The sequence below is a fragment of the Gavia stellata genome, chromosome 2, assembly GCF_030936135.1.
Source record: "Gavia stellata isolate bGavSte3 chromosome 2, bGavSte3.hap2, whole genome shotgun sequence".
NCBI classification, from domain to species: Eukaryota; Metazoa; Chordata; class Aves; order Gaviiformes; family Gaviidae; genus Gavia; species Gavia stellata.
The window spans coordinates 1,230,559-1,302,647 of record NC_082595.1 but is presented as its reverse complement, the minus strand read 5'-3'; the positions used below and the strand labels follow the sequence as shown (position 1 = coordinate 1,302,647).

General features: G+C 42.5%; 1 protein-coding gene across 1 annotated transcript; it reads left to right on the top strand.

Moving 5' to 3' along the window:
• Nucleotides 1-17,312: 17,312 nt before the first annotated feature.
• Nucleotides 17,313-47,797, top strand: SUSD4 (sushi domain containing 4). Its single transcript, XM_009810539.2, has 8 exons — nucleotides 17,313-17,394; nucleotides 17,537-17,749; nucleotides 24,967-25,140; nucleotides 28,666-28,854; nucleotides 43,626-43,817; nucleotides 44,289-44,433; nucleotides 46,150-46,532; nucleotides 47,769-47,797. Exons 1-8 carry the CDS (start codon nucleotides 17,313-17,315, stop codon nucleotides 47,795-47,797), a joined length of 1,407 nt encoding a protein of 468 aa, XP_009808841.2.
• Nucleotides 47,798-72,089: the final 24,292 nt, after the last annotated feature.

Genomic DNA, 72,089 nt, shown 5'->3' with positions numbered 1-72,089 from the left:
AGAACTCTGCTTTCACCCATCCGCTCGGCAAGGCAGCTGTGATGCATATAAAACCTGTGTCCACACAGGCTTCATACATAGGAAACAAGCTATATGTTTTCTTTCGCAAAATCGGTTAAAAAGTTTATGTCTAGATAGTGAAAATTTGATACTATTCTACTACCTTGGCGTATTTATATTTTAATATCTGGTTGCAAAAGGCTAGCTCTCTTGAGTAATTGGAATTGCTTCTAGCTGCTCACTGAGCCTGAAGAGTTGCTGCATTTTTAGATGAGGCAACTGTTAATCAAAGTTGTTCTCATCCCAGCCTGATTCTTGTCCTTCCTCTGCATGCTTTCCATATTGAAAGGAGCCAGTTATGCCATAAATTACATCTTTTTACAAAACCTTACACTGAAGTAGAATTTGGTCTTAAGGCAAAGCTGCTGCTTCTTGGAACTCAATTTCTTAACTATAATTATTTTCATTAATTTCTCTGTCGCTTTCAAAAACTTTTTCTTCTCTAGAAAGGTATCAGAGGCTCCCTCTGGTGGCTCCATTAATTTAATTTGGCTTTTGTTTTTTTAAAAAGAAAGATGAAAAAAGCAGAGTGCCCTGTAAGACTGGAAGCCCAAACCAAAAGAAGCATTAATAACAACAACACATCTGTTGCACAGGAGCAGCAATGTAGATTCATACTGAGGAGGGAAAAGTAATTTCTTGCAGGGATAGCTGAAGGATTTGCAGCACAATATGAGCTTTAATTTAACACATTGCTGTTGACCAGTATGCTCAGATAGGAACAGGACATGAGATCTACTGAGTGAAAACAAAGCATTGCTTTTTGATTATCTGTAAAATTAGACTGGTTATCTCACTTAGCATGGGAAACTACTTTGACTTTGACCATTTTTTTTTTAAATAAAAGTGTAATGTGCAGAGTTGTTTTTTTTAAATAATGATAGAGTCTGTTGCATTCAAAAATGCATCACTCGGCTCCCATTAGTTACTTCTTTTGTGTTTATTTTTTCCCAAGCTTTCCAAGCATATGTAAAATAATTCAGCAGTTTGGTTTTGTTGTTTGTTAGGAATCCATCTGGCAAATAGTCTGGACTCAAGAAGTTAAAGCTAATGCATTTCATCTCACGGGCAAAGAGTGGGCACAGTCTGTTGCCGCAGCTGAGCTGCCACGCACTACCTCGGTAAGCCACCATAGCTTGATTATACAGACACCAGCTTAAACGAGGCTCCAGGCAGCCTCTGCCAGCCTACGAGACAGGACTGACATCTCCCCAAATTGCCAAAGCAAGGACTGGTTTTAAGTAGTACCGCTCCCGTTTGAACACAGCTTATGCTCCCCAGTTCATCCATTTTCTGTAGGTCATGAAGAAATACTCGGAAGGTTTCAGGTTGAAAGCTGTGCTCCCCACTCTTCACATTCTGCCTCTCCCCTTCCACTCTCAGATACTGAAAGCTGCCCACAAACGCGGCAGTCATAATTTACAGCGAAATCTCTTTAAATGGCCCACTGGGTTATATACTTGGCAAATTTCCACGGGTTGGTGGAAGTTTGAAGAAGCCTAGTATCTACAATGTAAGTACAACCGAAATGGAGAGGTGATCGTGGGTTGTTACTGGATTTATATACAGGCCTGAGTCTCCCGAGGATTTCACAGTTTTGCTGAAGCCTGTAACAGTAGATGAGACAGATTAAAATACTTCAGAAGCTTACTCCCGAAAGAGAAAATCGCATCATCGCATGTCATTACCAAAACCAATATAACTCTTCATTACTGTTATAAACCCCACTAAAACAATTTCTTCCCTCGTTTGGGTATGCTGTATTTCAATGCTAAGTGTAACAAGATGTGGTTTTTTGGCGTCAGATTAAGTTTACCTGATTACTGATTAAACGAATTAAAACGAAGTGCTGAATTCATCCCGGTTTGGAGTACCTGTTCGTGCACGTCCTCCATACCACGTAGAACAGCTGATAACGTTGAGACGGCATCCCTTGCTACCTAAGAGAAAGCTGAGGTGTTTCAAGCCAGAAATGCTTACGGAAGCTTTAAAAAGTAGCAGTTTCCTCAGTTTTTCCATGGGATACAGTCATTTTATGTCAATCTTCACTCCGTTTCCAGTTAGGTTTGTGTGTTGTGTGGGTGGTGTACTGTATGTGTAATTGTATCTATTAAATAGGAAACATGCTGAGCGTTAAGATGTACGAGGACATATGTATATATAGCTATTTTCATTAAGATACCTGAGTTATAAGGTATTATGTCTAGTAAGGCATCAAGTAAGCTATGGAGTGGATTGTTTTATGAAGTGCTGGACATGCGAGAGGAACTTAGCTTTTGCATTTCCCTCGGAGAATCAGGCGCAATCGATAACATTGCCTAGTTGGCATTTTTCTGAGAAAGTCCCTCTTCAGCTGAGTTTAAGAAGTTAAGTTAAACTTGCAATATAAATGAAATAGCTAGGCAGGAAGAAGGGTGAAGTCCCTAAGAGAATCCTTCGAGTCCCTAAGAGAATCCTTCAACCCTCTCATTTGACTGAAGCCAAAGCCCAGGGTATGTTTATGTACGTGAATGTATATGTGTGCACGTGGTGTGTAGGCTCTGTCCTTCATCCTAGCTCCTTGCTGAGCGGCATGCGGGGTATGCAGAGTTATGTTTACTGAGTCAGGCCTCATCCTAACATCGCAAAACATTCAGGTTGCTCCTCCGAGAGACCGCTTTGACACGGGATAAGAAGAGACATTGGTCCCTCTCTTAATGGCTGAGTAATACCTGGGCTAAGGGGTAAGTTGCCCGTCGCATGTTAAGACAGCTACTAAACGGAGGTTGGCATTTATCCCTTTACACTATTGTATATATGTCCTTTAGCCTTTCTTTTAACCTTGACTTTAACGGAACAACATGAAGTTATCATTCCTATAGCTGTGCCTAGTTTCAACATGATGCTGGTAGCGCACAAGACGCTGCATTTTATGAGAGCAGTAGGTCTAAACGCATGGAGGACAGGCATGCTGTGTGAGTGGGAAAGATCTTTAGGGCAAGACATACGCTTCACACCACGCAGTGACATGTCAGTGTGGGAACTCGTAACTACCTGCGGAGGTCAGTCCTGCCTGACGTGTGATGATTGATGCGTCTTTGGTGAGCAGCGTGTGGGCTGCGGAATGGCTTGAGTCAGAAATCACTTCTTTTCATACTGGGAACAACTATTTCTTAACAATAAGACAGATCAGATCCATGGCAGTCTCTCTGGTTTTAGGTACGGCGATGTATTCACAGAAAATTAATCGCAGGTGAAGAAATTCCAGAAGGTGCCTGTGGGGTTTTTCCAGGAACGCAAAAAAATTAATTAAAAGATGAAAATTTTCAGGACACGGTTAAGGTGGACTATGTAAGAGACCACCAAGTGTGGAAAGATGCTTTCTTGCCTTCGGATTTTATAGGCTAAACTCAAAGGCCTCATGGAGAGCAACCATCAAAGGGGAAAGGATAAATGAAATAATAATGGGGATTTTGAGAAGGAGTTTAAAAGACAACAGGACATGAATGGAGAAAAATGGGGGGATAGGGAGGGGTCATAAAAAGATAAATTCAAGCCTGGGAAAAAACAAAGCAGCTAAAAGTATATCCCAAGGAGAATGTAGAAGAAACATAGGGCACAGAAAGAACCAAGAATAGGGACGTATGGTGAGGAAGAACAGGACGAGGGACTTGAACCTCACAAAGAAAGGAAAGGAAAGCAGTGAAGGGAGCCGGGGTACGTGTGGCCTGGCTGAAGTGTCAGGGAGCATTGGGAGCGGGGCTGCTCCACAGAGGGGGACAAGCCAGGAGCCAAGGGTGACCCCAGCATGGCCATGCCCGCCCTGACCAAGGCAGAGTCCCACAGAGTCTCAGCAATGGTAGTGGGGTCCGTCAACAGCCCCAGACACAGCCAGGGGATGACCCAGGTCCAGCGGCCACGCAGTCAGAGAAGCACGAGATGGGTCTACAACATGGGTCCAAGGTCCACCCAGAAGATGGGGCCAGAGACAGGGCTGGAGACACGCACACCTACAGCGTAGCCCAGGCAAGGTCTGGGTGCCCAGGGCTGAGCTACCTGGAGCTCCTGGGCCATGGGCAGAGGGTGTCAGTGGGGGTGCCAGGTGAGGCCAGTCGGTGCCATTATGGCCTATCAATGCCCTCAGGGTCCTGGCAGAGATTGACACGAAAGCAGAGACGTTAGTAAGAACAGCGAGGAGATGTGGGCTTTGAGGCAGCTCTAGAAAGGCAGTTTAGGCACCAAACACTAGATGCCAAGTCCTGGTGGATGACTCCCATCAGGCAGAATGGGAAGGAATGAAAAGATCTTGTGAGATTTTTGGAAAGTGGAACCAACAGAGGCACAGAAGAAAGCTGGATGAGGATAGAGGAGATATGGAAAGAAAGAGTCGTTACTGTTCTCGGGAGGACAGTAAAACTGGTAATGATGATGAGCAAAGGGGAAAGAGTGTAATGGTCAGGAAACTAGTGCAGGGACCACATCAATGTTCTTCTTCCACCAGTGTTATCAACAGCCAAGTTCAGGGTTTTATCGTGAAACTGTTTTTGAGTTATCGGAGGCAAAAAATACCCATGAATTTCATGCATAACAAAACAAGGCTATTAGTCTTGCCTAATCCAGCAAGGACTGCAAGAATTGCCTGCACTTCCTAAAGCAGTTCACCTCTAGTCCTAAATGAGGCCCAAAACTATGTCAGATTACCCACAAAAATCTTTCTAAGGGGGTCAGAAACTAAAAATGGCAGTATATTTAGGTACGTTCAGCTCACTTTTAACCTTAATGTAGCAAGGCCTGTTGGACAAGGTACTGGCTGACTCGAGTTTGGCTTTCTACTCAGCACTGTGCCATTGGGTGTTGGCCTCTTCTCCCAAGTGACGAATGACAGAACAAGAGGAAATGGCCTCAAGTTGCGCCAGGGGAGGTTTTTTTTAGGAAAAATTTCTTTACTGAGAGAGTGGTGAGACACTGGAACAGGCTGCGCAGGGAAGTGGTGGAGTCGCCGTGACTGGAGGTGTTCAAGGAACATGTGGGACATGGTTTAATGGGCATGGTGGGGTTGGTTGGTTGAGGGTTGGACTTGATGATCTTACAGGTCTTTTCCAACCTTAGTGATTCTGTGATTAACCCGTGCTCTTTATGACCTACTTCTGTTTGTCTCAGTGCCCCTTGTGTAAACTGGTAATATATATATGACTGTCTTCATTATAGGGGGATCTGGAGTCTGGTTATAGGGGGATCTGGAGTCTGGTTATAGGAGTAAAAAATAATTTACAATCATAAGATTAGTACTGGCATGATGTAGTCACAAGAGCTACTGAAAGGCCATGCCTACTTAATAAGCTGCTTAACTAACTCAGTATTTTGGGCTGCATTTATAGAAAGAGGCTATAGATGTGAAGTGTAGAGATAATAATTAGGAAGAACATAATTGTCTAAATAACCCAACTGTTCTTGTAAGTCAGGAAACTCGATGTGTTGCTTGTATCAGTGGAGACCGCAATTTGCTGAACACTGGAAGGCAGACTCAAAAATGTGTGCAGTTATAAAGAGAAATGGCTGAGCCAAATATTATGTAAAAACAAAGTAAGATTTGAAAAGAGAGACCCTGAATTAAATGAGGCAACCTATTATGTGCGTGGCTGGAGTCTGTGGTGTAAGGAGGGAGCCAGACTCCTGCATTTATTTAAGTCTACTTACTGTGTAATTCGGGGTAGTGAGGTGAACTAAGGATGAAGCATTAGCTTCGCATAGAATTTTTATTCTGATCACTGGAGCCTAAAGTTATTAAAAGAACAAACACAATTGTGACATCCTAGGGGACTGGCACACATATAAATCTGGGTATGCTGCCTGTTTCTCGCAAAGCATATGTATGGATCTGTGTACCGCCTGCTTTTTATTTTAACCAGGTTTGCTGCAGCTGTTGCTCTGAAAAGAAGCATTTAACACTCCAGGGAAAGAGAAGCTGCAGAAATCTTCAAATTAATATCTATTAAGAAAAATAAGTTTTAAATAAATTGCTTGTTTATTTGGTTAAAACTCTTATCCCTTGAATACAAAGGACCATCTCTTTGCTAGTTCTAGACCTTTCCTAGCTCCCAGCCAATCAACTTATACTACTATAAAAAATTAAATAACAGCTTATTCTTCCTCTAGTCCTTCGAGATGATGAGAATCTATTTGCATAATAGGTAGGGATGTGAATGCTTTCCGAAGAACAGAAGCCCATAGTCTTTAAATTTAACCAGTATATGTGATTTTCAGATTGGCTTTTATGAAAATATTTTGAGCATCAAGTAGCTCAGCATTACCTATTATCTGTGCACATGAATGCCATAACTCCCAATCTTTCAACTGACTAATAGCGGTGTGTATATAGTATATAAAGTGGATTAGATTTTGTCTGTTGTCAATGCAGAGTACATTATGGAGTCTGTGGTTTTTAGATGTGTCAGCAGAAAAAAAATAAATCAGGTTCTTCTGGTCCAAAAGGACAGAGGTTTACCGTTGGGAAGGCTCTCATAGTATATTGCCAGCCTCCAAAACTGTCCTGCCAGGCATCTTCTTGCCCTGTTCTTGTTCCAGGCACTGCCCATCCTCTTAGCCCTGCTGCCTGGGACCGAGGGATTCCCTCTTGTCCCTCTCCAGCTCCCCATTTTAGCTTACTGGGAACCCTGTTGGGCTGCTTCTTGTGTTCCCATCTCCTTCTCTCTTATCCTCTAGTGGTATCACCAGCCAAACAGCTGTCAGTCAGCTTCCAAGCTAACATATTTTTGTATGTCACTACATTCCATCTCTGTACCTTTGCCAAGTCGCTCCTGCTGTTCCTGCTCTGGTTTCTTTGGTTTCTCTTCTGTCCTCAGCTTCCTCCTCTTCTGCAGAAGTTCCCTGCCATATCCATAACTGAAAGGGAGCGACTTGTTGTGCCCTAAGACACTATCTGTGATACCCACAGATTAAAGAGAAGAAAAAAGAAAACCCCATGATCTGGGCAATCAGGGGCTTGGCTCTCTCATGTCAATAATTCACAAGATTTTAATTTTTTTTAAGGTAGAGAAATTAAAAGTCTTGGAGGTACGATATAAAATAAAGCATAGATCTATTAAAGAAAGATTGTGTCAGACTAATCTGTTAAGCTCTTGAGACGACAGCTGGTTTCCCAGGGCAGGGAAATGCAGCAGATATCGTCTATCTTGACTTTTGTAAACTGCCACCAGGGAAAGTATATGTGAAGATTTGGATTAATAGAAGAACTGCAGAATTGATAGGAAACTGGATAGGGAGGAAACAGATTGTGTTGAAAGGGGAAATACTGGGCCAGAGGGGACTTTACACACTGATGATTTTTTGATGATGCCACAGAAATTGAGAGCGTGCCGGTGAAATTTGTCATTGACATTTTGCTGGATTTTTTTTTTTTAGGCCGTTAAATATGATGGCGCTGCAGTGGCACAACATTTTAATTATAAATGTTTCCATCTCGCTCACTAGCTCTTCTGTGGCTTTGCTCCTTGAGTTGCTTGTTCAGGTCGCTCCTCGAGCAGCCCGCCGTCGCTTCCCAGCCATCGGGAGGTCCTCGGGTAGGACGGCATCAGGGACATGGGCACATGGGGATTTTTAGTGGAGGCAGCCCCACAACTGGATTATCTGCTGTCGTATATTATCTGCTGCTCCTAACCAGCTGTTTAAACAGTGTCCGGAATAAATTTTAGGGGAGTTTTTATTTTACTCTGTATTGAGGAATTAAATTGAACACAATTATGAGTCAAAAAGAAAGGAAAAAATATGCTTCTGCATCATCTTAACCTACTACTGATTTTTCCAGTCTTTTCAGTCTGGACAGAATAACTCACAGGACAGAGCATGTTAAATGAGTAATTTAAGTAACAAGCGTTTCGGTATGATGACAATGCTTCATTATCTGTGCCCAGCTGGATTCCTGCTTCCTTTCTATACAATTTTGTGGGTTTGCCTCATTCTTGGAAAATAACAAGCCAACTTAGTTTCATTTTTTTCTTCAGTGTATGCACTCTCATGAAGGGAAACAACAAACTAAAACCTGTGCTTAATGCTAACACTACCAGCAAAACATGGGAACATAAAGTCACTTTTCAATGTAGAAGGAAATCAGAAGTTCTCCTTGGGTCCAGATTAGGACCAAAATCAGTCAGGGTATTTTTTTCCAGTGGATATTATCTGCTTGCTTTCTAAAAGCTTTGCTTGAGTAGAAGTGTTTTGCAATGTGATCTGAAGCAAATGTGAAAGGCGCAATGGCAGTCCTCATATGGAAAATACCCGGTGAACCAGCAAAACCACCTTATCTTCCTTTACATCTTCTAGACCTGTAGGTAACTAATGCCCCAACTTTGCAAGGCTAACCAAAGTACCAGTAAGCAAAACCTACACAGAGGAAAAGGCAAATAAAAACTGGATGGCTGCGATGACGTCTCCATCTAAGAGGAAAGGTTACGGTTTCACGGGTAGGTGCATAGAGAGAAAAATCACTGTAGGGCATAAGAGCTGTCAGAGTATCCAGAAGCATCAGAGGATTTGTGAGAAGGAATCGAGTGCAAAAGCTGGAAATGGTGTCTGCCTGCTCTCCTGCTTTAAGTGTGTACCAGCTTTTTCAATCCCTTGTCTCCGTCTTCTCTAGTGTGCACTTTGTTTAAAAGTTTAATATTATGATATTCACACATTAATCCTGATTGTCCCTATATCCAATTCTGCCTGTTCTTGGGAACGTATAAAATCAATTTCTATAGCACAGCTGAAAAGCAAAAATTGTTGGATTACCATACTGTTGTGTGCAATAAAAAAAATAGCATTATCAAGGGAAGTCTGTAGTTGATTAGAGCATAAATATCAAACCCCCAACTCATACCTCTGAGTATTTGATGCCTGCATCTTATAGAAACAAGGATCTCTGCTGAACAGTGTGGCATTTCATTACTTTGGATTTGCTGTGATGAATAATATTATATGCTATTGGCCTAGAAGAAATATTACTATAGTAACTGGCTCATGATTCATTTTTTATGTTTTTTTTGCTATATTTCCTAAGGGATGCCTGTCTAGACTAAAAATGTTTAAACTAACTCTTGGTAATGGTAATTAATTTTTTCCAGAGTGCTAAAAATATGGGACAGATAAACAACAATACTTAGATACTGCTTTTTAAAAACACAGCAGACCCATAACATTCTTGAAATTATGGGAGTATAGTTTTATTTTATTTGGCACTTTTTTTATTAGTAGCTTTCTGCGTTGTTATTAATCCTGATTAGTGACCTAAGGCTCGATTCCCACATCAACAATATTGCAACGCTGATGAAATCCTTAGACATGTAATATATAAAATGTTACATGTGAGGGTGAAAATATAAGTGGGGTTGGTTGGTTTAAATAAACGTAATGAGCTCACTTATTCATCTAAATCAGTAAGAAGGAGATCTTTCCATAAGTGATACATTAATATTTTGGATTTGTAAATATTTAATTCCTTATGATGATTCTTATGAGTGACCAGTCAACAAGCACATGTTGGCAAATACCATCTTTATTACAGTGCTTTATCAGCATAAGGAATAGGAGGTTGTGTTAGGTATGTATGTGGCCATTTATTGAAGCATACATAAAGGTTAATGTGCATTTACTGCATCCTTGGTTTTATTCTGGTAAAAGATGTTATTTGATTTTTTTTTTAATTAGATCGTTTCAAAAACTCATCATCTATGTCAGAGTTGTGTTTGTCTGCAGCTAGAATTCATAGATACTCAGGATTCATATAAGAAGCGTGGAACTACCATTTTAAAGAAGAACTATTTCAAAGTAGTTAAAATTACCGTAAGTATAAAAAATATGCATTAAAAATAAGTTTGTTTAAGCATATTTTATATTTAAAATTCACTTAGAAACATGAAATAGTGTCTGTAACAAGGAAATTGAAGAATTCATTCATTCTCACCTGCTTCTTTTTCACAGAATAGAAAAGAAAAACATAGTTTTATACTTTTTTAAATTCCTGGTAGAGTTTGCAGCTTGACTAGAACTGGTCATTAAACTGAACTAGCTGAATAAATGGAAATGAAGAAAATATTCACCTCATATTTGCAGAAAGCTGAACAAACTCTGGCTTCAGGTTTTTACTTATTTCTGCCCAGTGCTTGGTTTGAACTGGCCTCCGTTGAGGCCTCAGCACACAAGTGTTGTCATTTGCAACGGCTTTGTTCAAAAACTAAATACCCAGTTCAGATGTTTAGCAACTGGGAGGAGGTTGTGGGATTTCTTCTGTGATAAATTGGCTTTTATTTACCCTGAATCGTACCCCAGGATAGCCCTGGTAACCTTCTGTGATAAAAACATAGAAGAACTGAGCACTCTCAGCCAAACCACCAGCAGATTTACTTTCTGCCTTTTGTTTTGCGTTGACGTGATGGGAGGTTCAGAGGATCACGCAGTAGCATATGACATTTCCTAAGGGTTTATAAATTATGCAGTCAGACCTGTTGGATTACAAAAGGCTGGAAACAACAAGTGCTTCTTGCATTATAAATGAAGTGGCTTATTTACAAAGATGACATAGCTATATTAATTGCCAGAAGTTATGATTAAAGGGACAGGCCTGTGCTGTTTAAGATGTTAATTAGAAGAAACTAATTTTCGAGAAGAAACAAATGCATCTTTTTAGTTTGCTGTGGGTTTACTGGAGGGCTCCACTAATTGTATTCTAAACCATCTTCCTTTTCCAGCAATTTTAAGTGGTTTTCCCTTGTGCAGTAGCCTAATGTCAAGGCAATAAAAGAATCCTGTATCAAGCTTCACATTCCAAATTAGAAATGGTGATCACCTCCATGGGTAGAGAACTCAGCTTGTCCCCTGCTGTAGTGCACTGGCCAAGCCACAGCTGGGGTGTGCTGTCATCCCCGAGAGTTGAACGGGAATTGGAGTAGCTAACTGGAGCCATGGCCATGATGAAGATGAAGATGTTGTCATTACATCTGCAATCATCTCTGCAGGGCCCTTGAACCTGCCCTACTGCTGCCACAGCTTCTCCCCCTTTCTTCCCGCTGAGATTCCCAGGCAGAAGCAGCTCCAGCGTGGCTCCTGGAAGGCCCCTTTTGTGCCCCATGGGCGCTTTGTCCTGCTTACGGCTCCTGACATTCCCTCCCCTCTGCCCTCTCTGGAAGGAGCAGCAATCCTTAGGCTTTCCAGGGGGATGTCACTTTGATTTAGCGCAGAAGTGCCTGGGGACGTGTCACGCCTGAGTAGGGATTTTAAGGTTGAGCTGACCATCGCTCTTAGGAGCATCTCGGAGTGACTGCTCCTTTCCCAGCGCGCACAGAGAAGAGGAGAAAGAGAGGCGGGGAGTGTGGCGGTGGGCAAGATCTGGGAGCATGGAGGTCTTAATGGGTGGGTGCAAGGGCGGGTGTTGAGTTGGCTTGGTTGGGGTGAAGGAGAACGGAGAACACAGGTGGGAGGTCAGGGTTGGGGGAGAAGAGGGCATGAAATGGAAGGATAAGAAAAATGGGAATTGCAACTGAGGTCAACTTTCAGCCATTTGAATGATCCGTTGCCTCTCTTGGAGCCCGCTGCCTTTCGTGCAGGGCTTGCATGTTCATTTTTTATTGCAGGTGGGTGGTTTTGGTGCTTGTTGACTGCATTACTCACTGATTTTCTTATTTTTCTACTATGACATTCTTGGGTTATATGAAGGACCATGAAGCTTAATGGTGTTCTTGATGTTATAGATCAGCTTGTGGCTTAAGCAAAGTACCCAGCCCCTGGAGGTCTTATTTGCTGTTCTGTTTCTTCCACGAAGTAATTTGAACTTCTCCCTTTCTTCCAGTGGCTTGTTAGGCTGCCCTGGATAAGGCTTAGCCGAGTGAGGAGGGATATGCAGCAGCGCTCGGAGTTGGGAGTATGTTCCGCAAGGATAGCGAGGGAGATTGTGATTCACACCTTAAACAGGGCAGGGCTTTACAAAGCTGCTGAAGTCTCAGGGAAGCTGAAGCATTAGTGACCCTTAAGGGATTAAAGAGAGTTTCGATTTTAGCAGGCATTTCACTAATGAAATCGCAGGTTTGTAATTTCATTTCACTTCCAAGGCTAGATGCTAATTGAAGCACGTCCTTCCTTTTCTTGTTACAGGGGTATGTGGATAGTTCAATTAACGTCATCGACAGCGAGGAAGCATAGAGAGCGAAAGACACAAAGTGCTGCGCCTGCGTGGCTTTCACAGAAACAGGGCAGAAACTCTTCAAGGGATGAAAACGACTTTTCCTTTGTACGAGACAAGCAAGCCCTTGGCATGTTTGCACTTGTGGCCCTTCTGCTTTAGTCCTAATATGGCTTTTTACTGACAGCTGGCCTAAGATAACCTGCTCCTGCAGGGTTTGCAGACACCTTCTAAAATGTGCATGCGGGCAGTCCGGTCCTGCCACAAGCTGCAAAGCCTCTGCCTCCCTCTACTACCGACTGAGATAGAAAGGACTGGCTGATTTAGTGAACCCAAATACAGGTCTTGCTGTACGAGAAGCCCATTCTCCATCATACTGAAGACAAATACTGAAAATACTCTGTATTTAATACTTATTATACTATAGTACTATTATAATATTATGCTATTATACTGAAATACTATTATATATACTTATATATATACACTATAATACTATATATATACTTATAATACTATATCGTTAGTATTATTACACATTAGATGTCACTTTTCCTTCACTGTGTATGTAGCAAACTGGAATGAGAGTGATGTCTCTGTTCAGGAATGAGTGCAGCCATTTCTGAGCTCCCATGCATGAGCAGTTTGCCGGTGAAACTCTATATAGCAGTTTTAGAGGCAAAGGAGTCCATCAAATCTAGATTAGAAATCACCCCGCCAGTACCGTGAATTTACAGGGCGCTGTAAGATGTGGAGGCGAGGGAAGAGGGAAACGAGGAAAACAAAAGAGGAAACTGAGAAAAAGGTGCGGAGAAATACAGAATGATGGGAAGAGCTGAGGGATTCCTCCTCCTGCCTTGTTTTCAGGTGTGCCTGAAGTTCAGCTGTGGCTATCATGATTTCTTGTGATCACAAATACGTAATTTTCCCTGGCTTCCGCTATGTCAAGTTTTTCATCAGGGATGAGATGAATCATTATATCTTAGAGAACATATAAGGCAGAATCCTAGAAATACACTCCGTTCAAATGGATTGTGATGGTTCATTTTACACCCCAAGGAGGGCATTGCTTATTTTTCAGTCTTCTGATTAATTTGCCATCATTTTTATCTGACTGACAATACCAAGTAATTTAGGTAAAATAGGAATCTATATAAAATGCTTGTGGTTCATGCAGGTTGAGAGCATGGCTATTTTCTGATGAATTCCTGCTGATGCAACAGTAGAAATATGGTAAATATCACAGCCAAGATACATTCTGTATCAACTGCATGTTTTACTGGTGATGATGGGCTTATGTACTCATGAGCCTCACCAGAAGGTATTACTGCTCATTATATTTTACACACCATCCCTTAAAGGTGCCATGAAACAGAAAGTCTTCAGGTTAGAGTAAATATTAAGCTATTTTGATTACTGAAATAGTCAGTTCCAGCAGTAATTGTGTAGTCTTTGCTTTAGGGATTTAAAGCCATACAATAGCATCCCATAAAGATGTCGCTAGTGATGCAGTGTTGATTATGATGATGGCTGCTGACCTTACTAAATTTTTACTATTATAGGTAACGTGAAAATTTACTGCTTTATTTGACAAGTGTGTTATATAGTTTTTACTAGTAGGTGCTGATGATTCTCCCTTCCCTCCTTGTAACCATGAGAAAAGTTTAGAAGGCAAAGTAGAATTTCATTATTTTCATCCCCAAAGACTTATTGTAGGGTTTGTAAAGAAACAGAATCCATTGTAGTTCTAAGTGATATTTTATCTTATTTGATATACTCTTTCGTGCAGGGTAACACCTTTCTGTTATAATCAAAAGATCAGCTGTCCATTTATGTACCTTTCATGGTTCTTTCCAAAAACTTATCATGTGGCTCTGGCTGAAAACTGTTTTGGCAGGTTTCATCAGGTTCTAAAGGGACCAAAGCAGAAAATGTCCCATCTATAACGTGAGATTACTCCTGCTATTATAAAAATACTATATCACAACTTTGAGCAGCTGCTTTTAAATGCATAGCTTTGAAAAAGGAAAGCAACTATAAAGTTGTGAGAAGAAAAGACTTAATGTACCAAGTTGTGTTTTATTTGAGACATGTATTTACTCATTTTTGACAGGACAGGCTGGAGCTTAACTAAATGAGACTATATGAAAAGGATTATTATGTAAAGGGTCCAAGTCTGATCTCATTAAAGAAGATGGCAATTCTCAGGGATGTTTCAGCATTGTTGTTCTTGAATATTGTACCAGAAGTTTCATACATAAACTGAAAAATAGTGTTGGACTTAGCTCTCAGCTAAATAAGCTGTTGAAACACTTGGTGCGCCTCTTGTGCAAAAGAGGAGCAACCCTGGTGAAAATCAGAGCAGTTCCTGGCTTCTCTAGATTGTAATGGCCCCTTCAAAAACCTGCGGTGCCCTCTGTGCAGCGGGAGATCCTCAGCACAGCGGCCAGCCTCGCTACTCCTCCCTCGCACGCGTCCTTGCCTCCTCCTTAGCCAAAGCACAGGAAGAGCTGGTACAGCGCTGGCTTCACTGCTTTGCGCCTGGATCATAACCCATCTTCAAAAAGAGGATCACCACTCAAGTGACTTCCACTGGTTTTAGCAGGACCAAGATTTGGGCCAAGTCTATTGTTGGTATCTGGAGAAAAGATGGGGCTGGGGTTTTGTTTGCTTTGCCTTTATGGTCTTACCATGAGAAGTTACCATATTGCATGTGTAGTCCACCTAACTGGCTGTTCCCTGAGGCTTTTTCCATCTTCCTTGCTTGAGGAACAAGCAATGGAAATGCTGCGTGGAAGCAGTGATCCTGTGCTGACTCCATGTGTCATCTCTTATTCAGTAGCTGAATAACAGCTGGCTACTGGCTCTGTAGGAACTAGAGGGTACATAATTCAATTTTTCCATTCGTGTTCCAGTTCCTTCTTGGGAATTCCTCTTGGGGATAGATTTGTCTGCTTACAAACTGCGCTTGAGAAAAGGAACCTGAGAGACCAACTTACTGCAAAACAATCCCTAGGAGGAATGCAGATCTTTGCTTGTGAAAGGTCACCAGGAAAGTGGCAGTAGGGCCACAGAATTAGGCTGCACCAGGGAAAAGAACATTCTTGCCTTCTGTGTTGGGTTTTGTGCTGACAGTCCCAAAATCTCTAACTTTGCATATTTGACTTAATGAAAACTGAGAAATGAGCTTGGCTCAGTTTTTTACCGGGCAAAGTGTATGTGACCTCAGCACCTTTCTTTTTCCTGTTCTTGCAGAGGCACAGTGGTAGGCAGTTGTATACTTTTCCCTGATGCAGCTAGTAAGAAAGGACACATATTTCAAGGTGCGTTATAACATTCCTTGCCTGACTGCAAATTCTGAGATTACCGAAGTAACAAAATTGAGCTAAATGTCATGTTATCCCTTCGTTTAATGGAAAATAATTAAGATCATCACAGGACTTTATTGAAGGATGTGCGTTTGCTGCCTGAAGCAGAAGAAGCTTCTTTTTAATCTCCAGTAAAAATGGACAACCTTTCTCTATTATTAAGTTTTGCCTACAGTGTGTAAACCCGTGAACATAATGACTGTATTTCTCCTTGTTCGTCCTGTTAGCAAATGATAGAGAGTCTTGGGCAGTTGGCACTGGAGGTCTTGGGCCATGCGGCAGATGAGCGGGCGTGAAGTTCAGAGATTCTTTGACTTGGCTACTGCACAGACCCTTCAGTTCTCATAATAAACCTCACCGGGCGGAGGAGTAAAACCACGTAAGAGCAGACGCTCTGCTGCTCTTGTGCTGCTTCAGCAGTGCAAGAAGAGGGGACACTAGTGAAATCTCTTCAGGTGAAGTGCCCTGGGTATGAGAGCACTGCGGAGGGGCAGAGGCTGGGTGTAGGTGATGGCTCTCTCCGGCATGCATGGCACGTAGTTATTCGGGCTGGGTTCTGGCTATCAGGTCACCTCCTGGAAATTGTAGCTTGGTTGGGGAGTTGAGCGCAGTGACCCAGACTGACATAAAATCAGCCATCTATGGAGTCAGGAAAATGCAATCCTCTCTGGTGACCCAGCGGTGTGCCCTGCCTCTGCTAGCAGGAGCGGGTAATTGGTCATACAACACAGTGGCTTGGCGTGTGCTTCTTGTATTCTGCACTAGCAGCCTGCAGCCGGGGGACTGAAGGGAGAAATTCAGTGTTCAAATGCAAGAGCCCTTTATCGCCTTCAGTGCTCTCCATTTGGCTGCCACAGCCTCTCACCGAGCCCTTCGGTGGAGGGAATGATTTGGCCTCAGGAAATGGAGATTTATTTTGAAAAGTCTTCTACTGTATTACCTTCCTTCTCTCTGACTGGACCACAGAGGCACTTCATCCTTATCATGCTGAGGCTCTCTGATACTCTTCTTTTAAAATCAAAACACTAAAACTACAATGTGACGATTTTCAAATTTTCCAGGCATCCCTCCCACCGGCATTAATTGCCCGCCTGCTGTTCCTGTTGCAAAGCTATTTGCTCTTTCAGTATGCAGTACTTGTTCAGCGCTGCTCTAAACCTTTGTTGCTTTGCAGTAAAAAAAGCTTCAGTTTATGCAAATGACATTGAAATGAGTTTGATAAAGTGATAAACAGTCACGTTTTATGATTGCAACTGTTAGGGTTTTGTTTGTTATTTTACAGTTAATTTTGTGGAAGTAAAGGGCTTTACAAACTCCCTTCTGGTGTCAATGCGTCAATACAGCACTCCCATAACAGCGTTTTAAGACTTCGGTAGGGCCACCAAGCCAACGTCCATCCAACACAGTGTCCCTCTTCCCAGTGTTAGAGCTCCCGCCCAGCTCAAAATCTCCCTGTACCTAGCAGCTCATCTTGTTTTAGTTCCTATATCTTTGGGCAGCAGTTAGGTTTCATGCCCTTTTCTTTATTTCCTCTTCCTCTCTGCTTCTGACACGTTATTATTCTTTCCAGTGACTGTAGCAGACCTCCACAATCCCATAGTCCCCAAGAGTAATTACAGATACATTACTCTGCAATTCCCACTGGTAGTTGGGTCAAGTACTTTGTTTTTATCCAGGTCAGCTACTGAGGAGTGTGGTTGACTTCGCTTCCTCAGTAGCTGCACGACAAGATGGGATTATTTCTGTCACCCGATTATTTCTGCTGTAGCTGGAGGGTGGTCCTCTCCCGAGTCTGGAGTAGCCGGTACGCAGGTAGGGTTGCTAGTGGTCATTAATGGAAGATGTGAGGCCCCCATGAAGATTAAACATCAAATGGAAAAACCTAGAAAAAGCGCGATTACGGCTGCTTGAGGAGTAAATGAACACAGTTTGATTGTGTCTTTGTCTGACGTAGGGTTCGATGACCTACACGCTTGTGCTGATCCCGGAGCTCCTGAACATGGATACAAGACACCCAGTGCAGGTGTTTTCTTTGAAAGTGTGGTAGTCCGCTTCCATTGCCAAGAAGGATACAGGCTTAATGGTACTTCAAAAAAACTTTGTGTGAGACACTTTAATGGCTCCCTGAGCTGGAAACCAAGTGATAAACCTGTGTGCCTACAAGAAGGTAAGTCAGTTTTCTTAAAGCAGTTCAGCAGTGTCAGTTCTTCTCACTTGCGCACGTACCATGTCTGTGTGTCTCAGCAGAAACCACAAAAGACTGGCGTCCATTTCACTGTGTCTTTTTTGATACATACTGAAGTTTCCCATCCATCCCATCCCATCCATAATCCCCATTTGTCAGTTAAATTTCTACCGTGAGAGGTTGTGTGTGCACGCACGCATGTGTTGAAAGGGACATAGAGAAATCTGAAAAAAAAAAAGATAATACATTTCTCCTTTTAACTAGTTACAAATTGATGCCGAGAGAAAAAACAAACTCCAGTACAAGTAAACTGTAACTATTTATTAAAGCTGCCCACTTAATACTCCTTTCTGCAATATTTTACTAGGAAAATATAATGAATTTCCAATTCTACTGCTCCGGCTAATCAGGAGTTTTAAATAATTATATTTTATGATGTGTGCATAAATCAAGTAGGGAAATCAAATACACATGGACTGCAGAAGTTTGAAGTCACAGTAGAAGTTATTTTGAGATAATTCAGACTATTATGGCATAAACCAATTTATTTTTATTGTATTGCATTTTTTAAATTGTATTTGTCTTTAAATAATTAGTACGTTAAATTACTTTCTTCTTCTAGGAGTTAGATAGAGGCAGGATTAATTTGAATATCGTAAGTGTAAATTTTTGCGAAAATACATCCAAGCAGCACAAACAATTTATTTCACTAAGTATATTAAAGATATAACTTGTTCTTTCTGTTGATTTATTTTTGGTCAACAGAGCTATTAAAATCTACAGACATGAAAAGCGTTAGTTAAATCGAGTGTGTACATTTTAGTGTTGTGACTTCACCACTGAAGTCATTAGCCATTGCCTCGTTGACTTCAAGGTGGAGCAAGAAAAATTCTATTTCAGGACGCCTACTGGCATTTAAAATAAGAGAAATGTATGGACTTCATTCAGAAGTAGTCGAAGACTTACGTGGCTCACAAACACACTTACTACATAGGATCAGGCATCACTCGGCGTGTATGAAAACTGCAAATACTTGTTTACGCTGATGGGTGGGTATGAGAATCCTGTGCCAGGGCAGGGGCACACGAAGGGGTGTGCCACAACAGGAGCAAGCCATGGTCCTGAGGACCATGCTCCGGAGATACACGTGAAGGGGACAGCCCTGAACAGTGGTCTGTGTGAAAGTGGTGCATGAGATATTGGAGAGAGTAGCCAGAGGCAGCTGGTAAGTAGTCCGTGGTCTTTCAGGTTGCTGCCCTCTTGGCAGGGGAGGTCTTGGTAAAATATGGGCTCTTGGCCATGTGTGAGGCTGTCTCGGGGTACACACTGAGACGACGGCTGATGTGTAGAACGTAAAGGCAGTCGGGGCCAGTAAGACCTGGTGATAATGGTGGCATGGGTCAGCTTCAGAGAAACAACCTGATGCCTTTAAAAATAATGTATGTGTGAAAATTACGCCCTCTCCTGTTACAGCCACCTTTCATAAATGCTCTTGTCTCTCATCTCATGGTTATTTAAGAAAAAAATACATGTAGCGTGACAGCAGCATGTGTCTAAACTGGGTATTCAAACTATCAGAAAAAGCTATAATGCTTGGAAAATCTGTTTTCTTAACCACTGCAGGTAGCTTCTAGGAATTTCAGTGTGCATCTTTGAAATAGTACCTGTATCATCCACTGCAGTTGTTATAATAAGCATTAACGTGTTTTATTGAATATTCAAACCTCACCCCAGGCCCCCCAGTCCAGGGGAAATCTGTGGAGGAAGTTTCTCATCACAATGCCATCAACAGCAAAACTGCCACTGGTGTCAGTGTGATCTACGCTGGAGCCAGGTGTTTTTAAAAAAGAAAGAGATTGGAAGATCAGGCTGTGATGGATGATGTGACAACAGTTGCTTAAGAGATAATCATTACTTTACAGCACAGAACACTTAAAAAGGATTGCCAGCCAGTGCTCTGATCAAGCAAAGCACTTAAGCTTGAGCATAACTGTAATTATGTGATTAGTCTTGTTAAAGTTCTGTGCTCAAAATTAGGCATATGCAAAAATGCTTTTTATTATTTGACTGAAGAGTAGGACCCTGATTTAGGATTTAGTGAAGCAAGTGCTTAAGTACTTTCCTGATTAATGGTATAATAATACCTCAGGTATTATTAAAACAATCCTAGGGTTTAGCAATGGGGGAAAAAAATTAAATGCCGGAATTAATTCTTTCCAATGCACGATACAACCACTGATTCAGAACAAATACTAAGCAAAGGTTCAGTGGCGATCCGTGAGACCTAAGCATTTGCTTAAGTGCTTTTTAAAATGATCCTTTTGTGTACTGGGAGCAGAATGGTGAGAGAGGGGCACGATAGGGAGGTGGGCAGTATAGGAGCGTGGCACATCTGGAGAGCAGTTTCAGAAGAATTATTACAGTGTCTGTAATTCTCAGCTGTCTGATGACATATATAAAAGCCCTCATTGCAGGAATTCTGTAATGATATATAAAAAGAAATTTGCAATTTGTAACAACTACTGGAGAAGTAAGAAGTTAATGTTTTACCATTCATCATTAGCTATCCCAAGGCAAAATGAACTTTATATTGCATTTACCCGTTTAAGGCAGGGGCTGATTGCCATGTGTGCTATGGTATGCTATACACGCCTCTCATCACAGTATACGTAAATGTCAGATATTGCCAGCTGAGCTTGAACAGTAGAAGCACTCGGTAGTGCAGTTCATTTTAAGTTAATCTCAGAAGTTTGGATTCAACTAAGGATGGTTACATGTAATTTTATGTCTACGTGTTATGTATGTTTAATTGTAGTTATGTGTTTACTAGAACAATCTCTAATCACAAACGAATGCTATTTACCAAAGGAAGCAAAGCAACCTGGTTCAGAACATAATTGATTTTAAAACTAATACATTTGCCTGGAGCTCTTCATCCAATGAATTTGATTTTATAGGTCTGTCATTTCTTGTTAAGAGGCAGGAGATTTTAAGTGTCAGTACGAGAATGAAGTTGCACGACTACGTGCCCAATAAATGCCCTGTCAAAAATCTGTGTGCTTAGAGTTATGTTCTTACGTTGATCTACAGCATGTTGTGACTGTAACTTCCATCAATTCTAATACGGTTATGCACATAAGTACCAAAACTCTAAGGTAGGAGTCTTGTATTTACTGTTTAAGAGCAATATGTCACGTTGTTCACACTTTAATCTAATCTTCTCCCACTGTGATAATGTGGCTGCTGAGACTGTTGCCCTACTTAGAACAAACGCTACCTCTTTCCTATGAGACTGAATCTAAATTTGCAGTCTACATGGGGATGGTAACCAAGCGAAGAGCTGTACCCTTCTCTCCCAGTGGTTTTGCAGGAAGACAGCTTCGAGATGTCCTCAGTGCTTCATTCTCCCACTGACAGGGATGATAAACCTGCAGTAAAAGTAGTGGCCTAGAGCCTAGTTTGGCTACAGTTTTCCTTTATGACATTTGGCACTCATTTCTCTTTGCCTTTATCCCTGGATCTGTGAGATGACTGAAAAATTTATATTTCTCTATCTCTTACCTGTCTTGCCCAGCGTTTGTCAGTCCTTAAGCCTGGTTAGAAGCACTGTATGTCGTCTGTAACCTGTGCTTAGCACGATGGCCACAGATCTTAGGCGAAGTCTCTGTGAACTGTTGTAATACAAGCAAAGACAATAAAGAGAAGGTCTTATTTAATGTGCACTGAAATACCATGTTTGCTATCCACTGAACAACCCTACTAACACAATACTATGGATTTAATACTAGTAAAAAGAAGAGACAATGATCTTAAATGTTTGCTTTTAAGAGGACAGGGTCTAGATGAGCTGTCCCCTCATTCAACCCATTCTTCATGATGTTCCTTTTATCCTTCCTCCCTGTTCCTCTCCGTCCCAGCCTGTCAATGGTGTGGCTTGATGTGGTCAAGGCTAATTCAGAGACCACTCCACAGCGAGCTGCATAGAAGCACTGGACCTCTGCATTTGAGTTTACATACAGACTAGTAAACAAAACGGTGCCAGAGCACAGGCCAGGGCACTGCTCTGCAGCTGCGCATACTGGTACAGTGTTGGAAAGGTCCTTGACATGGTTTTGGCCAATGCCGAGTAGTACTTGCCAAGCAATGCCTGTGAGCACCTTCTGGATTAGCGTGGACCAGGGCCAATTTTTGGAGGGTGAGTTCACCTGCATAGACACAAGAAATGTCAAGCGGTCTGGTACCCGTGGATGGTGTGGCTATCTCCAGTGTCCAGGTCATGCCTTCCTTATGAATTGCCTTTATGCTCCAGGTGCTCTTGGGAGGAGGTGGGGTGGTCTTCCTTCCCCATGGGCTGGAAGAAACAGTTTTGAGAGACGATGCTTCTGCAAGATAAGAAATGTGTTCCTAGCTAGGGTGTTCTTTTGGCTGACCCGGTTTAATATTCACATGGTAGATATAGGCAGATCATGTAAAACTGCCGGAAAGGAGTGTAAGTCATAGCCATTGCTGTTCAATGCTGGTTAAAGACCATGTATTCCCTTAAATGGTTTAGCAGCTTCCACGGATTTGCTGAAAAGTACTTAGAATAAAGCAGGTTATTTTCTAGGACAGGGCATTTTAAAGTTCAGTCACTTATTCTCAGCTTTTCCAAGCAGAATTTTTGCCGGCTAATCCAGTTGTTTGTGGAGAGGTGGCTGCTACAGTTTATGCCTGGCTGATTCCTAAACAATATAAATTCAGCCAGTGGGAAAGCATTTGCTCACAAGGCATCAGGAAAAAGAGCTGTAATAATTGTGGTCCATTGGTCCCGCGTTTAGCTGGGGATTGTAATAGACCTGTTATCAAAGTCAGCCAGGATGTCGGAGGCAAAGGATGGTACAGTGAGCACCTTATCACTGTTCTCTGCCAACATCTAGCTGATTAAAATCATTCAATCTATAGCTGTTACTTGGAATAATGGGGATGAAGTCGCTGTAATAGATCATTGATACGGAATCAATTTCCCCCGCTTTAAAAGTGAAATCTCATATTTTACTGCAGTGTATGTATACACTTCTTTTATTTGTATAGAAGCAGAAAGCTGTTAAGCCAGGAGAGTGAGCTGTTCATTGACGTTATCTTCTGGCATCCATCTCCGACCTCCTCCTGTGTGGCCGTGGAGCAGGATCTCCATCTGTCTCATTCCGTCCTCGGGGGTGCCCAGCGCAGCCTCTCCGTGACAGCATTCCAGGCGTAGCGTCAGGCTTTTCTTGTGGGGCATCCTCTGCTGTCTCCTCTGCTGATTAACTTGCCAGAGAGAGAGAGAGAGAGAAAATGGTCCAGTCTGTGAAGGTGATGTCTGCATCCTCAGCCCAGTGTATTTTATAACCTTCTGTCAGGGTACGCGTCCTCCCAAACTGGGGCATTTATAAATGAATAAATTCTAATCAAACGTCTTGCTGCAGGTTCTCAGACCTCCCGGCAGACTGCCAGCCCTTCCTTTTATAGACAGCAGGAGCTACCTGCAGCAGCAGCCACGGAGCTAAAAGTAACAAGAGAAATGGGAGAATTTTTGACTAATAATATGTCCAGGCTCCGTACTAAAAATTAGTGAAGTACAATGTATTTTAGAAAACATCCCTATAATGGGAAGGTATAAAGGCAAATACGTTTTAACTGGGAAAGCAACACTCTTCCACTTCATACTAGTAAAATTTAGTGATGGAGTCGCAGAATAATAGACCCCTAGTTTGCCTAAATAAATAAATACATTAATAAATAAATACATTATGCCTAAATAAATAAATACATTTGCGCTTAGTAGTTTGTGTGTGCTATGCTAAATGACAGTTTATCTTGCTTCTAGATGCGCTTCTAAGCAAACAAGCAGGTTGTTGCTCTCGCTTTACTTTGTGCATGCTCACAGTTACTTACTAAATACAGATGTCGAGTTGCCTTGTCCTCTTTAGAGAGAATTACCCGTGAAAATGGCAGAAACTTTCTCTTTTATGCAAGTCTCAAGGAACTTCTGAAACTTTTTTTTTTTAATAAATGTTGTGTTCCTAAATGAAGATAATTGTCTCTTGTGGTAGAAGTGTTGGGAAAAACCCAGCATAAAACAGGCTTACAATATTTTTACTCTCTTGCTTCTATTTGAAATACTTGGTGGGTTTTGATGCCTGGAAACTTTCATCACCATCTCTGTCATGGATTGCCTGCTGGCAGACAAACAGATAATTTTGATTATATTTTCCCAATATTTAATCTTTTCCTCTCTTCTGATTAATCTCACTTTGCATTTATGAGGAGGATGAACTTTGAGTCACCTGGGCTATTCCTTCATATCCTTTTGGCTTGTCTCTTAATTATTCAGTATTAGCAGAGGGATTTTTACCCTGCCTCACCCTTTCCTTCCACTTTCAACAACATCTTTCATTTTTTTAGTCTTCCGGGTTTTATTTTATATTTCGGTGTCTTTGGCACTGGTATGTCCAGTGAGATGTAAGACTGTCTGATACCTGTGTCACAGACAGGTGATGGAGCCCACGCCTCTACATCACTAGAGGTTTGCAATCATTCCCCTTCAGAGTCTTTTACAAGCACTTGAGACGGTGCTCAGTGCCTTAAAAATCCCGCCCTCTAAAGGTATATGAATTCAGGCACATAAAATTACCTGATTTAAAACAGAATCAATGAGATTAAAGTGAAGACATTCTCATAACAACCTCTGTGGAATGGAGCTGGATAAACCCTTGTAAATGTACCTGATTTTCATCTGTCTCTCTGCTAAAACTGCAGTTTTTCTGTGTTCCTCATGTCATATCTGTATTTTATCTTTTCTTTCATCCTGTCCTTAGTGCTGTCAAAGAGTCTGCCTTCGTATGGGACTTTGGGAATAGACTGTGCAGTGTAATTCGCACACATGATGAATGGAGGGACAAAATTAAAAACAGTCTTCCTAAACGCTCTTAATTTTGTTTAAAAAAGTCTGGGGGAACAATCCGTTATTGTAGCACATCAGCTTCTACTACAGTGCTATAGACTTTGTAACCAATGGTTAACTAGGGAAAGGACATATTTACTGAAATGCATGTATTTTCCAAACGGTTTAAGCAGAGCACTTACATTATCTGATAACTTTTGCTTAAGAGCTTGATTATTGACTAGCTAGCCATGCTTTTTTAATTAAGTTACTATTTTCTTTTTTCATGAAGTCACAGATTGCCTTGTTCCACATGTTGAAGATGCAGAGATTCATAACAAGACATACAGGACTGGCGATAAGTTAATAATCAGCTGTCATGAAGGATTCCAGATCCGTTACCCTGACTTAGACAACATGGTTTCAATATGTCAAGACGATGGAACATGGGATAATCTGCCCATTTGTCAAGGTTTAGTACACCAGCACATCCTGTTTTATAGCTCATGCACCTTGTGATAGTCTGCCAATATTTTTTTCTACAGTTATAAGGATGTCAGTGATCTGATAAGTCCCACTGTACAATATTTGAATAGTGCTGCTGCTGCTAAGACTTTTTTTGATTTCTCTTCCCCATTGCTCACTGCAGGAAAGAAGATGCCACTTTCTGAACATATCCATACTTAAAATACTACTTTAAATATTGCTTTTTGTTTGCTAGTCTAAAATCTGACAGAGATACATTGCATTTTAAAAAAATCAGGGTTAAGTCAGCCAGAAGTTCAGCAAAAGAACTAATGGGCAACCGACATTTTTGCACCAATTAATTTCTGGAAAGAAAGCTTCTGACTGCGATTTACCTTTCTTTGCCTTGTGCAGTGGGCAGGGGTAGAGGAGAGAAGCTGGAACCTGGTCTTCTATTGGAGTTTTCAGCAGCTTTGTTGATCAGGTTCACAGTCCATTAAACCCATAGGTATTGACTGAAAATTCAGGGTGTGCACGGGAATGATTTTGGCCAGAAAAAACATTAGCCGTAGAACTAGTAGTATTAGTAGCATGGGATTCCAGCTTCGTTTAGACTGCGAGGAATGGCTGGGGGTAAGCCAGCTTTGGTGAATGGAAATTCAATAACCTTGGCCTCTATTACCTTTATGTTTCTAACACGCATGTCTTAGTACCATTGACTTGGTTTTAACCAATTCACGTCTGGTAACAAGCTTGACCGTCTGAACAGCATTGAGAGATTTTAACTGTCTGTGCTAAGGAGAAGACGGGGTTAGTATTAACTTTCCTTAAACCCATCTGCCGTCTCCTAAAGCTGACAGTTCTCTGTAGGCATTTAATTACACCGTCACGTCAATTTGCAGAGTCGGGGCAGGCAGGCAGGGGAGCTGGGACACTTCTCAGGAGTGCCGGTGGCAGGGCTTGGCGTTCCTGCTAGAAAGTGATGAGATGATTGATGGGCACCGGAGTCAGAAGGTAGAGGAGCTTAGTTTGTACGGGTCTCCACAGCCAGGACCCTCAGTTTGGGGCACATCAAACTGGGTCTTAGGGTCTTGTCATAGACTATGGTACAGGCATGTAGAAATCTAGGCACAGTAAGTGGCTAGCTCACTGTATCTGAAGAGGGCCATCAGAAAAGGGGAGTTTTCACAAACCCATAAAAAAGTGGGCACTAGTTTTGGGGTATCTTATCAGCAATGGCATGGTGTGTGGCAGTATACAGCCCATTTTTGGGAGTGGGTGCACCTCACCTCTAATTAAGGTAGATTAAGACTCTTGCAGTTGAGTGAGATGAATACTCAAAAGATTAATTTGCAGGTACTGTATTTGCCAATGATCCAGGTGGAAAGTTTGTGAGAGCCAGTATTAACTGGGTAAGCAAAAGTACCCCTTGGATTGTTGCCTTCTTCTGTTGCTGTATTTATACTGTGAAACGCAAGCAATTGCTGCTACTCAATATTCAATAGTAACTGTATTTAAAAATAAAAGCAGTGCTAATAAAAGTTATGAAATCAATTGCACAAGAGCACAGTGCCATAACTACCAAACAGGTAGAGAATAGGCAATTCAGATTGAAATATCTGCCATATTTTGCTAAATTCGATAAACCTGTTCCAAAACTGACTCCAGAATTTTCTTTTTGCTATGTCAAGCACTAATAATCTCAAAGGCACTTGTCTACTTGCACTAGGTGGGCTGTCAATTACATTTCTGCGGCCCTTTGATTACAACAGGCAGGGGAGTCTCATGACACTAAGATGCCTTTTTTCTGGCAGAGCAGTGGGAAAGGATTATAGCACGTATAAGAAGCCAACCTCAAACTGGTTTTGCCACAAGATAATAATGATAATTACTGATCTGGAATGATGTGACTTAGCAAAAAAAAGGTCAAAATGAAGTTTTCAAGCAGCGTGAGGTGTTTGGAGACCTAGGGGTTTTCACAAACACTTGGCGCTCATACAAATTCAAGTACATCTCTGTGCTGCTCCCAATGAGCATTAAAATTCTGAGCCAGCAGGACAAAATTTTCCCTGATACAGCTCAGAGGAGAGTAAGCGTGTCTTGCTGGGGCAGCCTGCGCTCTCTCTTTCTGTCCCACTGGAGGCTGCTTATACCGTCCTGCTCAGCGGGCTGCTCAATTTGCAGGAACCGGCGTGTTCTGCGTGGGGCATACTTGATCAGGGCTACGAGCAGTAGCCTGTAGATAGGATGCTTGAAGCTTTGTTCGAGCGGGGAGATAACCAGCTAGTAAAAGAGCTATCAAAACCATTGCTCTGGTTGTACAGTGTGCTGTAAAAGGCTTTCAAGCTTTTTCTGTTGTTTTCTTTTGCTTTCATCCCTCTCCCTCAAAAGACCATTACAAGGAAATAACCACTTGAAGTACTGCCGAGACTTTTTCTTTTAGATGCCAGTATCTTACAAGAAGTTCTCAGACTGATTTTAGTTTCCCCCTCAGGTTCAAAATTATGAGAGTCCTATGAACATCCTTTACTAATTCGTAGCAGTGGCTAGAGACCTATTCACGGATTGCTATAATGCAGCTCCTATTAGTCTCATAACTTTATAATATTGTTTTTAATTCCGATTACTAATCATCTTTCCTCCACATTACTGCAAATTAAAAAATCAATAGTATTAAGTATTACCCAGAGGGTCATTTCTAAGGCCATAAGGAAATGTTGGTTTTTTTCTCTAGTACAAACTCTTACCTAAATACCAGCTCAAAACAGACTCGAATGTATGTGAATGACATGTTATAAAGTCATGTCATCTATTAAATTCACTGCTCTTTCTTGCACCAGATGTGTTTGGTGACCATTTACTGTCACAACTCAGTACCATCCATGGTACAAATCCCTCAGAAGTCATTCCAGAAGTACAATGTAGTCTCTGACTACATTTACAATTTCTGGTGATAACAGGTACCTTGACTTTTTGATAAGGTAATCTGAGACCTCGATCAGTGTTTATCGTGGGACTGCTCATAGGAAGTCATGTCCCTTTAGACTTTCTCAAACTGGAATTTCAAAATCATTAATTCTGTCTGCAAATCTTTTACAGCTGTGTGTACACAGGAGCAGTTTTAATATTAAAGATGGTTTACATGCCTGTCAGTTTTAAAAGGAGGAATAAAACTCATGGTTTATATAAATGACAATCTTTATTTATTAAAGATTCTGCCTCAAAAAGAAATTGCCATCTGCTAAACCAGTGAATGTTTGTGAAACAAAATGCTCTCCTTTTCAGTAAACCCTTCCTGGATTTGCTGAGCATGAATCCCACGCTAGCAAAGCGTGTGGGCTAAACAATCAAAGGGTTTGAAGCAGGATAATGAGGCATATGTATCCGAGGGCGATCATGCAGGCATGCCGTTCATAGTAGAGAAGATGAAAAATACCGCACTCCTGAATTTAGGAATCATAACCAAGATGTGTGAAGATGACTGAGATAAGCACCTTATAATAAAAGATACCTCCCTCTTCTTAATTTGCAGGTTGCCTGAGGCCATTGGTTCTTCCTCATAGTTACATTAACATATCTGAGTTCGAGTCCTCCTTCCCCGTAGGAACAGTGGTGTATTATCAATGCTTTCCTGGATATAAACTAGAAGGGGCAGAGTTCCTTGAGTGCATGTATAACCTTATCTGGTCAGATAGCCCACCTAGGTGCCTTGATGTGGAAGGTAAATGTCTTATTGTTTGTTTTTCTTTCCATTTTGCAAAATCAGCATGCTCTGTATGATTTTTAACTCAGGGCTATAACCACGGTTATGCTATATACAATATTTCTGCAGGCCATGCAGAGTGTACCTGGGTTTTGTTGTGTGCAACCTATTGTGGTTCACTGCACCGTTAGCTCTTGGTGTTCCCTAACTAATGTTTTCTCTCTGGGTGTACAAAGTGCAAGAGGGGAAGCTCTTAACAATGATTGCCTTGCCCTTAAAATGTAAATTCTTTGCAGCTTTTCTAATACAAATACCGAGGAAGTTATGGAATTCACATTTGTGTGCAGACAGTCAGAAATTCTATAGATATGGGCAGATTTCCATGATAAACTAAGAAATACTCCATAGAAACTCTTAGTTCGGGCTGTGCCAGCTGCAAACATTATTCAGTGTTGCACGCTTGAATATTTGTTGCCTCTCATAGTAGTTAACCTTAAAGAAGGATTTGGAATGAAAATGACTGAGCTAATTTATTGGTTAGGAACATAAACACTATTCAGTGTACCAAGCCAAAAGGAATAGTCTGTGACTATAGCTGCAGTGCTGGAATGGAGGGTATTGTAGTGCATTCATATTTGCATCCCATACATTTAAAACAAAGATACTGAATGGATTGCTCCCTACAGTGTCGAAACCTTGTGAACTACCTTCCTCCATCTTCATACTGCATCTTGAATGAAACATCCTAGGAAGTTATCATCAGAATCCAAATACATCTTCTGCATTTCATTCCCCTAAAAGGACTACATTTTTGCTCTATTTCAAGCCTGTAAGGAAGCTGTCTATATGTAGAATTTAGCTAAAAGCAATTATAGGACTTCAGATGTGATGCTTATGTCACTGAGCTAAATGCTAAGCATTCTGGAAGTGCAAAAATTTGCCAACAGCATCATCAAAGTGATATACTGCACAAAAATAATAAAATAATCCTTATTTTTAGCTGACAATTCAAGTTCCAAAATTCAGAAATGACTTGGCAATTTTGGAATGACATAAGAAGATGATTTTTTTTTTTTTATTTAGCACACCATAAAAGATTAATCCCAAATCAGTTCTGTGTAAGCCATTTTTGGAAGGTTGGTTTGTTGTTGTTTGTAGCATGGAAAATACATTAAGAAATCAGAAGGGCCCTGTTAGGCTAAATCCAAACAGTATAAATGTTTTGATAAAAATGACAATTCTCCAGTTGGGAAGGGAAGAGCATTAAAATATAGAAACTCAAGTGTAAAGCAGAGAAGGTTGTGTCTTACCCTCACTTACCACAGGTGAGCATTCCAGCTCCTATCAAAATACCCGAGAAAACTCATGTGCTCATTGTTTATTGCTTGTATTATGAAGTCATGGAGAAGCTCTTTTTTCATGATAATTTAAAACATGAGATAAGAACTGCTGCCCTGACAGTTCCACATTTTAAATAACATGTCAGAAGTTATCATCCCCAGTCAACTATGATGATCTGTGATGGGGGGTTCCGTGTGTGCCAGACGCTGGGTCAAGGCCATCTGGGAGGCCTCCTGAATTTCGATTTAGATCCAGCCTCCCTTTTAATCACATTCTTACTGCGCTCTTTAAGTGTTAAAACTTTCCGCGGTGATTTCATGTTGGCGTCCCATCTGTGCATGTGTTGAGTGAACCACAGGAGACCGAAGTCTAGAGCAGAACGCTTGCAAGAGCAGGTTCTTCTCAGCTTTGGGGCTGTCCCTGCTTCTGTTGGGGCAGAAGAGAGAGCAGCATCTCTTAAAAGGTCACCCCGACAACTCCCCTGGTGAACTCTGTTGTAGGCATGCTTCAGCTGGTATGCAGCGAACTTCAAAATTAAATCCAAATAGGGTAAATCAACTTGAGATGCCCTCGTTTGACAACGTCTGTTCAAGTGATTTATGCAAGGAGTGCCAGTTTCCAGGAATCTTGTTACAATCCACTACTCTTAATTAGTGGACAAAACTCCCTTCCTGCATATTTTTTATTCTGCACCTTGCATACCGATGTCAAGCTCATTTTTCAGCATTCCTTTTACATGTGAGGTGTAATGTCGCCAAGCAGTATTTTTCACAGAGGAAATCTGCAAATAACAAATAAATTCCATTTATTTATTTCCATGATCAATTCAAAATTTATTCTCGTGACATTTCCTACTCAGTATTTTAATATGATAATGAATAAAAGCAAATGGTTGTTAGGAAGCTATAGTAAACCATTTTAGAGCTTTTATTCTGCTATAAACAATGCTGCTTACAGCTTTCTTGTTTTGATATATGTTCTTCTTGAAGCCTTCACAGAAGGAATATCTTAAATGCGTGTGTAATCACACAAATGCTATATGTCAATCATCTTGTGAATTTTTCCCTCTCTGTTAGGCTGAATAAATTCTGAATGAAGGGTTTGTAGCTCCATTTAAAGAAATAGTTACACCAGGGACCACTCAGCTCCCATCGTACAGCATGCTTTCTAATGCGCAGTCCAGTCTTCTTCTCAATATTGCCAAGCGCAGAGCTTCCACCAACTCTGGCGAGAGACTGATTTTTGCTGATAGGGAAGAAGATTTTTCTGACAATTAAAATTGCTGTGCTTTAGTCACAGCAGTGCGTAAAAATTGTGTTACCTGGTACTGAAGTGCAGCCAACACCGCAGAGTTATGCAGCGGCTTCTCAGAAACAGCTGTTTGCATCTGATGAGGGAAGTTGTTACAGCTCAGGCAAATAAGGATGCCTGTAGCTCAGATTGCCAAGTATTCACTGGTATGAGATCCTCTTCTTAAATGCTTGTACCTTTGCCAAATTTAAAACATTCCGATTGATTCTTGAGTGTCTGCCTCAAGCTGAATCATTTGGGAAGCTTCACCTGAAATGGTTCAGCTATATCTGAGGATGACAGTCGAGGGAATGATGTTGTTCTACCAGTGCTAGAAAATTTTACAGTCATTTAGAGGATAAGATGAAGCATCTTAACACTGGATTTTCTTCTCCTTTAATTCCTTGATTTACATCTTTAACTTTCTTAATATCCTTTTTTCTAGTGGAATTCCATAATTATGCAAATGTTCTAAAAATTTCTTGTGTACTGAAACTTGTTAGACACTTCCAAGGATATATGAAAAATCTAAGGAAAACGTTAATTTACTTATTTACGTGATTTTTAACTTACCAGTTTTGGGTTAATAATCCATCTGTTGAAATTAAGGCAAGTTAGTGATTGCCTTCTGTAAAATCAAATATGCAAAAGATGGGGAGGGGGAACCCTTAAATTGAAGATTAGCACATGGGGTATAAACCTTAATTGTAAAATCAGATGGCTTCCAGAAACATTGGGGGAGAGCAAACAGTTGAAAACATACTGGTATGGAACTCTGTGAAATGAAATGTATAGAACTATGAAGTGTTTATGATATGATACTTTAAGGTGAATAAAGACATTACACGGGATTTGGAGAAATTGAAAACAGAACAAAACAAAAGCCAGGCCATTAGAACTTTGGAAACATGATCTGCATATGATTACACACCTTGCCATCTGGACTCTGTATTTTAATCTTTCATGCCCTTTGGAAGATTTCCAAGAAGATGTAAGGAGTGGTTCTTATAAAGAACTGGGGGGAAAGCAGGCAAAGAGAGGAGAGGCTGAGACAATTGGATCTTAGTCCTAATGCTAGAATATAAAGCAGTTGTATGGATAGTGTAACTGGGAATTCCTGACTTTCTATTTAAGAGTAAAAGGGAAAACAGGTTGACTGAATTTGCAAATGGATACAATCCTGTTATCTGGAATGTCTGGTTCCAGCATCATCCCAGCTGAACAGAAAAGCCGGTCCCGCAGGAAATCAGATACATTGCAATATCAAAACTTCATTCTACATGTGAGAATCAGCAGATTCTGTAGCTGAGGTTAAGCTTGAAAGAATGTTAAATAGAAAATATTTCAAATTTTTGTAGGCAGATTCAAAATAAAAATGAAACAAATATGAGGAATAGACTTCAAAGGGGAGAGTCAATGAGCAGAAGAGAGGAAAAACAGAGGAAAACTGAAAGCATTTCAGAACTCTGGTCTATAAACCCACCTCATTGTGGGGGGAGGTGAGAATATAAAACACTAAGCTAACAACTGATTACAGAAGGGAGCTTGAAAGTTATAGAAACTATGACAGAAAGATAGGAGAAAAAAGGAATTAAGAAAATTGCACAACAAACCAGAAGTGCAAGAGAATGCAAAAAACCCCTGCTTAGAGCACGAGGAAATTTCTGAAGAATAAAAGGGGGTTAGTCATATGAAAATTAAAACCAGCAAAGTATGCTTCTTATAAAGTATTCTTCTTATAAACCTGAGGACAGACACTCATAGAGAGGGTCTGATAATTCTGACACAGAACCTAGAAAGTAAAGAGCATGAAGGAGCACTGGAGGAGGGTGATATTACAGGTGAAATGCCTTGGCCACTTAATATTTCAAAACAAAGTAGCTTAAACTTTCTACCCAATTACACACAGGATACTTTGAAGGAAAGCTTCAAAAATCTTCATTCTTGCGTAACAATTGCTAATGCCATAAACAGCGATTGACACCGAGCTATATGTTTGATTAACTATGCCCTTAAAATATTTTAAAATTGTGATGGAACATTCAGCAATACCCTGAGAAAAAAGATACAAGTCGGTCGGTCAGAATAAAGTAAGCAATCCTAAGCCTGAGATACTCTACATTAGTACGAATGGATTTCTCTCTGTGTTTTTTTATGGACATTGAGAAGGCTTTAGATAAAGTCCAACATGACAGACTGATGCGTATCCTCAGGGAAGATAATGTTGATGCAGCAGATCTCCAACAGATAAAAGCCCTGTAGAGCGAGCAGAGGGCAGCAATACAGGAAAGCTGTGAAACATTGTGGTATTAAGAAATTAAGAGAGGTAGATACCAGGATTCTGTTCTATGTTCACGCCTACTCAGCTTGCAGGCAGGAGGGAGAATAAATTAAATATTGCTCAACTGCCAAAGAGGTCATCCAAGTTAACTGAGTTAATGTTAACATAAGACGCATTGACAGCCTTGTTTTTAATAGCTCTGACTAGAGTCGTGTTTTAGAATATATTCACTGCCTGGAGCAAAACTTCTTGCAACTCAGGAATTACAACCAGCAGTAAATGCTCAAATAGCAGCAGCCAACAATATTTGTAAGGGCCTTTACTTGGGCAACACCTTTACATCAGTGACACCTTTAGCCTGATGGCCAAAGGATGAAATAGGCTGATAGTCTTTCACTGTGGGGGTGAGTAAGTTGTAGAAAGCAAGCGTGATGAAGAAGTTTAAAAGGATAGTTTTCTTTAAAAAAAGTCATTCAATAATTCTACTTGTTTCTGCACTGTAGACAGTTAATTCGTTCATCACCTGAGATCGCAAAAATGATGCGTGTCCGGCCATCCTGTATGAGTGTGGAAGCTGAACACTTTAAGGAGCTGCTCATAAGTGAATTGGAATATCTGGATTTTTGTGCTGTTGGAGAATGCTGAAATTAATCTATACACCTTTACCCACAGCTGAAGAGGCGTGGAAGAGAATTGAATTCAGAAAGAGCACAGTGACATGAAATACTAGGCAGAAAAATCATGTTCTTCTGTGGACATGCTGCTTAAGAATCATCCCATCCCTTAATTCCAGCAGGTGTATTGCAAAGTGAAACAGAAAGAAAACCAGACCGCATTTCCAGACAGAATGATACATAAAAGTGGGCTTTTTACAGCTCTCGTTATGAGGGATGGGGGGTTTAGAGAACAGTCCCCAAGTTGAAGACATTGTTTGAAGAAGATAAATACCATTATAGTTCCAAGTGACTGCTCCTTTTTTGCATTGCAGAAATCTTTGATCTTGGCTGTGATTGAAATAGATGCCTTTGCCGCTGTTCATAGTTTTTCATGAAATCAACAGAACAACAACTTGTAATCTGTTTCTTTTATGTCTTCTGTTTCTGCTTGATGCACAGGACTGTCACAGTAAATCATTGGTTTACACCAGCTCTATCACCTATGTACCTTTCAGAAACTCCTTAGCATTTCCAGAATCAGCCAGACATCCCAACTTTTTTATGGAGCCATAATTTCTGCCCTGAAGTTCTACATTAGCTGCCAGATGCAGGTAGTGTTTTATCCACAGTGCTTTAAATATGCTGCGGATTAGGTTGGGAAAAGCAGACAAAATTTCTCCCTGAGGGCTGTTTTATAATATTAATCTTTACCTCTATCTGGCAGCACTCCTCGGAAAGAAAAAGCACACTACATTGTCTACTTGGAATCAAATATCTCTGTGCTTTATGGACATGTTCATTAAATTTGGCGACATCATAGTGCAATCACAGAATGTCTTCCACAAATGGAGGGAACTGTAGCTACAGACTCTATGCATTAGGAAGTCTGCTCGCTGCGTAGGTTTGTTCACTTCCAAAGATAAAAAACAGTATTTAAAGGGTGGCAGTTTCACCAACCAGTGTAGGCAGGCACTTGATAACTAAACATAAATAACAGAAACCGATACTCTTCCACGCCTCTCTAGTCTTGTAAGCTGGTTTGTGGTATTACAGTGCTAAGATCACCTGCTGGTTTTCCTCCCTCTTTTTTTTTCCTAGTAGCACTCCATTGGGCATGGGAACTTGTGCTTTTCCTTCTCCCAGGTGGTATAGCTTGATTTCCTCAGCATTCAGCTAAGCCCTGGAATACAGCTTGTCTATTCCTGCATTCCTTCTCTCTGTCAATCCCTGATGACTAGTGTAGGTGACACCACACAGGCTCAAGGGATTCTTGCTTATAAACAAAGAGGGAAAAGCTAGTAAAGCAAGAGGGATTAAAATAGCGTAAAAACACTGATATGTCCAGCTCACAGTTGGCACTGGCTTCTTCAGACATCCCTGGCAGGTGCTTTTACCTGTCTGGTTTTGTTAGCCAGCTTCCCAACAGCTCTCTCTCCCTTCTCCACCTCTGATCTACTTCTAAGCGCTTCAGCCTTTTCCAGGTCTGGGGTTATCCTGTGCTGCCTGTCAAATACCCAAGCCTTGACTTATTTTGAAGCTCTCTGATTCCTTCCTGTTAGGTGTCTATGCAGTCCCCAGCATCTGCTTCTCAAAGTCCCCAAAAGACCATTACTGATCATAAAGTCAACCACTCATGAGAAAAGGAAGAAACAAAACTAGAAGCACGTGATGAAGAAAGCTAAAATGATCAGCTGTAAATGAGACCACAGTGCTCCAAGCACTCCCATGTGAATAATGAGTATAAATATTTCCTTAAAGATAATATGGGCTTCTTGCTAAAAGAACTCCTAGCTCTATATTGCTGCAAACTCGTTATCAATTTTTTGTAGTTTAAATGAAAATTGCACTTTTTAACTTATAATTTATAGGAGAGAGATCACTTGGGGTGCGTTTCATCCCATATCTGTTGTGAAAAGCATTTGAAACTAAAGACTTTGGCATTATGATCAATGTTTCACAGGTTGCGGTGCTGGGAACGGCAGGATTGTTGAGGATGAGTGTGAATTCGGTGTGAGGCTCCTGTAGGAGCTCAGCTGACTGGAACTGCAACACGGGCTCCGTAATTTGTAACTCCAGTAACAAGGAAGCTCTGTGGATGATAAGTGGTTGTAAATCACCTTCTGTTTCCATTTAGGAATCAGCTAATGTTAAACTGTTATTAAAACATGCTTGAAACTAGTTTTATACTGTTTCATGTAGGCTCATACAGCTGGTGTCAGTGATAGCAATTTTCAGCAAGATGGTGTTTGTCAAAGCTAGACCAGAGAAGCAGCTTTTCATTAAAAACTTAATTATTCAATTCATTTCACGCTTTGTAGAAGGTGAAAAGTGCTTCTCGCTGTGTGCACATTGGAAGGCTTACCTCACCATTGTAGCTGGTACAGAATTACCCAGGGGTGGTTGTCTAGGGGTAGAGCAAGCGGCTCCGGAGCCATGGGACCTGGGGTATGTTCCTAGCTGCTTGGGCACTGACTTCCTGAATGGAAGGAAGTTGCGTTGGATGTCAAAAGACAACTGTTAGGTGTCTTTCCAGAAGAAAACATGTAAGTGGCATTGTGAAGGTTAAGTGACTGAGAATCACAGAATCACAGAATCACTAAGGTTGGAAAAGACATGTAAGATCATCAAGTCCAACCATTAAAAAAAAAAAAAAAAACAAAAAACCAAACCAAACCAAACCAAACCAAAAAAACAAAACAAACAAAAAAACCCCCCAAAACAAAAAAAACCCACAAGGTTAAGATTGAAAAGAATTTGGAAATTATTGGCTAAGAATACCATATTTTTAATAATTCCTGCCGTAGGCTTTCAAGAAATAAATTTGCTGGCAACTTCAGAGATCAATATAAGCACTTTAAGTCATGTCTACTGTAAGGCTTAATAGGAGTTACTTTATATATTAGTGCTCACTTAGTTGTTTCCACTAAATTTTCAATTCTGATATTACTATTGGTGCTGTTGTTTTGCTGTGGGAATGAGTAATCAGAAAAGTTCCTTAAAGCATGTCTTCACTTTCAAAACACAAATTCAATGGCCTCAAGGTTTTTCTCACTTGTTCCAGTACAGCTATAATATGCACTAAGTCTCCCTTCACAATGCTGGCACCATTTGTTATAGGAATGTATGATTAGGATATTGTTAAGCTGATGTTCACGATAAATGAAAAGTTATTCTAGTAATGCTTCCTGTTCTACTTACATTTCCGAAGACTGGCATTAGAAATAAATTCTTGTTAAGCAGCTGTTCTAGACTGAGATGTTTTGACAGGGCTTATTTTAAAGCAACTGGGTTTACAACTTCCTTCCTTTTACAAACCTCTTAATTTCTTCTTCAAGCTCTCAACTGGATATGAGTGGTTGAGTCCAATAGTTTTTTTTCCATCTTACTTATAATACTGGACAATTTAATGGGAATTTCTGTTTTGCAATTTTAGAATTAAAATACTTTTGGTTTTTTACATTAGTATAAATTGAAATCTAAGTATAGAATAGAAAAAAACATTTTTTTTTATTTTTTAAAGTGAAGAAGTAATTTCCTTTGCCTCCTCTTCCTGTTGGCCATCCACTCCCCTTTTCCCCATGAATTTCCCTGTTCGATACTGCACTAGAAATACCAGTTTTTGTCTACCAGTTTTTGTCTTGAGATCTTTTTGGCTAACAAATAAATCGGTAAATTCTCTAAATAGTGTAGTGTCTTTAGGGTTTAAAAATCCACAACTAACAGCTGCGCTTTTTTTGACCACCACTGATTTATTTTCTTTTTGTTCGTTGTTTTTTACAAACTCATAACTATTAAGAAACATTTTGCTTTGTGAAAGATGCTAATACCGGTGTTCCATCAACTGCATATAGGATATAGGCATTACATTCCCCTCCATACTGACTATTTTATAATTGTTGTTATGTGTATGTGAGAGGACAAGGAGCTTGAAATCAGAAAGAGCACAGTGACATGAAATACTAGGCAGAAAAATCATGTTCTTCTGTGAACATGCTGGTAATACCTGTGGAAAAGGCCAGGTCTGTCAGGTGAACTGGACAGGAATTGTTGAGGTATCTGAAAGAAAGGCTTCTTGGTTGAGTATTTATTTTATTCTGAAGGGTGATGATACTGAAGTAACCGAGGAACCAAGTTTCATTAGAACAGTGTTCATAAAGAAGCAGGAAAAGGAACAAACATAATCTTCATCTTCTATGTTCCTGTAAAAAAGTGAATTTAGAGATCCTTCATACCCAAGCATGTGTTTGTACAAAGGCAATATATGGAAAAGGATCTTTACTGAGGCCCCAGAAGCTAGATGGTAAAGCCTCAGGTGGGGACCAGGCCACCCTAGATGGGAAGAGTCAGACCTGCTGGGACGTATACTGTTGCGGTCTCATGGAGTAAATCATGGCTCAAATTAAACATCGGTTGGAATCAGTAGCCAGATGACAGGTGTCCAGATTTCTGGTGTTAGTTAGTGTCCTGATATGTACAAGAACGACAAATGAAGGTCAGGAGAAGCTCTGTTCTCTTCCAATTGGTGCACAAACCAGACAGGGTGGCCACCTCTCTGATTACTGTCTAGCGAGACACACCAGTGTTTCCCCTGCACATTGGAACTGGCAGTTTTTTATCCGTGTCTTTCTCATCATGAAGTTTCGTCTTAATCTTTTCTCACTCTTTGCATAATGAGCAGGCATTCACGGTGTGTTTGGAAGAAGCGTTATTTTTGATGAGGTGCAAATGTCGCTAACCCTGTCCATCCCTGTGTCGAACAGAAAACGGCTGGCCTTACACTGGGTTTTTCTGCTAACCCAGCTAACCGAGCAACTAATGTCCCACATGAAAGGCAGACTAGTAGCTAGAGAAAAAACACACTATGCAAAATATCACAGGTGGAAAATAAGCTTCTTGCTTATTCCTACCCCTTTTTTATAAGTCAAAGTGCCCTGAATTTCAAGACATTTGTGCTTTTAGTTTTTGGCTCACGTACAAAAGCTGGTCAAAACCTGAATAATTTACCTCCCACCTACTTTGACCAAAGACTAAACTGACTAGCCATTGAACTGATTGACTAAAAAGAAGGTTTTGAGCACTGTAAATATCTGTAGCTCCACTGTTATCTCTCTACGAGTGGCGTTTAAAAAGTGACGTGACATCTTTTTTCTGTGCCATCAATGTTACTTGAGAATACGCTAACACCAAAAAATCTTCCGTCCCTCCTAGAGTTCAAGTGTCAACAGTGCAGAATTACTGCAGCATCCTCTGGGCAGAGTTTTAAAATCTTCTTGACCGTAACGGGTAGGAAAAATTACTGGGTGAACCCCATTTATTCCTCCAGTGTCTGGGCAGTAAGTGCCCGCAGCCTGCGTCACCCTCGCTGTGACCCTGGTCCAAGGGATGCGGCTGTTGCACTGCGGAGGCTGCGATGGAGGGGGCACGCCGTGGGGCAGACCTGCCTTTGCCTCTGCTCCAAGCCAGCGTGTGACAGCGTTCGTAACACAAGGCTCGACTCGCCAGGTTTTAAGCTCATCTTGAGAGTGCTAATCCTTCATTAAAATCAGTCGGAGCAGAAAGCCCATAGATGATCGCAGAGGAGAGCCCTCAGCTCCAGCAGCTCCTAAGAGCAGGCGGGGAAGTCCGCCAAATCAAATCAGGAATTCCTCCCTTCAGCTTCCTTGAGCATCCCGGAAGGGATTTGTTTGCCATATAAACACACTTGTTCTTTCTTTTTAATGAACGATTCAGCTTTTCAGCTGAGAATGCTGAGCTGTAAAGTTCCTGGATGTCCCCTCACAGTCTGTGGCCAATTGCTCTACAAAGTCAGATCCGGAGACCCAGGATCACGTGCTGCAGAACCACCAGTGGACACTGCCTGAATTATGTCCATCCCTCTGGCAAGCTCCAAAGTTAAGGACACACACATGTGGTCTTTTAATGATGGCCGTCAGAAGATACTACTGGATTATCCATGCTGGATGTTGTAACTAGCGCATTAAAGTCTCAAAAGCCTTATGAAGTGAAGATGCTGAAAGCTATTGGTAGGAAAGATTTGGTGTCATATTTAAGAACAGCACCTAGGGCTCTTTTTAAGCTGTGAGAACTTCCTGAAGTAGAATTCACTTGTTTCTATGATTATTTATTGTTCATACTGCTGTTGGCTTTGACAGTGGAAATGTACTTATCAGATACACTTTTATTTTAAACAGTTTGTGGCTATTTTCGTTCTGTGAGTTTGATGCATTTGCCTGAAGTCCATGGCCTGTAATTTCCAAATACAATTAGGGTTGAGCACTGGGAACGCTAGAATTTTAACTTTCCTAGAAAACTTCAGTGGGCTTAGGTTTGCCACGTGAATTTTCTTTCATATTTGATCTGGCACATTCCTTTAATCTGTGTAACCAGTATCATAAACTGGTATCTAGCATAAATAAAGGATCTGACCCCGTAAGATGACTAGGTCTGCACTAAAAATCTTCTGTCTTTAGGAGCCAAGAGTGTTCAGCCCTACAGACTTTCATAATCTTGCTTTTCTGTGATCAAAACTAAGGCCACTTCATGGCTGTCCTTCCACTGACTTTAAAGGATCTTGGGCCAGGATGACCACAGGAATGGGCTGAGTTGAGAAAGGGACTGGGTGAACGACTATCTGCCCAGAGCTCAAAGCGAGTTTTTTGGTTGTTTGTGATGTAATCTCATTTGACTTGGAAAAAGAGGCTCCAAACGCGAGCGTTACTGATTGTACATGGGGGCCAGGTTGCCCATGCAAATATTGAGGGATCCTGAAACTGGATGAACGTAAAGTTCACAGGAGGTGGTGAGGAATACCCCAAGTGAATGAGAACCCCTGACTCTGACAGTCCAGCTGATGTAAGAATGAAGCACTGTTTCAATTGAGCTAAACGCCCTCATTCTCAAACCCGCTCTATTGCATCTGCTGGTTGTAAGAGTGTTTAATGCAAGAGCTGTTGGCAGGTGCGACCACTTAAAATTCGACTCTAATTCATAACTAATGCTCAGCAGTGCATTAAAGAAATGTTTGCAGAAGTTTCCAGGCAGCACCAATATATGAGCATTTCCCTTGAAATATGGAGGGTGTCAGTGGAAGGGTTTGCACTCTTTTTTAGACTGAGGACGTATCCCACACAAAGAGTGATGCTCCTGTTTTCAGGTTTTATAAAATACATCTCCATTTGTAAACAGACTGCCAGCTCCATATCTCGGTTGTCCCCCCAGTGTATTGGTTTTAATCTGCCTGGAAATGTGTCGTTCCTGAGCTGATCCACATTGCTGGGACACCAACTTTGAGGCTTTTCTTATTCAGCAGGCTGCTTTGGCTCTTAATGACATTAAGAGGTTAGGGAAGGGTAGCAGGTACATTGCTGGAGAGGAAAATCCATTTCTCTGAGTGTTGCTCTTTGTGATAAGGTGTGCTCCACTTGCTCATTGCTAGAAAGGTACTGGGCATCTACACAACTCTTGCAGCCTGCTGTAGTTTGGCAAAACTCAGTTGCAAAGAAGCTTAAATTGTCTTCCTTTGTTCTCATGCTCTAAGCGTAGATAATAAAAATATACCAGGTTTCCTTATGGCGGGCCAGAATCGTTGCTTTCACTGATCATTTTCTTTTTAAGAGAAGAATGATCCCTGATAAAGACAAAAGGTGCTTTCCTACTATTTCAGACTGACACCTTTGCCTTAGTCTTAAGAAAATTGTTTTCAGTCTTGGGTTGACTTCCCAGTAAAGCATTCCTCTTTCTTGTGGGCCCAGAGACTTTGGAAAGTATGCAGAGTATTGAGGATGTGAATTTTTATGTGAATTACTTGCTCTGATTTCAAGTTATTATTAAGCCTTGCCAGTGAAAATGCAAACAAAACCATGTCTCCAGGGGATGGGGAATAGACATTGCTGCACATTGTAATCAGCCTCTCTTGAAGATTCATTTAATATCTTGTGTATTTTTTTATGAAATGCATTATTCATGGAACAAGATTCACAGAGAGAAGCAGCTGAATTGTAATTTCTGAGCAGACTCTTCTTCCGAGAGATGGCATTTTCATTATTTAAATCAATGCAGTAGGTCTTGCCTGCGTGAGGGAGGCATGATGTGAAGGGAACAGCCTGTAGATGGGGCACTGAGCCAGTTAGTTATTGCCTCTGAAGGGAAATAAAACAAGCCATCCAGTAATTTAAGCCCATTTTGGGTCAGTATGTAGCCATTTGAGACATCATTACACTTTGTAGGGCTTTTTTCCTCTGTGTTAGAAGCACTTAAGAAAATAGTAATCAACTAACACTTACTCAGTGGAAAAGTTTCCTCTTTTGTAAAAATACTGCTTGCGAGCTGCTTTCCCTGCTAGAGAGTGCTCCCTCGGTTCTCCATTGAGTTCATCTGCCCAGCCATGTGAGAGGACATTCCTTTTCATTTCAGGGCCTACAATAAAAGTTCCACATGTTTATATTGCAATTCTCTGTTATTTACCTAACCTTATGTAAACCACTGTACTTAATTAACACAGGCTCAGCCTCTGTTACATTTAAGACCTCACTCCACCAGCAATCCCACTGAGATCAGTCAGGCTGTTCAGAGAGAACAAAACACAAATAACACCCGTGGCATTTAAGCTCAACTTAATCATATTACAGCGGTACAGACTGGAGGTGCTTAAGCAACGTTGTGTGCTGTGCATCTCTTGCTGATGGCAAACTTATTTTTAAAAGTGAATACTTAGAAAATTAATTAGTGCATATAACCATTTAATTATGTTAATGAAACAAAAAATAGGACGTTACGGCTGAATTTGAGAGGCTTGATAAGGAGAGGGATTCTCCTTATTTTGACTGTCCCCCTCCATGCCCATATAGCCATCTTATAGGCATACCTGTCCCCTTTTGCTTTCCTCTTGCCCTCCCCTTCCCCCAGAGGATGGGGAGCTTCCCAGATCCCATCTCTCAGACCTTTAAACAAGCCGGTGACAGCAGAGCTCGCTGGTGTCGGTGGGAACCGAAAGCGGCCCCGGCGCCTGTCGCCATGCGGGAGGTATGTGCATCCATCCGCTGGTGCAGATGGGCGCCCGGCCTCCCAGCAGCAGCGGTCTGGGACTGCTGAGACAAACCCAAAACTGCAGGGAGCCTGAAAGGGAGCCTGAAGCATGCCCTGTGCATCTTGACACACTGAAGCTACCCAGCGGTGGGTTGCTGGCATTAATGTCTTTCTCCTTTTCTCTTTATTTGCCCAAGTTTGTCCACTACCTCCAATGGTGAGTCACGGAGACTACATCTGCCACCCGCGGCCTTGCGAGCGTTACAACCACGGGACGGTGGTGGAGTTTTACTGTGATCCTGGTTACACCCTCACCAACGACTACAAGTACATCACCTGCCAGTACGGAGAGTGGTTCCCCTCCTACCAAGTATACTGTGTCAAAACAGGTGAGGGAGCAGCAGTGGCATTACTTCTATCCTCTTATAGTCCCTCTTTTTTAGAGCAAATTTGCTGGTCTGTAATGCCTGATGAAGTTCATCTGTTTTATGGTGAAGTGATGAACATTGATTTTTAAGATGCTGTTAAATTCCAAGATCCTGAATGATCCTAAACCATTTCATTCGTTAGCTCTTCAAATGTATTCTTTAACATCTTCTGCGTATTTTTATATTTATGTAACCTAAGATCATGATTGTACATACAAAAAAAAAGTCAAGGGGAAATAGCAAGGTCCAGCCCCTGTGGCAGCTTAACGTTAAGGTTGCTTTTGGTATATGGCATTGGGTTCATGTGTTTTTAGAACATACGTATAAAAGATGTTCTGTCCTAACTGGCACTTCCAAGTATTGTTGAAGTATTAATACAAAATAGCAACGTTAATAATCAAACACAACTCTTGTATTGCCTTTCTGTTACAGAACAAACCTGGCCAAATACACAGGAGACCCTCCTGACTACATGGAAAATAGTGGCGTTTACTGCTACCAGCGTTTTATTAGTACTGCTACTGGTTATTTTAGCCAGGATGTTCCAGACCAAATTTAAGACACATTTCCTTCCAAGGTTTGTAGTGTTTTCTGGTTTTTCGAAGACTGAGGGCCTTGATTCAGTTTTCACACTCAGCACTCCTTGCTGAGGAGACGGAGTGGCTCACGAGCCGTGCAGATACCTTCTTCTGCTCTGAGCAGAAGTCTCTGAACCACCTGTGTGGAAGGGCACCCCCAAAAACCCACAGTAGTCCATTCTGCAACTAAGATAAAAGGCAAAGTTTGCCAGATTCGCTTTGGGAGTAATTACAGCCCTGCTACTGCGAATTGCTGCTTCTGCATGTAAAAATAGCTGACAATATTTTTAAATACTCATTTTTCAGGTGCTGGGGGAATTAGTTTTTTAACTACTGTAGACTTAGTAATGCAAGTTTTAAGAAAATTTCTTTTTTCTCTATGGACAAATTTATATCAAAAGTTTGCTTTCCCTTCATGAGTATTATTTTCATCACGATTCATAAACATTTCCTACATCTTCCTTTATTTCCATAAAATACCATGCAGCTATGAGCATTTGTCATTGATTCTTACAGCACTCCTCATGAGACTGGTAGGTGGGTATTATTATTATTATGATTATTATTACCACCTTACAGCTGGAAAAACAAAGGCAGGCATGCTGAGTTCTAGGCAAAGCTAGTACCGTATCGGGGTTTAGACTTGTTTCCAGTTTTCAGTCTGCTCAGTTTGCTATGGACCTTGACTGTGTGACTTCTCCTCTCCTGCGCTTGCTTTTTCTCATGTCTTTATTCTACCACATGCAGAAAAAGGTGAAAAAGGTGTGTGTCAGTAAATATGTCCCCAAGCCAATGCAGGAGAAAGGACTTGGTGATCTTAATGTTAAATAAATATGTGTACATAAAAGTATACAGATTATATAAGTAATGTGTAAATTTATACACCTATATATGTGCATATATACAGTATATGGGGAGTAGTACATATACACATACACATACACATACATACACACACACATATACAACTAGGAAGATCTTTGGGGTAATGGGTTGCACGACAGATAGCTTTATAGCCCGTACTTTTCTAGCTTATTGAAATGGCTTTCCATCTTCTCCTTTTGAGACGTTTTCATGTCCTAAAGGTACCTGGGACCAATTCCCTCCTGCTAGGACTACACTGGCATTTAATAGGCTACTAAACAGATGCTTTAGGGTTTAACAGACCTTCCCAATTAATAGAAATGTTTCTCTTAAAGAAGAAACCGGCTTAGTACTGGTTAAGGAAGCCTTCATCCTTTGAAAGTAAGATCTGAAGGAGGCCACAAATCTGGCACCAAAGCCCTGTTAACCGGCAGTAGTCATCTCAGTGCCTCAGGGCTGTAAACACTTTTGTGCTCTAGCACACATCTTTCCAGGGGTTCAGACACTTTTGACTGGTGAACTACATCTGTGATCTTATATCCATGATACCTACTGTGCACAGCACAGCAAATGGTGCTCCTTATCTCTTCCAAGCACCTGTTTTCCTTCCCTTCTCAAAATTGTTCTTCACATTACTGGTTTCATTTTTCTGATTCTAACAGATTCCACCTGACTGTCAACTTGAACAGTTTTGCAACCTCGTGAAGCAAACATTTCTGTGAATGTTAATGACCCTGTAGCTTCATTTTGCATGACTAGAAAGTGCTGTGTTTACTTAAGTTCAGGGGTTGCTCCGAGGTGCTTCTGACGTGCTCCTGCTCTCTGTGATAACTCGTCTGTGTTTGACATAGAGGCAACCAGGAGGGCTCCGTGGGTGACCCCGACTTTGTGGTGGTGGATGGCGTTCCTGTCATGCTGCCTTCCTACGATGAAGCTGTAAGCAGCGGCTTGAATGCTCTGGCACCCGGATACTCAGCTACCACAGACCAGGGGCATATTTTCCAGACAGAAGATCAGAATCCACCAGCTTACCCCGGCCCCAGGATTACAGACATGCTGCCTAGCGAATTTGAGACCTGTGACAGTAGGTCGGGCTCCTCTGAACTGCTCCAAAGTTTGTACCCCTCCCCAGCGTGCCAAGCGGCAGCACTTCCCAGTTCAGATCGAACTGACGTATCCCGTAGCACTGCCGGGGAGGCTGCGTCCACGAGCCCGCGGATCGATATTGCAGATGGTGAGTCTTGCATAGGTGCAATAGGTGAGTCCATAAACAAGAGCCATCATTTGTTTGTACTGACAGAGCAGGAATAAACCCAGCTGACTTGCTCGTACTTTCTCCATGTTTTTGTCCACATCTTAGTTTGGACAATTTTTAAACCATACCATGGTCATAAAGGTTCATGTCTGTGATGTCCTTGCTAGCTGTGGTGCAAGGGATTTGAATCCCAGGCCAGAAGGTTCCTGTCCAGACCCCATAACAGCAGTCTTATCAACAGGGATGTCAGCAAACACCTGTGTACAGCAGCAAAGCCAACCATCATCTTGCCCGTTGGTCTGTTCATCTGCTCCTCAACTCCTGCACTCACAACTCCCTCACATGCCATGGCTTTCACAGCAAAGAACAGGATTTTCTCTTTAAAATGGAAAGCAAATCATGTTTTCATATTCAGCCTTTATTAACAAACTCATCATGTCTGTGCATACAGCAAACTGTTCGGTCTGAGGCATGTACGCATTAAGCCATGGACACGGGAGTCACAGCATGAGGGGATCGTACCCACATGTGCTGGCTTTGGCTGACTAAACCACGACACCACAGGACCATGTACGAGAAGGGACATTGCCATATATTATTGTCTGCATTTAAATTGAACATGAGCATGCACTGATATAATTTCATTGAGTTCTAACGGAGCTGTATGGTGTGCTGCTCAGCATGTTAAGGAAACTAGATAGCTTTCCTTGGAGGCGTTTAGAAGAAGTGGCTCTGATCCTGCTCTCCACAGTCACTGAGAGTCACTAGGCAGAGTGCTGAAGCCCAGTGTCCTAAATTCAGTGCAGGTAAAGGTCTGGGTGGAGGAAGTCTTCCTGCTTCATAGGGTTGCGGCTAATTTTTAGTGGTAGCACAAGGGGAAGAGGACAGCTAGAAGGAGGAGGGAAAAACTATGATAATGCCAGTAAAACTCCCTGCCTACTCTGAATGCTGTTTCAGTGATGGATGTAGTAGAAAGGATGTTTGCATTTAGGTGTTTATGGGCCTAACGTGTTTTACAAGATCTGGGTAGTTTCAGTAGGTTAATTTTCATATAGGTGTTAGAGTGTAAGTGGGTAGAATGGGCGATACCATATGTCTTGTTCAGATTTTTGCAATGTCCATTTTATTGTTGTAGAATTGCTAATACTAACGCTCTGCAAAAGTATAAAGGGAAGTTACAATCAGCAATCAGTGCTATTTCTTTTTTTCCCCTAGAGATTCCTTTGATGGAAGAAGACCCTTAGCCTGCACAGAGATGTGTCTTCGTCGCTTTGCACTGTTGGGTGACATGAATCATGAGGATTTAGAGATAGAAAAGACTATCTGTGGATTTGGGGAGGGTATTTTCGTACTTATCAATCTTCCACATGATGATGTCACCAGATTGGGTGTACATCTTAATCCACAGCGGGGATAACAGCATCAGCATTTGGAACAGCAGCAGTTTTATGAATGAATCCTGGGGATTTGATGAGAGCAGATGTAGAAAAAGAACTGTGGCTTTTTAGAAATGAAATGTATATCTGCATCGCAGAAAGTCATATGGTTCTGTAAGAAATACTATTGGATTTTGATACTAACTGCCTCACAAAAGCATGTCAAAGTATGTAAATTTGCTTATAAAGACTGCTTTAAATGATGTATGGACCTCTAGTTCATGAAGAAACCTTACAAGTTTAAAAAAATACTAGTACTGAAACGCAAAAAAAGAGGAAAGGTCCTCTTTGGCTTTCCTATGTTAACCAGGAAGCTTTTGATTTAGTTGTTGGTGATTTTGTTTCAGACCATGTCTGCAGAAAATATAACAGAAATGATGGGATTCATATATACTTTGATGTATGATAGCAAATATATATAAATATATATATATTTAAAAACTCTTAAAGAGAAAGAAAAGGAAAGACTCCCAGGTCACATAATGATCTGGAGATTTTTTTAAAGGTAAGGCAGAATTTATATCATATACAATATTCAAGGTAAAGTATCGATATTTGTATTTATGCAAGACTTCTGTGACTACATTGCATTTGATAAATCCTGCTATGAGACATCTAGAAAATGTTAAAACTATGAAATATGTGCTTAAGAAATGTTGAACTGCCCTGCTTCAACCTTTCTTAAGCTCTTACAAATATATATACAGTAGAGTAATCTACAGTCATAGCCCAGAGCACTGCCTTGTTCCCTGTACGTTGTGGTAGTATTCTGAGCCATTATTGTAGAATACTTTTTAAAAAAATAATAAAGTTCAGTTTCAGTTCTTTTGACTTATCTGACTGTGTGTAGTTGGCCTTTTTTTCCCTTCCTCCCTTCTTTCACCTGCTCCTGCCTGAAGGCTGAGATGGCAGCAGAACACCTGGTCTGTAGCATTTTCAGCTTTACAGTCATTATCCAGCTACAAAGTGACAGAGGGCTTTTGGATAAGCAGAGCATGTGAAATGGGTGCAGCAGTGGCATGGCTTCTATAGATGCTGCTGTTGGCTTTCCTGTCCTCTACGCCGGAGCGTTGTGCTAAAGCCTGGATGAACAGTTCACCTTGTGGTGTTACAGGCTATTCGTTATTTGTCAGGAAAATTCCTGGCTGTGTCATATACTTAATGAAAGCCAAGCAGATTTTCTTGTCTTATTTTTGGTATTGCTCAAACAAAACATATGTTAAACTGTCAGTGTTTGAAGGAAGAACTTGCCATATGTTAATGATAGAGAGCGCCATCACGTCGGCTAATCCAAACCAAAGGAAAAAATGAGACTGAGTTCTGATTTTATGTACAAAGTAAACCAGTAATATGTCTATTGCTATAAATAGAGGATCGCGACAAGCTGTCTTGTTATTTTTTCATGATTGTTTAATTATTTATTTGTATTGTGGTAGCATCTAGTGGACCCACTCATGAGTCAGGCTAGTAGAATGATAGATGTGCTGCAGCCACTCAAGAAAGTGTTTATTAGCACCCTGTCAGCAACTGTATATGACAGCAAGAAGCAAATGGAGACAAAAAACTGTGTAATGGAGAGGCAATTATTACAATAACCTCAGTTATTCCACAGTATCATCGATGAGAACGTAGAGATTGGTATTGAAAGATAAGACATATTCCACATTATCCTCCATTCTTGCTTACATAAGATTTGCTTTTTTTCCTGCTGAAATGGTCTCAATTGCAATCGTAACTTCAGGTTTATCCCAGAGCTGTATCTATCGGGTATTAGTACTTTCTTTGCTACCCCTTCCCTTTTAGGTCCCATGCTTTCCAGAGGTGTTTGCACTACCAACTGAAGTTCAAGACTCTCACCCCAGCAAACACGACAAGAGTGCTGTAATACCAACCTTGAACTGAAGCACGTCTCAAACCTACAGTCAGTTAAGTGATTTTTGTTTCAGAATGTCATTGAAAAGTATTGAACTTACGTTAGATGCCCTATAAAATATCATTAAATCTGGTCATTGATGACCAGCAATCTTTGCTGGTCATTTAACAGCTTGTGAAATTTCATTCCTTGTTAAATTTCTGGACTTCCATTTATTAATTTCTGTTATGACAGCTTCTGATTAATATTTGGAGCTGTACAGTTTTACACATTTACACTGCTGTATGTATTGTATTGCAGTCGTTTTGTTAAGGGGGCCAGACAGGGTAACTTAAAAAATGTAAATTTATGGCTTATTAGACCATTTTATTTTTAAAAGTGCAGAACTGCAAATACACTAGAAAACACTGATGTATTAATATTGCTTGATAGTCCTTTGATAGCACCGTACTAAACATAACTTGCAAAGGTCAAAGAGAGGGGTTTACCATTTTTTGCTTATGATGTATAAGACTTCCTGAAAGGGTGTTTTGGGGGATTACTTGTGTGGTTGAGTTTGCGGTTTTTGCATGCTTGAGTATTTGGGGGGAAAGAGAGGACTGTTTCTGCTGCTTTTTTTTTTTCCACATGGGGCTTGAATTCTCATGAGAGGTCTGCTGGCCCCCCGCTCCACACCCGGGCCCCAACCCACAAGCTGATGCCCTGGGCTGAGGGCTGTCCCCAGCTGCCCCCCCAGCCTGCCCAGCTCCCCAGACGTCCTGCCAGCCCGGAGCACCCCACGGCTCCCTGGCCTGAGACCTCAGGACACCTCAAGCCCTGAGCTCCAGCAGCCAAACCTTCAGGATGGCAAATGCCCTTAGGGCCCCGAGAGACTACGGCTGGTAAGGTCATGACAGTATGTTTGCCGTGCAAATGAAACCAGATGGGAGCATGAGCACACCTTATGCAGATCATAAGCTGTTTTCGCTTGAGCTAAGTGATGTGAATAAAAAAAAAACCTGGGAAAACACTTGTTGGTGAGGGGAGAAGCAGCACATTAGTGAAGACGGACAACCTGTGTACCTTCGGCAAAGGGAGGAAAGGGTACGTACGGAGAACTCCAGACAAGAAAAACAAGAACTGGCTGCAGCGTGCCAATATTTCTAAAAATGAAAAGGGAGGAGGAGAAACGAGCAACATGTCAGCCTTCACCACTGACTTATGAAGGAGGGCTTGACCGGCAGAGTACTGGGGGAAGGGTGGGGATCCAGGGTCTCGCGGCGGCTCTGCAGGGAGTGAATCACAACTTGAGCATGAGTCAACAGGACCTGGCTGTTGTGAAAATGTTCAGTGTCAATACGGGGATGTTTACACAAAACTATGACTTGTAAAACGCATGAAGCAATCCTTCACCTCCACTCAGCACTAGTAAGGCCTCAGCTAGAGCAGTGTGTCAAATGTTGAACAAATTTTTTCCTCTTCAAGGGAAATGTGAAGTAGCTGGAGGGAAGCCAAGCAGAGCAAATCAAGAATTATTAGAAGTTTGGAAGAGCCTGTCCTCACAGGTCACGTTAGAGATCATGTAGTGTTCAGTGTGAACAACAGAAGACCAAAGGGGATGCAGAAATTCGGTTTTCTGTAAGAAGCATATTTTGCAAAGAAGAAGAAATTTATCCATGTAAGTAGGACAAGAATAATAGGCTTAATCGCAGCTTGAGAGAATTAGGTTAGATATTAGGAAAACCCTTCTAGCTACAGGGATGGTTACATGCGGGGAGAGATGGTCTGAGGAAGCTGTCAAAAACCTCTGTTATGAGAGATTTTTAAAGACTTTTTTAAATAAATAGGGGCCAGGAAAACACTGGGCTGGGATGCACCACGTGAGCTTAGGGGCCCCTTCTCATTCTGTTTCTGTGTGGTTGCCAGCTTGTGAGAACTAAACTTGGCTGATGCACAGTTTTCCCAATATAGACTAATTCCAGACTGATGGTACTGGGCAGACTGGTCAGCAGTCATCAAAATCGCAGCCAGAAATACTCTCTATTCCACCAACAGAAGCTTTTCGTGTTGTGTGGGCTGAACTCCAGTAAAATCCTGTGAATTAAACCCTGTTGCATTTAAGTGACATTGATTTCAGAATTTTGTTCTGTGACAAATCCAAATTTGGGATTTTCTGGTCTTTGTGTCTATCTTAGGCAGTTAAATGAATGCAGCCCTTCTAATACCCCCTGCGCATTAGGTGAAGTAAATCCTCTCTCAGCAATTCTCTGTGAAGACACCTATTGAGTTCAAGGAAAAACAGCAGCTCAGGCACTGGAGCGCAGAGACCATTGTCATGTTTATGCAAAACTTGCCTCCCATGCCCCAAAAGCTGTTTATTCCTCTCTGCGCTGTGCTGCAGATGGTAACAAAGCTGTCAGAGGAGGAGTAGCACAGATAAGAGAAGCACATCTCAAGCTCCTGTTCTTGATCTCCCCTGGATTCCCCAGGAGGACTTGGGGGCAGGAAGAACTAGAAAGCAAGTAAACATCTGCCCCAAATCCAGGAGCATCTCCCATTGTCAAGGGCATGTCCGGTCCCTTCAACGTGGTTCCCAAAGGAATTGCACTACAGCGGAGGGGAGATAGGCCCTGCTTTGCCTATCGCTCTCCCAGGCCAGGGCGTGCAGCCAGGACAGACAGATAAAGCCTTCTCCCCCAGAATGATGTATGTAACTGCCTTCATACATTGTAGATTCCTCTTGTCACTACCCTTACATAGTAGCATCCAGCCCATTCGTCCAGCCCTACCTTTTCCAGGACAGTAAGATACGTTATTTAACAGAAGGGGTCTTAGCTTGAGATTAAATTATTTGCTGTCCAGGTGTCAGAGCAGACTTTTAATAATTCACGTAGATCCTATACAGAAATTGGATGGATAAGGCTGACTGAGATTCTTGAGGCAGCTTTCCTTGGCAAGCCAAAGGGACTGTCCTGCAGGGCAGGGGGAGCTGCTATGTGGGGACAGTTGGTAAACCAGGAAACCTGGATTCACCTGGTAAAACATACTAAACAGGAACTTGGAGAAGGAAGAAAAGCCACTTAAATTGTAATAAAGTCCAGGGGGTACATGGATAAGTTCCCCATGTTCTCCAGTAAGAAGAGAGAGAGCTGTTTTCTTAATACAACTGGTTCAAAAGAAAGTCAAGAGGCAGGGAGGGAGGACAAGCTTCCTGGTTTGGCAGTCCAGCAGCTCTTTTCTATGACCTCTGCATTTCAGTGGTCAAACTGTTTCTGCTTGCAATAAGGGCCTTGGTTTTGGTTTGGATCCACTTTGTCCATTTTATTGTGTTTGCTTTCCGTTTCCGTGCTGCTTATCCTTCTACTCTCTTTCGCCTTCTTTTTTTTTTTTTTTTTTTTGTAACTAATACTGTTTTTCCAGTTTCATCCTGCCATCTCAGTCATGCTGGGAAGTGAAACAAGTTGCTTAATTGCAGTGCAGTACCCAGCAGGACACGTCCCCTCCCTCATAAGAGGTTGCTCTTATTTGCCTTCCTCATTTACATTCTCAGCAGAGAGGACAAGAAGGGACATGCAGCTCCTCACTCTGCTGGCAAATGGTCCATGAAAATGGTTAGAGAGGGACACTGAGGGGAGCCCACATTGCTACATGGATGATAGATCTATATGCCTCAGTCCCAAGCCTGTCAGCTCACCATCTTTCATTGGCCCAGAATTCACAAGTGCATGTGAATGCTCCTATACAAACACAGTAGGCAAGATTTTTAAGAATTAACTAATATTTTAGGGTGTTTGAAGGTAAGACATTTTAGAGAGACCCTCCTTTCTGAAGCTGGTGAGCTCACAGCTTCAGAAAATGGGCACTGATATGGTCCAGTTAGGGAGCACAGGGTACACAGCAGGTCACTTCATCTGTCTGCTTCCTGGCACTCCAGTATGAATTTCTTGTCCCCAGGATAACTGCTCGAACTAAACAGTTGCCAGTTGCTGAGCTGTCAGGTTCACATCTTCTTTTTTTTTAACCTAATTAGGCTAGATTTATTTTTAATGCTCCTTATTACCATCCGCTTCTGACTTCATCCATCTACTGCTGAGTACATGCTGCTCTTGCCAAAGCAAGTGTCTTTCAGCAGCTATCTCAGCCCCCTGGAACTGTACCACGCTGCGGGAGATGGCACTTGCCACCGTTGTCCCTTTTATTAATTCCATGGCAGCACATGCTGTTCATCTGCCTTGTTCAGTGCTCTTGTATTAACTGTGCAAGCGGCTGTTATTTCTTTCATAACCATTACCATAGCTGCCTGTTGTTGATCATTCAGGGTTAATTACTTACTAAAAAGTTTGGCAGAACAATTTAGCTTAGCTTAGCCTGTTGATTGATGAAGACTATAAATGTCTGCAGTCTATTACCGATACACACGTTCCTGAAGTTTGCTGTAACTGGCATTTACTGAAGTGCTGCAGCAAAAATGAGGGTAGTCCAACTGGCAAAGTCAAGCTGCTTGCTTGTACACCCACTGCCTGGTTTTTCATCGGATTTTGGGCAACCACTTGGGAGGAGAAGTGCCACAGTGACTTACCAGGTTTACTTACGTGTCCATTTACATTGCAGCATTGTGCAGCTTAGATCCAGCTACAGAAGTGCTGAAGCCCGGCATTAAAAAGGACATCAAGGCAGCTGTAAAAACTCCAGCATTTCATTTAGGCTTATGGTGCTGGGCTGACCTGTCACAAATACATCTTACTGGAGGTAGACATACCTACAACAAGACTTAGATGATAACGTTCTCTCTGTTTTATGGAAAAAGTAGGGGAAGAATTGCCAAGAAGAACCATCATTAAAGGTAATTATGCCTTTCCAGTCAGTTTTCTCTGGTCTGGCAGTCTCCTGTTCCCTGAAATTTTCAATCTAGCTCTGGATATATGCACTGCTCTCGACTTCCAGTGAAATGGATGGAAACTGGGACCCCTTTCAGCAACAAGCTCTTTCTGATCATACAGTCAGGAGTCCCCATCTCCTGATAGCCAGAAGCAGAGGAAAGGCCATGTGCTCCCATCCAAGGGAAGGTGGGGTTTAGCATTACACTCTTTTAGAGGAAAACTGGGCCCTGGAAACTCCACCCAGCTCTCTGATTTTACCTGCATTACACTATTTCAGTGAATTGAGGCTGACTAGATGCATTGTGGTACCCTGCATTCATTCCTTCACAACACAGGGCCGTGCAACAGGTCACCGATAGCCTTTGGCTGCTCTAGGCACTGACAAGCAAGTGAAAGCAAGACAGTTTCCCTTTTAGACACTTTAAATCCAGCATGGTGCTGTCTTCATCTTTGGATGCCTGAATATCCTAAATATGCCTAAATATCTTCATATTAAATTATGAGCCAGAAAGTGATTAATTGTTCCCTGACCTTCAGTTTCTTCATTGAGACTGTGTCACCAAACCATATTTTATGTCACTAGGAGACAGCAGATGTACATGAAATATCTGCCTGCTCTAGAATATCTAACAAGGGAGGAAATTACTTCCATCCGTTAACGCAGACAGATTTTCTTGAGAGGATTTTCTGCCTTCCAAATTCAGTTTTAAAATGCAATTTCATCCTCACAGGTCTGCCTGTCGGTTTCCAGCACAAGTGGCATTGCCTCAGTTTGTTTGCAGCACTGACAAGAACAACAACCTGCCACTCTGCCTCATCTTCTAAATGCTTTTTTTCCACTACATAATTTAAAAACTATAAATAATTTATTAAAAAAATACCAAACACCCAATATAAATTTAGATTTTGGGTTTCTTCAGAAGGAAAGGTAGTGGGTATCCTTTCTCAAGAAATTAAATGATAATTTAATTAGCCCAAAAGAAGACTGAACCCCATGCACTTTACTTCTGTGGTCCAAGACTGAACACACAGTCAGTAGGAATGGGACTTTTTTCCCAAATAATAGCAAGAAATGACAGTGGGCCTTGGGTCTCTGACAGCAGCCATGCTTGCAGCACACAACATCTGCACATCCTGTAGCCACATCTGTGGAGGACGTAAGAACAAGGAGGCCGATGCGTTTGCATGCAATGGGAAGAGAGCAGCGCTCTGCCCCCCGTGCCACCTTGTGCTGCCCATGTTGCTGCTCCTGCTCGCTCCGGTACTCAGGCACTGCAGCCCCCACTGCACGTGGGATGTTTACAGTCCGTGGCAGAATGGGCCTCCCGCTGCGGCAGTGCTTTGTAATTTCTTCTCCTTGGTTTGTCCTCTTAGGTTTTTGCATCAGCAGCATACAACACTACCAGATCATTGTATCAGCATGTTCTTCAGGCCCAGCTGTACGAGGTCGTAAGTATTTTCAACTCACGTCAGCTCCAAGACAAGTGCCACTGAAAACTAAACAAATTTTAAAAACCTTAAACAAAAATATCAAGCTTACAAGTAGCCTCGTTGTTGTGTTGTCCCTGTGCATTCATTCTTCTGTTCAGATTAGTCACGCACTTGAAAAGTAGGAAGTTCACAACAGGGCGGCCAAATCTCACGTTCAGAATTAGGACCCTGGAAGGGAAAACCAGCATGTAAACCAGAAAAATATTAGCCCGTGATTACATTGAAATCTCAAAGCTTAATGCAAGAAGTGGTCATAAGTGCTTTTGCTGGAAAGAAACAGCCTCTGCCATGCAATCATGTATTTAAGGTCTGTGGGAAAGATTTGTGTGCATACAGCCCAGGCTGCTGGTCAGAGAGAGTCCTGTGTCATCACCACAGCCCGCAACACAAAAGTTTGAAGACCTTTGACATTTGATTAGTATTTTTCTCTTTTACAGAGTGAAGAGGGTTTGGACCTTAGAAGGAAAATGAGCTAAGGCTTTAATTACTGGGGCCGCAGAGAAAGAAATGAAGAACGACTGTGGAGAGCAGTAAGTATATGCTGAAAGCTTACAGGGAAACTGATGCCAAGCAGATTGTGATAGATTTTAAATTCCAAATGTAGATGGACTGACATGTGCAGATGCCAAACACAACTGTTTCTATATAGTTCTAAGCAGGTAGGAAATGCAAAAAAAATTCAAAAGCACAAATCTGTGGTAACTGGGAAATGCTCTACTTGAGCAACTGCTTTACCTCTTGGCACGGTCATGGAGAACTGATCCTGCTCTCTTAAAAACAACAGCTGTTCACTGCTGAAGGCTGTTTCTGGATTTGCACCATATGCACTAGTGCAAAAGAGACACAAGTTTATGCTGTTGTAGCCCATCTGTACTGGGCCTTGACCCACACAGCAAATACCAGTGCACTGGCCAGGAAAACCAGTAGCAAAGGTGACTAGACACAAAATTCTCTCAAATATACAAAGCCATAGAAAAATACCAGCAATCTGTGGTGTTACTGAAAATGGCAAACATGCTATTTTCAGGCAAACATGATTTGTGAGGTGATGGTTGCTTCACAGGCAGCGAGTCCCAGAAGCTTAGCCTCTGCCGCATCTCTTTTCCTTAGGCAGCACTTCCCACGGCGGGAACAGGTGTAGATAAGAGCAGTGTTTTCGGGCTTCTGCTGATAGCGCAACATGAGCAGAAACTGCTGTCAAGTCAAAACAGGGAGGAAAAATACAGGAAGAGGTCGTACAAAAGTGAAACACATTTCATGTCGGAAAGGTTGGACTCTCAGGTGTGGATGAAGCCAGAAGCGATGTGACATCCCGCTCCAAGCACTTTCTCCAGTTACTCCTGCTGGGAGCTGCTATCGGCATAAGAGCAAGCAGCACTGGTTGGAGCTTGGCTAAACCAGGCACGGATTGAGGTGGAAGGAGGTGCAGCACAACTGCTCTATTTTTCTATCCTGGCAGGTGAGACCCCAGCTGATGTTCCCCAGCCAGCCTGGGAACTCATGTGGCCGTCCATCAGTCCTTCCTCTTGATTCTGGGTAGAAGAGTACTTCCTCCTGATTCTTGGTAAAAATGTGATCTAGTATCGAGACTTCAGGTTATTATTCTGATGCCTGCAGGCATCTTTCCATGTGAAAAAAACGTTAAGGACTTTTTCTCTAGGATATTACGTGCTTTGCTAATAAACCACTTTGGAGATCCTTAAAAAAATAATGTTCCTGGGAGTGCAAGAAGGTAAGTGATGTACTGTTTTTACGCTCTCCTCAGCCTTTGTGGTTTTGAGTAGCACAACATGACGTATTGCAATTCATCTGTCATTCCCACATTTGGAGAAGCAATCCAGCCATCCCAGCTGTATATGCTGTTGTTAACGGACAGATGTCTCGTGTGCAACAAGAGTCATGAGGCTCTCATGGAGGTGCTGACTTTTAAATCCCAATTGCATGCAGAACCTTGGCATATTGTCAGCATATACAATTTTCAATTTCACGGGACATTTCTTTCGGTGTTCCCAGTGGATTTTGTTTTACCTTCATCTTCCCTTTTTGTTAACACTGCAGAAATTATTTCTTGGGGCTTTCTCCTGTCTTACCTGACACTGCGTGCGTTGTGTGATTCCCGGGGGGGTTTCTGTGGGCAGAAACCTGAGCTTGCATGAGTGCATACGTACACACGTATACAAACGCCGGGCAATTCAATAACACAAAACCTGTCACAGGCCAATTTACTACAGTCCCAGTGTTTGAAAGGTATTTAGGTTAGTATAAAACCAGGTTTCAGCTCCGGTCAGCTTTTCTTTGCAGAACAGGGGGAACAGCTGCCGGGCCAGCGGCTGCTGCCTCAACAAAGGTCTCCTTCTACTCTGAGCAGCCTTGGGGGAAAGCTGCTGCTGCGCCTGGCTGGCCTGGCAGCAGGGCCCGAATTAGGGATTTGCCCTGTACAGCTGTGGAGGTCGGACAATCCAGGGCTGTATGTTATATACATATATTTTAAGTGTGGGAGTACATTTTTCTCCTACAAACTACTCAGACCTTGGAGAGAAGCAGAGCGGACTGAATCACTTCCTCAGACACTACCCTTTTGCATAATTGTACCTTATTTTTAAGAATCCAAAGCAGGGTAAGCACAGCTCTGAGCTTTTTTGCCAAGATCTGACCATTTCAACAGACGGAACTTTGGTTTCAACATGTGCTAAAATTAAACTATCAGCATTTTCAAGCTAAAATGTAATATGTTGAATTATTCTTATGGGGAGACCGATAGAGCATTTTCATCAATTGATCAAACTTTGCTCAGTTAGACTTTACTGATCTTGCTTTTCTCTTCTTTGCTCAAATTAACACAGTCATATTTGTAATTGAACTCAGTGGTAGTCAAGGCTATAAAGGCATATAAATGCAAACCTGCCTCTCCAAAGTCTTCAGTCTCACTAAGAATGAAGCTCACAGAAGCACATTCAGATCAAAAGAGATTCTACCTAAACCAGGAAAAAATTCACTTGAAAAGGCTCATTTTGGATCCTTCTATATGCGTAAAGGGAGAATTATTATCTTTGTACATGTAGAAATTTATCTTTTCTTGTTCTATCCCTTCTGTGGACAAACTGTTGAGTTCACTGCTTTGGTAAAAGCTTTCTAAAACACTTTTAATAATTCCCCAAGTACTCAACATGACCCACACCAGCTTTTTTTTCTTTTTTTTTTTTTTTAAAGCTGGAGATTTATTAAGATCACAGATTTTCCTGTGTTTATTGTGAAAACCAGGTGGGAAAAAATCAAATAATTCTTGGTATTTAATATGATAATTCTAACTGAGACTAATAACGTAAAGGAACTTAATGTCATTACCTATGCAAGATATGAAAATGTGTGCCTCCAGTAATAATGACCTTATTACAACGCTGATCTTCTGTGGGTGGAAGCCTGCTTTAGAAGCAGCATGTGGGAAATGATCATGTATTTCACCTGCCTCTTGTACATTATAGGTGAGCCCACAGGTACAGTAAGATCCACATTTGGTAAGTGTCTTACATGTAAGAAATCAGTAATTTAATGCATTGTGGGTGTTGGTCTCTTCTCCCAAGTGACGAGTGACAGGACTAGAGGAAATGGCCTCAAGTTGCGCCAGGGGAGGTTCAGGCTGGATATTAGGAAAAAGTTCTTTACTGAGAGAGTAGTGAAACATTGGAATAGGCTGCCCAGGGAGGTGGTAGAGTCACCCTCCCTGGAGATATTCAAGGAGCGTGTGGATGTGGCATTGTGGGATGTGGCTTGATGGGCATGGAGCTGTGTGGTGTTGGGTGGGTTGGTTTTTGGTGTGTTGTGGTTTGTTTTTTGTGTTGTTGGGGTTTTTTTGTTTGTTTGTTTTTTTGTTTTTTTTTAAGGTTGGACTTGATGATCTTACAGGTCTTTTCCAACCTTAGTGATTCTGTGATTCTGTGATTCTGTAATCACTAGAGTACAATTGTGGACTTTAATTTAGAAGGCATTAGTCATTCACCATAGATAACCTTCAGTGGCTATTAGAATTTCATAGTCTGAGTTCATTACAACTGGCAAATGTTGTTTGCACAACCAGCACACACAAGGGCCTGTTCTTTGGCTGGAAGCACATTTTTTCAGTATTAAATTCACTCCGTTAAATACAAGAGAGAGCACCTGTTTGGGTCTTACTTCAATAAAGATTATATCCTGGTTGCATTTTAAGGGGGCTTATAAAGATTGCACATTATTAATGTATTTTATTAGCATGTTGGAAATGGAGTGGGAGACATTGGAAATGTTACAAGCACATCAATAGAAGACATCGCAGCTGGTGATAAACCATGGCAATAAACAGCCTATTAACCTGTTGCAGTCTTTATCAAAATATGAGACAAATCACTACTTGTTGCAAAATCTTTTAAAGCATTTATGTGCCTTTTATAAATGAACCTTCGTACACAGTATTTTCTTGAAATTACTAATATGCTTAAAATTAGGTATCTGGGTGCTTAATTTCAAGAAACTGCATAAACCTAGGACACAGTAAAAGTCTGTAAGTAATTGTTCCTAATTTTTGGTGTTTTCATGTGTATAGCAGAGAGGACTTTTCTTTTTCCCTCTTTACTAATTCCTTACAGTGCCTGCTAGGTGGACGGCCGAGCCCAAAGAGTCGTGGTGAATGGAGTCAAATCCAGTTAGCAGCCGGTCACAAGCGGAGTCCCCCAGGGCTCAGTTTTGGGACCGGTCTTGTTTAATATCTTTATTGATGATCTGGATGAGGGGATTGAGTGCACCCTCAGCAAGTTTGCAGACGACACCAAGTTGGGCGGGAGTGTTGATCTGCTCGAGGGTCGGAAGGCTCTGCAGAGGGATCTGGACAGGCTGGATGGATGGGCCCAGGCCAATTGTATGAGGTTCAACAAGGCCAAGTGCTGGGTCCTGCACTTGGGTCACAACAACCCCATGCAACGCTACAGGCTTGGGGACGAGTGGCTGGAAAGCTGCCCCGCAGAAAAGGACCTGGGGGTGTTGATCGACAGCCGGCTGAAGATGATGTGACGGAGAGAAAGACTTCACTGTCAGGTTCAAACTAACAGTTTATTTGAACTTCACTCACAGGTCCAATATGCCACTATTGCAGGTTCTTTTATGGATATAATGGAGGAATGCACTATTGCAATTAAATACACAATTCACAAGCGTGCTAGATATTAATACCTTAAAAAAGAGTGCACTAATCACAATCTTAAAGCATGCCAATTACCATACGTATGTTTCTTAATCACTTACCCTCTCTCTCAGGGAAGGCCTCTTAATCCCTGGGAAGTTACCTTGTACAGCGTCCTGGACAAGGGGGAAAGAATCTCCTACAGGCCAGCTGTGTCCTTGGAAAAAAGATTCTCCCCATTTTTCTGCCCAAACCTTATGGTTTTTATTCCCTGATTTGATGGGTGGGGGCAGGCTTATGCACGAATGTTTATCTCTGGTGCCTTGATGGCTCAGCTCCTTAGTCTGTATGGTAATTTAGTGATGTCTAGCACACAAAGTTACTGAATAGTGGTGGAATGGTACTCAGGGAATTTTGTTTGTTAAGGGATCATTCAGGCTCCATTCGGGTTTCGGCAGTGTTCAGGCAACCCCGGGCTGAGCCATTTACGCAGCTCCCCCCAAGTCATCTCTGCATAGATAAGGATTTGTCAAGGTGAGACAAAGCTGAGTCGAATGACAACTCCCTGTGTCTCGCCTTTGTGCTCCGAAACAAGTTTAGCCGGGTGATCCCATACCGATGAGCCGGCAGTGTGCCCAGGTGGCCAAGAAGGCCAACGGCATCCTGGCCTGTATCAGAAACAGTGTGGCCAGCAGGAGTAGGGAGGGGATCGTGCCCCTGTACTCAGCGCTGGTGAGGCTGCACCTCGAATCCTGTGTTCAGTTTTGGGCCCCGCACTACAAGAAGGACATTGAGGTGCTGGAGCGTGTCCAGAGAAGGGCGACGAAGCTGGTGAGGGGTCTGGAGCACAAGTCTGATGAGGAGTGGCTGAGGGAACTGGGGTTGTTCAGTCTGGAGGAGAGGAGGCTGAGGGGAGACCTTATCACACTCTACAACTACCTGAAAGGGGGTTGTGGTGAGGTGGGTGTTGGTCTCTTCTCCCAAGTGAAGAGTGACAGGACAAGAGGAAATGGCCTCAAGTTGTGCCAGGGGAGGTTCAGGCTGGATATTAGGAAAAATTTCTTTACGGAGAGAGTGGTGAAGCACTGGAACAGGCTGCCCAGGGAGGTGGTGGAGTCACCCTCACTGGAGGTGTTCAAGGAACATGCGGACATGGCATTGTGGGGCATGGTTTAGTGGGCATGGTGGTGTTGGGTTGATGGTTGGACTTGATGATCTTACAGGTCTTTCCCAACCTTAGTGTTTCTGTGATTCTGTGTCCAGCTCACTATGTGACTTGCATAAGACAATGGAGGAGCTGGAAACACATCTCTGCTTAACACGGACACCGTGGCAGAAAGACAGCTTTTGTTTTAGTTTTCATCATTTCTTGCAAGCGACAGAACAACATGAAATGGTTGCGTAGGTGTGCCTTTTGTCATCAAAATATAACGTGCTCATCTGCATCATTTGGAGCTACATTACTTCCTCTGTGCAAGAAGGCATGGAAAGATGTCAGCACAGTGCTACCAAAAGTACGGCTGCATTAACAGACAGCTTAGCTGTTTCTTTTCTCTCCGAGTTACACAAACACAGGAGCTGAATCTATTGGCATCTTTTAGAGAGTCCTGTGATTTACACATTTTAAACTTGGAGGTTTAAAATAATATAATCAAAGAGATTTAATCCAGAAGCAAGTCTGCAGTTGTTTTAATAGTGTTTGAGCATTGTTCAGTGATAAATCAAAGTCAATGCGCCAAACTAAAAAAGTTCCAGGTTGCATTTTCAACCATAACTTGGCAAAAGCGTTTGCAAAAGACGTAAATTTGTTAGCAGGAGTTGACTGTACAACAAGCAGCAGTGAATACCTTATCACTGTGAGACAAGCTTCCATGCTGAAATGTACACTATATATTAAATAAAAGGATGCTCAAAGACTATAGCCATGAAAGGACAGCAGTCCTGCTTACCAGCTTCTTCAGCCACTTCTAAAGTTTTTATTCACAATCTGAAACTCGCTTAGCTGGAACCTAAACTGTCACTCGTTCTAGGCCTTGCTTCAGTAACTTCAGTATAAAATATCTCAGCCTTTTATGTATATGGACAGAGGCCCAAACTGACAGAATAGACAAAAACCTGTGTTCCCCACCTGCATCAACAAGCTACAACAACGCGACTATAAGTGAAGTATCCACATTAGACACACGTTGAGACCTGTGTAAACTGGGAGCAAACATGTCTAAATCCTGATGCTGGTTCTCACTGTCACCACCTGAAAAGAGGTGCTGTGGTGGCAGGCTGAGTAGAAATAAGACTTGCTGTCTTTTCCAGTTAATTACAGCTGGGAGTAATCCTGAAATTATTCAGAACTTCAGGTATCCAGTTCCATCTATTCAATTATAAGTAAGAGAGAAAAGCAGGACCGAACAGAAAATAAATATTATATATTTGAGCATAAGTATCACAACCATTTTCTCACACTGTAAATTTGCACAAAACAATGGGTGCTTCCAGATACTTCCCTAATATCCCATGTGACCTGACAGAATTTTGTAGGACTTTTCCTAAACTGGTGTGTTTGGCTTTGTCCGATTCCCTGTATTTCATTTAAACACAGTATTCCAAATTTAGAAAAAGGCTTCTCTCCAGATACACAGGTCCCGTTTTCAGTGGCTTTAGAACTACTGCTTCAGTGCCTGAGTGTCTTGTGATCTCTCACCTGATTTAATGTAAGTAGAATATATCACAGGTCACCAGAGAGGTGTGTTAATACCATTAAAATACATATATATGCAATCGCTTGTAAGCACTTAATACAGAAGTGACATAAGTATCAGTAAGTAAAGGTACATAACCCAGATTAGCATGAAGATGGCACTTTGGTGTCATCTCTGGCCCAACTGATTGAGTGAGAAGAGTGAGAATTTCCTATCTAGATATCCTCATGGTCTGGTGGGATGTCAGGGGACATGAGGGACAGAAGCAGAGTTCAGATCCTATTAGGAAGAGAAAGGCTCCAGAAGGAGCGATCTGACCATTGAGTGGAGGGATAGGAGAAGGGTGCTACAACTCGCTGGGAGTTGCGAGCGAGAGCTGGTTTAGGTATTTAATTCCAAAAGAGGTTGAGAGTTGTGCAACCCCAACAGAGCGGAGTCTTGTTTTATTTAACAGGTGAATCTTAAGACATGTCCCTCAGTTCTGCATTTCCAACTGTCCAGATTAGGTCATACTTTGGTTAAAATGATGCTTTGGGCACCTATGTCTCCCGTGCAATGTTACTAAATCCCCAGCTCACTGCTGCGGATATGGGCGGGCAGCAGTGTGCTCAAGAGTTAGCTCTGAAGTGGCCACTTTTTCAAACAGCATGAATTTCCAGAAATTGTATTTAAATGCAAAATTTAAACTACTATAATTTTTTAAAATAAAAATAATCAAAATTACCCTGTCCTCTCTTTTACCCCTGTTTTTCATTCCTGGAATTATAGTAACAGGCAAACAAATCACTTCAGCTACAGATGTAGCCCTCAATCTTAACTCCTTTAGTAAGCCTAAGTATTCTACTTAGTATAAAGTAATGTAGAAAATGAAATATAATGACCGTTAGAAACAGGATACAAATGTGAGTAGAGGATCAGCTGCTTACGGTTAGTCTGGGTCGGATGAAGTGCCCATCAGAGGGGCAGCCACGCTGGAGATAAAAGACAGGGATGAGCCAGCTCTTTCCACCTGCAGAAGACCAGAAGAAACAGCTCAAGCGCCACGCAACCAGCAAACACAGATTTTTACACGACTTAAGCTGAGTTGAGTCGATGTGATCGCCTTCACAGAATCATAGAATCACTAAGGTTGGAAAAGACCTGTAAGATCATCAAGTCCAACCAAAAAAAAAACCCAACAAACCAAAAACAAAAAAAAAAAACACACCACACAACAACAACAAACCACAACACACCAAAAACCAACCCACCCAACACCACACAGCTCCATGCCCATCAAGCTACATCCCACAATGCCACATCCACACGCTCCTTGAACACCTCCAGGGAGGGTGACTCTACCACCTCCCTGGGCAGCCTATTCCAATGTTTCACTACTCTCTCAGTAAAGAACTTTTTCCTAATATCCAGCCTAAACCTCCCCTGGTGCAACTTGAGGCCATTTCCTCTAGTCCTGTCACTGGTCACTTGGGAGAAGAGACCAACACCCACCTCTCTGCAACCTCCTTTCAGGTAGTTGTAGAGAGCGATGAGGTCTCCCCTCAGCCTCCTCTTCTCCAGACTGAACAACCCCAGCTCCTTCAGCCGCTCCTCATCAGACTTGTGCTCCAGACCCCTCACCAGCTTCGTCACCCTTCTCTGGACACGCTCCAGCACCTCTATGTCCTTCTTGGAGTGAGGGGCCCAAAACTGAACACAGCATTCGAGGTACAGCCTCACCAGTGCTGAGTACAGGGGCACGATCCCCTCCCTGCTCCTGCTGGCCACACTGTTTCTGACACAGGCCAGGATGGCGTTGGCCTTCTACGGATTAAAACGCTTATGTCCAGCCCAGCCTGTCACAGCTGGCTCCTGCGGCCCGGCTGCGCCCCTCAGCCTGGTCTCCCCGTGCCCGACCCCTCGGCAGCGAGCGGCTGCTCTTCGGGAGCCGGGGAGGATTTCCCCCCTGCCGGGTTATTCACCTGCCAGTGATTCTCCACTGCTGACCTGACGCCTCTAACTCTTTTTCCCCCGTTCTCTACCCACACAGTGGCTTCCCCTCGTTCTTTACCCCTGCGGCACCCCGCCTCAGCCTGCTGCTGGCCCTCACGTACTCCAGCCGCGGGGCTGAAGCAGCGGTTTGATCTCGGCGGCTGACGGCCGCTCCCTTCCAGGCAAGCGGCGGTTCCCCCGCCGCTGTCCGGGGCCGCAGCCTGCCCGACCCCGCGCCGCACCTCAGCCGTTTCACGCAGCCGGAGGTTTTGAGGAGCCTTTCTCCGGGCACCGCCTGCTGTGCGTACGGGGCGGGGGGAGGCGGGCAGCGGGCCGAGCCCGCGGGTGCACTACCCGCGCCGCTGCCCTCTGGGACGTGCCCCGTCCCGGCGGGGCGGCCCGTCCTGCCGCCGCCCTTGGGGCGGGCCCGCCGCCCTCCGCCTTTGCGCTAACGGCCGCCCCGCGGGCGGGGGGGCCTCAGCCCCGCGCGCCGCGAGCCGGAGCGGTGGTGGCGGCGCGGGCCGGGCCGGGCCGGGCCGGCGGAGGTGAGCGCGGGCGGCGTGAGGCGGCTGTCGGCCTCCGGCTCGGGGCGGGGGGGGCCCGAGGGGCGTCGCTGGGCCGGGCTGCGGGCGAGGGCCGCGGGTAGAGCAGCGGGCGGGAACGGGGCGGCAGCCTCACCCAGGTGCCCCGCAGCCTACCGCTGTCCCAGCGTCAAGCTTCTCCTCTTCCCCCTCTGCCCTCCCCTCCCTCAGCCGCTGAGGAGTAGGAGGTGTTACCCAGCCCCAGGAGAAGTTCGCCGCACCTGGGCTGCACTTCGCGTTCTTCCAAGCAGCGTGTTGCCTCTTCCCCAAGGCGGACAGGGATTGCCACACTCATCTTCTGGGGAAAAAAATGGATACGTGGGGTATAAGGTTCCTAAAACGCATCCGAGGTGGGACTTGACGAGGCACAGCCCCACCTGCGCCCCATCTGGGATGCAGCTGGCTGGATGTCGGGGTTCCCCACCCCTCACCTCAGTATTCCAGCACGGAACATCTTGCTTTTCCCCGTACCCGGCCCAGCCTGACCAGGCTGGTTAGTCACTATCTACTCTAGCCGCGTTGCAGGCGTGTTGGGATGTCGGCACGCTCCCAGCTCAGACCCAGCCCCAAACACGGCAGCGCCTGCTGCCTTCTTTTAAAATGGAGCAGTGAACTGTTACTGTACGCCTGTAATTCAGTGGCTCATGGCTAGGAGCGTTCACCCAGGTCATGGGAGAGTTCATTGAATTCCGTCATCTGCCTGAGGGCAAATGAGACATATGTCTTCCTCCTAACTGGCGACACGCTCTTTTTGGCACTCTTCGGCTTCCTTCTGAAGCTGTGTCATTGTGCAAGAACTTCTGGAAGTGGATTGAGATGGCAGGAGGCAGGAACTTGAGGGGAGGGCAAGAAGGGCCTCCAAACTGTTCTCTCAGGATGGTTTCTGGGCTGAACATGTGCGTAGTCAGAATGTGGAAACTGCCCAGAGCAGATCTCCTCCCTCCCCTCCCTCGGCCCCCATACAAAGCATCCCCCAGCCCCTCATTAGGCTGAAACATGGCTTTGACTTAGTGAATCTTGAACGTTATTCACTCAGTTGGAAGAGCTGTAACAGAAGAGGAGGAGAGTGCCTCCAGTCCAAAACAACCAATGCTTCCCCAGTTCATGTGTATTTGTGAGATAAAAGGGTTTGGTATTGCATTGTGCAGAAAACAGAACTGAGTGTAGATTAACGTGCTAAACGAAGACATTGCTAGCTTTCTCTCCAGAAAGAGCTGGCTAGGGACAGAATTTAAAATACAGCCTTCATGGGGATTTCTGTTTCGGCAGTCCCTAGGTGTCAGACTGCAGGTCTTTTACGGATTCAGAAATCAGGTGCCTATCTTTCTACATGCACTGCATGGAGTGTATAATTTGGTCTCCTGCTTCCACTCTAAATGACTTTCATGCAGGTTAGCCTGGGAGACAGCTGTTCTTCTTGGTTGGGTTGGGACCATCTTGTATAAGGATAATCAGTAGACAAGCACTGGGGTATATGTGCAGCTGAGCTGTAGGACTCTACTAGCACGCTGTGAGTCAATGAAATAGCTCACTCACCAACAGCCTCACACAGGAACTGTTTCAGAAAGGCTACTAGCTACTTTTCTACCTTCTTCACTTCTTAGGTCTGCTTTGCACAACAGGTTCTACAGTACAAAGTTATGTCAGTTATCCTTCTGAGTGTAATTTCCACATTTTTCTCCTCCACTGACAAGTTAAGAGCTAACTCAAATTTATTCTGATCTAAAGCCTATTTCAAAGAAATTCAGAAGGTATCCTTTCAACATCTCTATTCCAGGAAGGAGTAGAGCAGGTTTCTAACTTCAGTTAAATGCTGGACAGATTGGCTGTCTGTCTCTCTTTTGTACTATATTTATGGTCCTTTTGTCACTGGACACTTGCAGCTTGTTATCTTTTGATTGCTTTTTTAAACCGTATGTGCAAAAAACATACTTGCAAAAGCAAATGTCTCTTTGTTATCAGTTGTTCCATTTGGCTCCGCATACTTAGGCACCTGTCTCCATACTCTTTTAATAGTTCCTTAATAAATAATGTGCCCAGATTGGGTCCCAGAAATGCAGGTGTGGCAACCATGCCATTTCCCCTCCAACTAGCCATTTAGTCGTCTTTGCTGACTTCAGCTCCTGAACCATTACTGCTGTTTTATGCCTGACCACTATTTCACAGGCATGACAGTGCTGATGAGCTTTATAAAAAGGTTAGCTTGGCAGGTAAAACTGTACAGAGCTCTGTCTGTGACCCTAGGAATTACAGTCTGAATGCTGCTTCTCCGCTTACTGCTGTTTCCTCAAGAATTTCTGTCCTCTGTGAAAGCTGGCCTCCTGTAAGTTAAAAACTCGGCTGTCATTCTTGAGAGTCCTTTCCTATTATCACTTTGATCTTTTCCAGGTGAGAGTTTTAATCCTGGCTGCTTCTAATTATCCTGCAAGCACAAAAAAGGACATTTTGTCCCTAAGCCAAATCCACTTTGTGAAAACACGGTCCAAAATGATAGCTAAGAGGGAAGGGAAACTAACAGGAAGGAAACACTACATCCCTGGAGGGGCTTCTAGTCTAGACCAGGCAGTTATCACATGACAGTTTTCAAAGAAAAAGAAAGTCAACATGGATTCAGGGTGTGAGGCAAGAATACCTGAGCAGTGACTGTGACTGCCCGTGGTTGTTTGTGCAGCTTTGAACCAGAGTCTCTGCTGGGAAACAACTGTAGCACCAAGTTGAAAAAAAAAAAAAATCAGGAATCTTCACTGTCCTCATTGAAGCCTCGAGATGTTAATTTCCTTAGGACCTGGAAAAGCATAAGAAACCTTGTCGGTCCCCTTCTCAAGCCTAGCTGAGGCTCTCCCTGCCTTCATCGTCCCCTGTCAGACAGAGGGGCGGAGGAGCCTGGGCTGCCCGGGACTGGCAGATGGACCAGTGCCCAGGGCTGGGGCACTTCCCTGGCACAACCAGCCCAGCCGGCTGCTCAGGCAGGGCAAAGAGCAGCCTGGCTCTGCTCAGGAGGGAGGCACTCGAAACAGTGCTAGCAGCTAAAAGCAACTGAGCTGGGGCCAGGGGCTGAAGCCGGGGGCTACAGCACCCTCCCTGTGCCTATCCACTTTACTCCTGTCCCCCAGAGAAGTAGCCCAGAGCATGTTTTAGTCTATACTTTCATTTTCCCCATCCTTCTGGAGACTGCTTTCTTTTAAAGGACTGATATTATAAGAATAGAGGAATCACACTGTCTTTGTGTGTCCACATCTCGTCATATAATCTGAGGGGATATCAAAACAAATCTAGATGATGAACAGGAACTAGATCATTACATCCCGTAAGTAGCTTCTGATTACCTAAACCAGTGGCTGGTTTTTATGGTCATTCTGCTCTGTCAGGTCATTAAATGCCTTAATGTCTTAGGTTTTCCCCATCAATGACAGGAACTGTCACAGTACTCACTTGCCTTATAACATGCTTCCCGATTTTAAGTTGGAAAATGCTGTATTTGAGTGAAGCATCCTAGCAACTTAAGGGAGAGGCTGAGGGGGTGGGAAGTGGCACATTCATTAATCATCTGATGAATAAAATGTTTCTTTTTTAGATTGCAGTTGGCTAGAGGGGCCCCATGACAAAAAGTTTGTTTGCACTGCACAGCTTTTTATGAGCACAAATGCATATATTATGATGGCTTAGAGCCTGGGCAAAAGCTTGGAGCTTTATTTTTGTTTCAGTAAGTAGATTTGATCTAATCAGATAACAGCAGCAACACAAATTTTCACAATAGCAGTTGGCCTTTATCTGGCCAGTCTAAGAACAAAGGCTTACTGTTTCTGATATATCTTTCAAGATCTTTTTTTATGGCCTAGATAAATATTACAAACGCCTTGTCAGTAGGCTTTCTGTTAGACTAAAAGAAAAAGGGTGCTCTTTGAAGGTCTTTGGGGTTTTTTTCTGAGAAATTTTACGAAGTGCCAAATACAAATAGTCCCTCAGAGTCAGTGTGTATCACCACCCTCTGGGAAAGATGCCCATAATTGTTGCCGTGAGTGAAGAAAAGACTAATGGTATTAGAGTATTAGACAAGGTTATTTTACTTGTTCTGCACTTTCTCCAAGAAGTAGGAATGACTCTCAATTCCCTACAGAATTGTGACATGTGAATATATAGGGAAAACTGAACAGGGAGACTCTTTCGTTTGGATGGCAGGAAGGGACCCAAGAATTGAAGAATGAGATTGAGACACATTTGTCTATTCAGGTGAATTTCAGTAGATTTTAGGCAGCCAAGTCCCCAAAATCTGATCCAAAAGGCCCTTCCTTCAGTCATAAACCCACATGGCACCACCATTTCTGCTGCTGCTCCCAGTACGCATAACCCATTGCACGGGAGCACCCCAGGGTGAGCAGCCTTGCACAGCGATTGCAGATGTTGTGGAGATCAATATGGAGAACACGGTGCCAAGCAGGCCTCCTCGGGGGAGCCTGCATGGAGCACTTCTAGCACAGCTGCAGCTTTGGTTCTAGGGCAGAGCATACTAGCCATGGACATTTTCTTTCAAACTTTAGCCAAGGAAAGGAGAGTACCTTATAGCTCTCCTGCAGAAACTTGGCTGTGCAAACAAGAATACAGGAGCTGTGAGGATTTTTTGCTGAGCAGGGGTTGGAAGATAAACTCCTTGAATTATTTTGGACTAGAACATCGCTTGCTTGATTTTGGTTGTTTAATCCAAAATGCTAGTTTAGCTAAAATCTATAACCAGACTTCATCTTTAGAGCACAGTGTTGAGTACAGAATTAGCAACTGATGTTACTGTCCTCTACTTCCCTTTGTCAGTACATGCCTCTGGCATAATGGTGCATCCAATCAGTATTTCCCTTGTTTTGCAGAATTGGAGAACTATAGTTAACTCCTCAGTTCTTCTTTTAGCATCTCCTTCCACTTTGAGGTACCAGTTTCCAAAGTTACAGCCTCTAGCCTCAATAGCTTTGACCCATTCTCAGAAAGTCTCTTGAAAGTCATAGGTAACCAGCCCAACTGTTCTAGATACTTTAGAGGAACTCTCAGCCCCGTCACATGTAAAACAACAGAGACAAGTTTCCATTGTTTGCAGTGGGGTTTGCTTGTTACTCTTATCTTTTTTGGGTTTTGTCTTTTTTTTCAAGTCTGCTTCATTCTGTTTGGGTGTTTCCACAGAAGGGTCAATGCAATCCAAATAAGATAGGAGCTGCACTAGCCATGTACGGGGGATAGGGCACATAATTGTGTGTGGGCTGTTAGGTTTATGCATGCTTTCTAGTCTTCATGCTGAGACTTTGATCAGGGGTTACTTTTCTGACTGGGCAGGCAACATCCAAAATTCCCCAGGCAGATAACTTAAGTCTTACCTTTACATCCAGACTAAATAGCAATGTGGAAAGAGGACCGATGCAGTAGCTCATACTAACATGGGGGTTAAACCCCCTTTATATGCTGGTGCACTTGGTCCACACCTAAGCCAAAGTACAGTG

Bases quoted from the DNA above. Each gene is read 5' to 3' on its own strand.
- SUSD4 (XM_009810539.2), top strand. From the start codon at position 17,313: ATGGGATTATTTCTGTCACCCGATTATTTCTGCTGTAGCTGGAGGGTG. The intron at 43,818-44,288 runs GTGAGGGAGCAG...TTTCTGTTACAG, and splicing joins AGTATACTGTGTCAAAACAG to AACAAACCTGGCCAAATACA. The intron at 46,533-47,768 runs GTGAGTCTTGCA...TTTTTCCCCTAG, and splicing joins GCGGATCGATATTGCAGATG to AGATTCCTTTGATGGAAGAA.